The sequence below is a fragment of the Sminthopsis crassicaudata genome, chromosome 3 (assembly GCF_048593235.1).
Source record: "Sminthopsis crassicaudata isolate SCR6 chromosome 3, ASM4859323v1, whole genome shotgun sequence".
In the NCBI taxonomy this organism is placed as follows: Eukaryota; Metazoa; Chordata; class Mammalia; order Dasyuromorphia; family Dasyuridae; genus Sminthopsis; species Sminthopsis crassicaudata.
Genome location: NC_133619.1, coordinates 636,854,356 through 636,915,292, shown reverse-complemented (window position 1 = coordinate 636,915,292; position 60,937 = coordinate 636,854,356). Strand labels below are relative to the sequence as shown.

Below are 60,937 nucleotides of genomic sequence, written 5' to 3'. Positions count from 1 at the left end.
TTACCTTCATGGAACTTTATGGCCAATTTTTTTTTTTTTTTCTCTAAAAGATCTAAGAAGACATCTTTTTTTTTTTTTTTTTTTTTTTTTTTTTTTTGCAAAATAGATGTATTTCTTTCTTTTATTTTTTTTTGTTTTAGTTTTTGCTGAGGCAATCAGGGTTAAGTGACTTGCCCAGGGTACACAGTTAGGAAGTGTTAAGGCCATATTTGAACTCAAATCCTCCTGACTTCAAGGTTAGTGCTCTATCCACTGCACCAAAATAGATGTATTTCTGAGAAAGGATAAATGTAAACTGAACTTCTGTAAACTCAGTCCTACTTTGCATGGTCTGTCATTAATTATTTAAATAATATTTATGGTAAATCTTTTTTTACTGAAGAATCTTTGTATAACAAATAGCAAACCAGTCAGTTTGCAAGCATTTATTAAATCATTCCTTCAGCTAGCTAACTACCTTTTATATACCATATGTTGTATTAAGTTCTGGTTAATGGCTAAGAAATACTTGCAGTCCCTGATCTCAAGGGACTCACAGTTTAATGGAAAACTAAATACATGCAAAATAAATTGGGGAAGTAATCTTAGGAAAATCACTGAGATTAAGAATCAGGAAAGGCTTTTAATAGAAGGTGAGATTTTTTAACACACTTAAAGGAAGGCAGGTACTTTTCTGAAGAGTAAGGAGAAAAAGAAAGAAAAACACTCTTGTCCTTCAAGGAACTCATATTTTAATGGAGACATCACCTTGTTATTAAACAGATACATAGAGGTTATATACAGAGGAGATGGAAGGCAATCTGAGAAGAGAAGTCAGGGGGGGGGGAGGGTAAGAGGGATTGAGACAAAGAAAGACCTCCTGAAGGAGGTGAAATTTGAACCAAATTTTGAAGGAAGCCAAGGAAACCGAGTCAGAAGATGAGGGAGAAGATCATTTTAGTCAAATGGTGACAGCTAGTGAAAACTCAAAGAGATGGTGTTCAGTTTAAGGGATCTAGTATAGCTAGATCTTAAAGTGTGTAGAAGATACAGTGTTAAAAAAAAAAAAAAAAAAAGACTGAAAAGGGAGGAAAGAGCCAGATTACTTTAAATGTACTTTAAATGACAAAAAAAGAGCACTTTCTATTTGATTCTTAATATAAGTGGAGTTCACTGAGATGATAGCATCAGGCCTACAGTTGAAAACAAGAATACCTCATTTGGCTCTGTGAACTTTTTAAATATTTTGATAACTATTTCAAGATAATAGTATTTCTTTTTAGTCCTGTATACTTTATTTTATGCACTTAAAAACATTACCCTGCATTTATCAGATTGCCAAAGAGTCCTTGAAATAAAAAAATATATATTGAAAATCTTTGATTTAGAAAAGTCCTCTTGATGCCAAGTTGAAGATGGATTGGAATGGGGAAAAGACCTCTGACAAGGAGACCAGTTAGAAAGCTATTGCAATAGTCCAATTGAGGGATCCTGAACTAGGGTTCTGGTTATGTGACTGAAAAAAAAGGGTTTAGATGGGGAACCTATTGTAAAAGTAGAAATAACAAGATTTGGCAAAGTATTAGATATGTCGGTTGAGTGGGAATGAAAAGTTAAAGCCTTGGCAACTGGGAATGTAGTGGTGCCTGAACAGTAATAGGCAAATTAGAAAAAGAGTAGGATTTGGGGACTTGGGGAAGGTAAAGGTAATGAATTGTTCTGGATGTGTTGAATTTGAGGTGCCTACAGGATATTCAGTTCAAGATGTTCATTAGGCAGTTGGCAATGTAAATAAACTAGAGCTCAGGAGAGAATCTAGAGCTGGACAGAATTAAAGCAGGTTGTGCTCAAATGGTATGTTTTTTTTTATTGTAGTTCTTTGGAAGTTTGGGCTCCTATAGGTATGCTGTCAGTTTACCGAACCCCTTGACACAATGCATTTCAGGCTTGCATGGCACACTCCTGTTTAAGCTACCTTGATTCAAACCCATGTGAAATATTTCAAACTATGGAAAATGGTTGAGAAATACATTTGTGACCCACCTCCACCTCTTCCAGCGTACTTTTGCCTGCCTAGGTCCTTGCTTAGTACCCAATTTTAATCCTTATTTCCTCTTCCCATGAGGCTGAAGCTGGACTAGGTTCTCAGAATCTTGAGTTTCTGGCTTCCTCTCTAGGAAGATAGCAGAGTACTTAAATTCTTATTGAGAATGTGAGGGAAGTGAGAGTTTTCAGGGACAACTAGAGGCTCACCTTCAACCACATAAAATTTCCTGCCACTGTCCCAGAACATAATTAAGACTAACAAGGGCCTCAATGTATTACTGACTTCAAGGTGAGAAGCAAAGGGCCCTGATGGACATAGCTGGGGATATTAAGCTCCATTCGGACTCATATAATCTTTAAAGCTATAGGGGACTTATTTTATCCTTTGCTAGATATTTATCCATTTTATGGTGACTATGTGTATCTCCAAGTCTCTGGTCTGTGAATGCAGGTAATATCTCCACAGATCTATCTATTTAGCCCTAATCTTTCTGGTGAGCTTCAGTTCCACATAGCCAACTCCTTTTGGACATTATGAACTGAATTTCAGTTCTGTAGTATCTGAGTAAACTCAATAGATACAAATAGAACTCAAATTGTTCGCCAAACCCATTCCTCTTCAAAACTTCCATACTACTGCTGGAGGCACTATCATCCTTCCAGTCATCCTACTCAAAACTTCAGTATCATTCTCAGCTTTTCTCTCTCAGCCCCTATGGCCAATCCATTGCCACATCTTTTGATAACTTTTTCTACATCTTTTAAAAAGCTCTCTCCCCTCATGAAGCTACCATCTTAGTTCTTGTCCTCATCATTTCTTTCTTGTACTGTCAAAATAGCTTTTGTTAAACAACAAAATTGAAATTTGTTTTTTACATTTCTAAATTTGTCCATGTTCCTGTTCTTTCCCCTTTCCTAGAAATTCCCTATTACCCTTCTCCAAAAAAGAACCCCCCCAAAAATAAAATTTTCTACATGTTTTGTGGATCGTCTATTTCTATAATAGTGGGACAAGTGTTTTTCATATTTTTTTTGGGGGGTGGGAGCTGGTTATTTCCTTTCAGTTTAGATATTACTTGACTGAAATGGTTTCTTCCAAGAAAATAAACCAATATCTGTTGCTGAATCTAATGTCCTTTTCTCAGTCTTTGTCCTTGACCAATGCATTCAACATTGTTTATCAGCTCCTTCTCCTTCTGGGGGTATTCTGTTCCGAGTTTTTTGTCATTCTTTCTAGTTTCCTGATAAGACTCTTCTCAAGCTCCTTTGAAGGATCATGATCCTCATTCTGTTTTATTTCTTTCAGTGATCTCATCAGCTCCTGCAGGTTCAATAGGTTTTCTTCCTATGATTTCCTCCCCATCCCTGGACAATATTCAGCCCTCATCTCTTTCCTAAGCTCTGTCCCCACTTCAATTCAACCAGCAATTCTTCTCTCTCATGGATCTGTTAGACACTGCAATGAGTGCTACAGGAAGAGTTAAAGAAAATAATTTCTGCCCTTAAAGACCTGACACTCAATTGGCAGGAACAGATGGTAAGAATAAAATGGATATATTAGGCACTTAATATATGCTTATTGAATTGGGCACAGCTAGTTTGTGGCAGAACTAATATGAAAATCCTGTTCTACTCCTAGTCCAGTGGGATATGGGTCTTTACCCATGGGATTTCCTGTTCTCTGAGGTCTTGTGTCCATTAGAGGAGAGTCTCCTTGTTGTGTGTCACAGGCTCTATCCTGTGTCAGCATCCTAGGATCCCAGGGTGGTAATTCTTGCTCCTATTTGTAAAGGGGGGTCCCCTTTTCTTTGGGGACAGCCCCTAAAAATCTCTAGATCAAAAAAAGTTCTGAGTCACTGGCACATGATGCAGGGCACATATTGGGGGTAATGCTCCCCCCATATAATATTATCTCCCCAGTCTTTTTCCCAAGCTATCACAACTGTCCCTTTCCTTTTCTTATTTTCTCTCTTCTCCTATCTTTAGCATATTTTGGAGAGGATTCTCTGTGTCTGTATTCTGTGTATATGGACTTACTGATCAACATACTAAGTGTTCTGTGAGTGTGTCCCTTTATTTGGGTCTCTGGCTGTATCCATGAGTATGAGGCTATAGAGTCAAAAGCACAGGAATGGAAAATCTCTGAGGTTCAAGGGAGAGGCAAATGAATACAGATAGCCTATTTGCATTTTCCTTTTTCATTCTGACTCACATTCCCCCTCAACTGACTCAGAACCACTACTTTTTTCCCCTCACTGCACCTGCCTTTCCCCATCTTCTCTTCCAGTGCACACTCAATTTAATTATTCATGACAGGTAGAAGACAAACCAACTTTCTTGGAAGAAAGCAGAAAATGGAGAGAATATCTGGGAAAAAAAAAAGAAATTAGTCTAGATAATAACTCAAACATGAACTAATCAACCTTGTACAAGATACTGTGTTAGGTGATGTAGATAAAAGGACAAAATAGCCCACTCTCAAAAGAATTTTTCTGGGATGTGGGAAGGAGGTGGGACTATTAAAGCCATTCTTGTTCACAGCTGGGTGCTAGGAAGAAAGATGCATCTGGCAAAAGAGTTGGAGGGACAGGGGTCTGTCTGGTCCTAGGATGGGGCTTGTGGCAAGAAGTAGAACAAGAAAGCATAAGTAATTTGAGTTTTTCTTCTTCATCTTGTATCAGAAAGGACTGGCCGTACTTTTGGCCAGGAAGTAAAAGAAACTCTGAGGTGTGTGTGTGTGTGAGTAAGAGAGACAGAGAGGAGAGGGAAGGAGAGAGAGAGAGAACGAACATGCATGCTCGTATACTGAGACATTTCAAATCTACCCTGGAGCTTCTCTTCCAGAATTTGGTGGATATTTTAAAGTCAGGCCATCTGGTCAATATTTCTTTCCACCAACTGTGGAGTTTAGGCAATAAGGAACATTCTCATTAAGCAAATCTTGATCCAAAGGTATCCAATATGATTCAGCATGAGGGCTAAGATCATTTTGTATTTGACTTGTGTCCATGTCCCTTTCAAGGATATAAACAATTTCCATCTTTCTAACCCAGAGTCAGCTACAAACTTGCTGTCAACCCTAGGAAAAGGGTTCAAGGTCACAAAATAGGTGATCCTAGTAGCAAAAATTAATACTTGGCATATAATGGGGTGTGAAATTCTTCTTCTTGTACAAAAGCGAATAAGACTAGGATATCCAATAAGGGGCCCCAAGGGAAGTAGGTGGAGCCAACAGAAATTGAGATCTGGGGAGCAGAAGCTCCAAGAGCAGCTTAGAGGCTTGAATTGTTTATCTACAACTGGTAAGTAATCTACTTTCCCAACTCCACATTATACCTATTTCTAAAACCCATTTAATAGCCTCTGTATACTATCCAATACTCTATCCCCCTTTCCATGAAAATAATTTTGTCTCTGAAAGAGAATTTTATCCAGAGTATCCTCTTCTTTTTGTAAGAGACATGACTGTCACATTTCTTTATTCTCGTTTTTCCTTCACAAAATACTATATTTAAAGTAATTTGGAGCATTGGGCCTTTTCAATCTTTTCACCCTTCTCTGAACCTGGGAAATAATAGCCTTCATCCCCACAAATGTCTTTTTTTGTCTTTAATGAAAATCTCCCTTCCGTCTTGTTTTTTTCTTCTTTTTGGTTTCTGATCTTCCCTGAGTTGGTCTTTTCGATCTCCCAAACTCAGTTTCTCCTTTCTCATGACTCCTTTAGAAGCTCATCCCCTTTCTAATTGATTGCTGGGGAGTCCTCAGTTCTAGGGTTTTCCTTGTAAGTGTGGTGATCTTATTCCCCTGGAAATTCTGACCTCAAGCCTGATTGCATTTCTGTCACTAAGTATGGATTCCTTTCCACCTACCATCCAACTTCTAAAAGGAATGAATATTCAGTGACTGCTAGCTAGCTGTGCTTCCGGGTCAGTGATGGAGGAACTCCCAACTCCCTCAGTCTACCTCTTGTTTCATATTATTGGAATCCCGGCCCTGCTATCCTCTAGGGCTTCTGAAATCTTCCTATTACTTCCCTTAGTCCGAACTACAGAGGGACTGTACTTTACTGAGGGAGTCAATAATTCTGTTATGGTGTTTCCTCTCCCTAAAGTCCCTCAGTTAGATTTAGTTTCCATCTGCCCTAGCGCAGTTTTAACTCTTCCTCTCTTGGTAGGTGACAGAATTCTTCTCTTTTCAAGTTACTCATGTTTCAGGCCTAGGGACTCTGGTCCAACAACTCTCTCATTGGGCTTCTCCCCACCTGGCAGATTCTCTCCCTTGAGTTCCTGAGCCCATTCCCTAGACAGAGGGCAGTGGCCTTGCCTTCAGTGCAGCTGCCCAGCCCTCAGTGTGTACGGACTAGTTTGACCAGCAGCTACTTTAAGGGAAGCACTTTGTGACGCTGTGGTCAGTGTAGGATGCACAAGTTCCTAGGCCACACACAGCCTGGTGCTGGCAAACAGGAGCCAGCAGCTGGGCTGGAGAGGGCGATAGACCTCTAGGGCATTGGCCCTTCCATCTCTGCCCACTTTTTGCACTGTTGATGAGGAAACCCTGATGCTGAAGCCTGGAGAGCTGGGTCCTCTTCAAGATAGCCTGGGGCCCGGATACAGAGACCTTTGAAGTAGAAGTTCAGGAAGGTTCTTGGGAAAGAGGTCAAAAAGGGATATCAGGGCCTGGAATGGTAGGAGGACAAGAACCAACTAGAGAGGAAAGAGGAGGGGAAGGATGAATCCAAAAAGTTGGAATTGGGGATGCCCCTTAATGATGGGCAGAGGTCAAGCACATCTCCCAGAAGGTGGGAGAAGAACCACTGAGCCTGGAGGTGGTGCTGCTAAAAGCAGCAGGAGAATCTACCACAGAATGCAGCCACAGGCAGGGGCCCTTGGCAGAGACCCCTCCCCAAGTGTCTTCAGAGTCTGGGAACCTCCTAAGGCTGGCTAAGGAGGCCTCTTATCCCCATGCCCCCAGCAGCAGACCCCGCTGCTCAGAGGCCATGGGACCCCTTTCTCCCATAGCACTCCAGGGACTGGAGCCTGAGGAGAAATGTGACCTCGGTAACAGAGGTGAGTTCGTGGAGGGGGAATAAGAGGGAGGCTCTTGGGATGGAACATGGAGATGTCAGGAGCGGCCACGAAGGCACTTTTGCCTAGATAAAAGGCAGGAAAGAATCCACAGAGCGAGTGGCCTCTGGGAGCTGGAACACCCAAGCAGAGGCTTGGGTGCTTCCTCCCTCCCCTGCCCCGCTAAGTTCTCCCATTCCTGGCCTGGACTGGGCACCTCTCATTTACTGGCAGGCCAAGCCCCTCGGATGGGCAGAGGGAAGACCCCGTGGCTTGAGCAGGTCCCTCTAACTGAGGATGGAGGCCGCCTCTGAGCGCAGGAGCAGGGCAGGTAAGAGTTGGGATCCCCACAGGCAGGCCCCGCCGTGCCCGCCCTGCCCCCTGGCGGCCAGTCCCAGGGACCTCCCAGAGCCCTCGGTGGACTTTCCCCCGGAGGCTGCTGCTCACCCCACGGCTTTAGCAGAGCCCGTGGCCCCCCCTCGGGGTCTCGGCCCAGACGAGGAAAGATGGAGACTCTTGCTGCAGAGCCCGGGCAGGTACTTGGTGTCTTGCCTCAGGGAATCCATGCTTTGCCCTCGACTTTGTGGGGGGCGGGGTCCTTCTGAGCAGGACAGAGCCAGGAGGCTGCTCCCCCTTCCCCTCCCGCCCCAATGGCCATACCTGGGCCTGGGCCCGGCCCGGCCTTCACCTGTGCTTCTCCGCCTTCCCTAGGGGAGAAGCCCTAATCTCGCCGCCTCCGCCCCCAGCGTTCCCGGGACTTCTGCAGCCAAGCACCTCGGGACACAGGGCACGGCCCCTTACCGGTGTCCACTGTGCCAGGCTAGCTGCCCCAACGCGGCTCCGAGGCGGGCCCACACTCGGAGCTGCCCACCGGGACAACTGCCCCCTGGATGGGCCGTCCAGGCCGCTTCCCTCTAGTCTTCCTCCGGACCTCGTCCCTCGTCTTCTCATTGCGCCCCCATTCTCTGGGGCCTTCTCTGGCCACAAACGGCACTGGAGCGGCGCGGCCAAGCCCGGAGATGGGGCGCTCTCCTCGGCTGCCTGCCTCAGTGCGGGCGCGCTGGCGCGGCCGGAGGGGATGCGGATAGGCAATAAAGCTGCCGGAGCCTCGGCTCTCGGAGGAGGAATAAGGAGGAAGAGGAAAAGCGTGTCCGACTTAGCGGTCCCACGCGAGCAGTCCCCCACCGTAGCGCCTGTGACCCCCGCCTCTCCAGACCCTCGGTCGCTTTCCTGGGGGACGGGGTCCGGGCTCCCCCCGCAGCGTCACCCGAGACCCTGGCAGTGGCGGGGGGAGGGAGGGCCCGCAGGAGGCGGAGATGCCTCTTACTCTAAGGAAGCGTCCAGCCGGCTCGGCACCACGAGCGGACCCGAAGGGTCTGGGGGCTTCCCGCGCTCGCCAAACTTTGGCAACGCAATCCCCGGGTGGAGGAAGTGGGCGTCTCCACGCGAAGCCGCCAGCCCAGCCCCCGGGGCCCCAGTGCGTGAGGGTCTGACGCCCTTTCCCCCAGTCCTTCCCTCCGCAAAACCGAGGAGGTTCGCTCTCCGTGTGCTTTATCGCTCCGCCCTTCTTTTCTTCCCTCTTGGCCACATTGCCCCCTGGGAGCTGTAGTCCGCGCTGCTAAGCTTGAGCCGGAAAGAACAATGGCGTTGGTGGGGAAGAAGGACCACATTTACCGGCGGCCTCCGAGCCCCCCATCGGCCTACCTCGTGCCCTCTAGTGACCTGCTCGGGAGCACGTAGTCGGCCACTCTCCGCCCCCGGCTCCTTTCCCTTAGCTAACGGAAGCGGGGAAGTGGAGGGACTACATTTCCCAGCGGCCCCCGCGCCGCACTTCTTTTGCTCCTCCCTGAGACCCCAGGCCTCCGTCTTCCCGGCGGGGAGTAGAAGGGGCCGGGCGGCGCGTCAAGCTCTAGCTCCCGTGGTGCCCCGCGGTGGTAGTGGTGGTGCTGGTGGTGGTGGAAGCGGTAGTGGTAGTGGAAGTAGTGGTGGTGCTGTTGCTACTGCTGCTGCTGCCAGAGGTGGAGGTGGAGGTGCTGGTGGAGGTGTTGGTAGGGCTGGGCTGGGCGCGCCGCTTCCCGCCGGCCGGGTCGGGGCGCTGTGGCGCTTATTATTGTCGTGCGCCGCGGGCTGCCCCGCCCCCTCCCCTCCCCCCGGTCCTGCGCCCGGGCCGCCCCTCCCCCCGCCTCCCCGGCCCCTCTCACGGTGCCAAGATGGCGGCGGCGGCGGGCGGCGGCGGTTGCCCGGGGCCTGGCTCGGCGCGGGGCCGCTTCCCGGGCCGGCCACGGGGCCCCGGCGGGGGCGGGGGCCGCTGCGGGCGGGGCGGCGGCGGGGAGCGGGCCCGGGTGGCCCTGCGGCGAGGCGGCGGCGGCGCGGCCGGGGCTGGAGGAGCGGAACCCGGCGAGGACACGGCCCTGCGCCGCCTGCTCGGCCTCCGCCGGGGCCTGCGCCGGTTCCGCCGTTTGTGGAAGGGACTGCACACTCGCCGGGGCCGGAGCCGGAGTCGGGGCCGGGGCCGTGGCCGGGCCGGCCTGCAAGAGGAGTCCGACCCGGGCCAGGGACAGGAGGAGGAGGAGGAGAGCAGCAGTGACGAGGAGAACGAGGAGGAGGAGGTGAGCCGGCTGGGGCGAGAGGGGCCGGCAGCGCCCCGGGGGAGGGGGGGAGGGACCTCCCCTCCCCCCGGGGCCGGAGAGCTGGGGAGGGGGCTGGCGTGGGGGAGGCCCTGCCCTGCCGGGGACGGAGTGGGGGCTGAAGGAAAGGGACCGGAGTTGGGGGACCGAGCCGAGGGCTCGGCCGCTAGGCTGGGGGTTGGGGTGGTGGTGACTGGCCAGCTCTTTTGGGGGGCTGGAGCTAAGGGGGAGCGCCCCATGAGTCCCGCCAGAGTCTGAGAAGCTCGGGGGGTTTGTGGGGGGGGGAGGGGACACACAGAGAACAGAGCGGGATGTCTTGGGATGCCCAGCCTCCGGGAGCTACTAGAAACGGCGTGGCTCTGGTGGGTGGAACCCTGGGTTGGGAAGACCCCAGGATCCTCCTCTCTTGAACGCCTTTAGCTTGCCCTGTGACCTTGGCCAAACTCCCTCCCGGCCTTGCCCATACCTCAGTTTCCCTGCCTTCTAATTTGGGGTGGGGAGGAAGGCATAAGCGAGACTCCTCCCAGGGAATTTGGTTGGGGAGATGTAAAGTGACAACCAGGAAGTGCGAGGTCTCCAAGGCTTGGCTGGCTGTAGATCCCACCCCTTCCCCCTCCCCCAGTCTGTGGGACTTTGTTCCGAGTTGCAGTTTGGGACTGTGGCTGCATCTTAGCCTGAGGGGCTCAGGAAGCTTGAGGTTGATTGCAATGTTTAGCCCGAGGGGCCGCGGAGCATTGTCCTGGTGTTGTGGGCTGCAGCCCAGCCGCATCCTGACCCTGTGTCTGTCTTTGGGGGGCTGAGTGCCCCGCTCTGCTTGAAGAGCTTTTCTGGACTGGAGCCACTTGTAGGCAAAGGCCACCTCGAGCCCCTGAGTTTAGGCTTATTCTGCTGAGTCCTAGCAGAAGCCATTCCTTTCTGGAGGGGCTCAGGGCCATGAATTGAGGAGAGGGAGCACAGGGAAGAATTGGAGCCTTCCTTGGCTCTTGCTTTGCTTTCCCAAATTTCTCCCGCTTTGGGGTTAGTGCAGGTGGAAGTGGGGTACAACCTAATGCGGGGGTCAAGCGGAGGAGGGTTCATTGGCACTGACTACTCCCTTCACTCCTGGTCCCCTCCATCAGGAGGAGTTTCTGGGTTTCCACTCAGATGAAGATGTGGCCCCCAGTTCCCTGCGCTCTGCGCTTCGGTCCCAGCAAGGTGAGTGAGGGGCAGAGACTTTCCAACCCTCTAGAAAAGCATCTCCATAACGGGTCCCAATCACGCACCAGCTCCAGCTCCTGCCTCCTCGTGCTTTGGGTTCACCGTTATCCATCTCCACAAACGACCACTCTCCCCACAGGTGGAACCCCCAGAGGCCGGGGCCGCAAACACAGGACCACCCCCCCTCCACCTCCCCGCCCAGCCGAAGTGGCCCTTCCCCCCCAGAAGGCCCCGTCCCGGAGACGGGGCGAGACTGGCAAAGAGCGGATGGTGCAGGTACTGGCTGAGCTGCTTCAGCGGGCCCAGGCCCCGCCAAGTCCCCGGGGCCGAGTCTCCGAATCTCCCACCCCTCGGCGGCCTCGAGGCCGGCCACCGGGCTCTTGTAAGAAGAAGAAGCTGCCAGCGGTGGCAGCGGCGGCTCCCAAGGCCGTGGCGACTCCCAAGGCCACGCTCCCCATAGTCCCGGGAAGTCGACGTGCTGGGGCCTGGAAACACCGAGAGGCCACCGGCCCCGGGAGCCACAAAAGAGGGGACTCGGGCCGAGGGGGCCGAGGAGGTAGGGGCCGTGGCCGGGGGAGGCTCCCTCTCCTACTCAAGTTCGTCTCGAAGGCCAAAAAGATGAAGATGGGGCAGTTGACCTTGGGACCCGAGCCAGGACGGGGTCGAGGCCGTCGAAGGGGGGGCCGCCGGGGAGTCCCTCCAGGTAGAGTTGGGTCTGACCGAGGAGGGGAGCAACATCCAAAGTCTGAGCCAGAGGAAAAAGAAGAAAAAGACAAAGAAGAAGAAGAAGAAGAAGAAGAAGAAGAGAAGAGGGTGACTGAGGAAGAGGAAGAGAAGGCACCTTCACCACCACCTCCTCTGCCTACTCCCCCTCCTCCACCTTCCCCTCCACCTCCCCCACCTCCACCTCCTCCACCCCCTCCAGCTCCTGAGGAGGAGGGAGATACGCCCCCTCCTCTGGCCACAGCAGCTACTAGATCTCGAAAAAGAGGCCGGCCTCCCCTGACCCCTACCCAGCGAGCCGAACGGGAGGCGGCCCGAGCAGGGCCGGAGGGTGGCTCCCCCCCTACCCCTGTCTCTCCTGCAGGGCCTCCTGAAGACAGTCCCACAGCCCCCCCTAAGGGGACCACTTTCCTGAAAAACATTAGACAGTTTATCATGCCTGTTGTGAGCGCCCGATCTTCCCGTCTCATCAAGACCCCTCGACGGTTCATGGATGAAGAGGCCCCCCGACCCCCAAGGACTGAGGCCTCCCCCCCTTCTCGGCCCCCTGTGGAAGTCTCCCCACTAGCCCCCCAAGAACCAACTACAGCTCCTGATCCCACTCCTGCTCCCATTCCTTCTCTGGCTCCGGCTCCGGTTCCGGCTCCACCTCCGGTTCCGGCTCCACCTCCACCTCCTACCCCTGTTCCTACCCCTACCCCTACCCCTACCGCTACCCCTACTCCTACTCCTACCCCTATTTCTACTCCTACCCCTACCCCTATTCCCACTCCTACTCCTACCCCTACTCCTACCCCTTCTCCACCTCCTCAATCACCAACACCCCCACCAGCCCCTCTTCCTGAAAAGAGACGTTCTATCCTGAGGGAGCCCACATTCCGATGGACTTCACTGAGTTTGGAGCTAGCCCCTCCTCCGCCTCCAGCTCCTCCACCAGCCCCTCCCCCGGCACCCATGACCCCATCCCGGAGGCCCCTTCTGCTTCGAGCTCCCCAGTTCACTCCCAGTGAAGCCCACCTGAAGATCTATGAATCTGTGCTAGCCACACCCTTGCCTGGGGCCCCCGACCCCCCTGAGCCAGAGCCTCCCCCAGCCGATGAACCGATTTTAGAGCCCGAAGCACGGACGGGGAGTCGAACCAATCACCTCAGCTTGCCCTGCTTCAGCCCTTCGGCAGCCACCCCCACCAAGGCCGAGGGCCCCCAAGGTTCACCGGCTCCTAGCAATGGGCAGCTGCAGGCGCCCCTGCCCCCTCCTCCTGAGGAGCCAAGTCTCTGTACCCGGGGCACGATTTCGCTTCCTCTCTCTGGAGTAGAAGAGAAGATGTTTAGTCTTCTCAAGAAGGCGAAAGTCCAGCTATTTAAGATCGATCAGCAGCAGCACCAGCAGAAGGGGGCCCACCTGGTTCTGGTGAGATGACCTCCTTTCCTGTTCCCCTTCGAGCTCCTTGTCTCCTGCTCTCCCACCCGGGCTCCCCTCTCAGGCTCAGGGTTTCAGGTCTTTCCTACGCCCAACCTTCAGGCCCATGGTTTCCCCACCCTGACCCCATCTCACCCCCTCCCCATCAGCCAAGCCCCGGAATGAAAGTGGAAGAGGCCATGAGGACCCTCAAGCAGAGCCCTGAGAGAGGAGCGGTCAAGTCTGAGGACGAGTTCCTGGAAGCCAAGAAGGAGAGACCCCCGGTATGCGCCGACCTGGGACTGACTTCGGGGAAGGAAGGTGGAGAAAACCGTTACTTGGCCAAGGGGTGGAGAGCCAGCTGATGAGAGAGCCCATCCATGTCTTCTGCTTGTCCCGCAGGGTCCCGAGTCTCCGGTGCAGGGTCCTCGAATCAAACACGTGTGTCGGCACGCCGCCGTAGCGCTGGGCCAAGCCCGGGCCATGGTGCCCGAGGACGTCCCTCGGCTCAGTGCCCTGCCCCTTCGGGAGCGGCACGACCTTGCGGCTGACGGTGAGAGGGTGCTGGGGGTCGGGGTGCCCCTCAGCAGAGAAGAAAACCTGAGGCCAAGGAAGAGATTTCCCAGGCCTGATGCCGCTCGTTCCTACCTCCGCAGATACATCCTCAGCATCTGAGACGGAGGGCATCCCGTCACGCTCCCGAAGGGGAAAGGTGGAACCAGCCGGCCTGGGGGGGAACTCGGGGTCCACAGGGACTGGGGGAACCCTGTCACACACCCCGAGGCGTTCCCTGCCCTCCCACCAAGGCAAGAAGATGAGGATGGCACGGTGCGGCCGCTGCCGAGGCTGCCTGCGACTGCAAGACTGTGGGTCCTGTGTCAATTGTCTGGACAAACCCAAGTTTGGAGGTCCCAACACCAAAAAGCAGTGCTGTGTGTGAGTTACTGTAAGGCTGCTCCTTTCTGCCTGGGGTCCCACCCCCCTGATGCTTGTGAATGACCCCCTCTGCCCCCAGCATTTTGTGAATCACCCGCGGTCCCTGCTCCTGCCCTTTGTGCCCAAGTGTTACCTGAGGGATCTTAGCACCTAACGCAGGCCTGGTCCTGCCGGCCACTTCAGAAGGCAGTGTGAGCCCCCCGGAAGTTGGCCCTCCCCTTCCCCACTTGATCTCTAGTCCCCTCCCCCAGTGATGGGCCGCTCCCCTTCCCAGGTACCGGAAGTGTGATAAGATTGAGGCCCGAAAGATGGAGCGCCTGGCCAAGAAAGGTAATGTGACCCCAGAAGAAAGGCTCTGGCCTCACCTGACCCCCCCCCCCCCAAAAAGGCCCCCAGACCCAAAATACTTTTAGGCAGAGCTGTGACTGCGGGAGCTGGAGTGGGGGGGAGGCCTCCCCTGCCCCAGCTCCATTCTTCTCCGTCCTTCCTATTTTGTTCTCTGAACCCCATCTTTTTCTCATTTCCACATTCCTTTCCTCTCCCACTTCCCTTCTACTTCATCCCTCCTTCTTTGATTGTTTCTCTCCATGCCATCAACCCCCATGCTCGTGCTTCTTATACCCCACACCATTGCCCCGCTCTCACAGGCCGCACAATGGTGAAGACCCTGTTACCCTGGGATTCCGACGAATCCCTGGAGGCGTCTCCTGGGCCTCCCGGGCCTCGAAGGGGGTCAGCGGGCGGAGGGCCCCGGGAGGAGGCAGTGGCCCCGTCCGGCCCTGAGGAGCAGGATCCCCTTCTGCAGCGCAAATCAGCCCGGCGCTGCGTCAAACAGCGGCCTTCCTATGACATTTTCGAAGACTCAGACGACTCTGACCCGGGTGTCCCTCCAGCTTCTCGCCGCCGTGCCCCTCGAGAAAACGGTGAGGGCCGTCATCCTCCCCGGCTTTCCCTGTTTCTCATAATTCCCTGACTGAATGGACGGACTTTTTTCTGGGCTCTTAACACAGGGAAGGGGCTTGTTCTGTAGTTCTGTCGAGTGGGCCCATTCTCTAACTCAGTGGGAGCAAAGAGCACAAACTGTGAGATGACCAGGTTTTCCTAAATACCTGGAAAGGACGTGAGGTGTGAGGGCGAGGAACAGGCTGGAGGTCTCACCCTAACCCTCCCTCCCCTAGAGCTGCCCCTGTTGGAGCCGGAGGAGCAGAGCCGGCCCAGAAAGGCCACCTTGCAGCCTGTGGTGCAGCTTAAGGCTCGGCGGCGTCTGGAAAAGGTCAGCCCTATCTCTGTCCCCTGGGAACGGGGCCCAGGCCCAGTTCTTATTGTGGGGGAGGAGGACGGGAGTGGGCCACAGCAGCCCCTCCCAGTGTATGCTTATGGACCCAAAGGAATGGTTTAGAGGGGGATGGAAGGGAACCATTGAGCTGGGCTCTGAAGAAAATACAGAGGGAGCTCAGGAGTACCCACACTACTCTAGTTTGGGGAGGAGGGTTAGGGAGCTAGGATGGAAAAAAGAGGGTGCAGCCAGGATCCCCTCCCCCCACCCTGGCTGTCCTTGCCTTGCCTCCAGGCCCATCTCCCTCCCACCCCCCTCCCCAGGACACTTCTGGTCCCGGACCCTTCGCCTCCTTCCCCAATGGCTGGACTGGAAAGCAAAAATCTCCCGATGGCATCCACCGAGTCCGCGTGGATTTCAAGGTAGAGTGTTTGGGTGAGGGTCCGAGATGCAGGCGCCGGACGGGCCTTATGCTGAGCGTGGGGTTTGGGGGAGGTGGAGGGGCAGGAAGTTCAGGCCTTGGACTTTGGAATGAGAAGCACAAGTGGATGGGGGCAGGGGGGAGAGGGTTCTGAAACAAGATGCTGAGGTGAAAGGCTCCCAGGGTTTTATAGGGAGAGCGCCAGAAGGAGTTGGGGGGGATGGGGGGGAAAGGAAACGTCTCGCCGCCTCTGATTGCAATCACCCCTTCCTCCTTCCAGGAGGACTGTGACCTGGAAAACGTGTGGCTGATGGGTGGTCTGAGCGTGCTTACTTCTGTGCCTGGGGGTCCCCCCCTCGTGTGTCTGCTATGTGCCAGCAAAGGCTTACATGAGGTCTGAGACCACCCCGGCCCCTCCGAGGCCACCGCCCCTCCCAAGCATAACCTTGCTCTCCTACTTCCCTTTCCTCATTCCCCCGGCACCCCCTCTGCCACCCCAGTCTCCCAGGACAATGGCCACACGGTCTTTTCTCTCCCCAGCTGGTGTTCTGCCAGGTCTGCTGCGATCCTTTCCACCCTTTCTGCCTGGAGGAGGCGGAACGGCCGCTGCCCCAGCACCACGACACCTGGTGCTGCCGTCGGTGCAAGTTCTGCCATGTCTGTGGGCGTAAGGGCCGGAGCACCAAGGTGCGATGACAGGCACCGGGGAATGGGGGTTGGGGGGGTTGGTGGCCAGATCCCAGGAACATGACCTTTCTTCTCGTCTTAAACAACGACAGCACCTCTTGGAGTGTGAGCGCTGCCGCCACGCCTACCACCCTGCCTGTTTGGGGCCCAGCTACCCGACCCGGGCTACACGTAAAAGGCGTCACTGGGTGAGATGTCTGGGCCCCGTCACTCCCGTGTTTTGGCCGCTTGTTTCGGACCATGCTGTTGGGCCGGCCTAAAACCGACTTCCTCCTCTCCTCAGATCTGCTCGGCCTGTGTCCGCTGTAAAAGTTGTGGAGCGGCTCCAGGGAAGAACTGGGACACCGAGTGGTCGGGGGATTGTAGTCTTTGCCCGGGCTGTACCCAGCTTTATGAGAAAGGTAGAGGGCCTCTGGGGGTGGGGGACCCACCGGAAGAGGAGGTGCCCGGACCTTGTGGGAAGAGAGGGTTCCTTCCAAACCTCCATCTCTTCCCACAGGAAACTTTTGTCCAATTTGTACCCGCTGCTATGAGGATAATGACTACGAGAGCAAGATGATGCAGTGTGCACAGTGTGACCACTGGGTGCACGCCAAGTGCGAGGGCCTCTCAGGTAGGTGGGACACCAGCCCTGCTCTTTCTGATGGTCCCCAGTCCCCTTCCCTTCAGGGTGAGCTCCCTGGGCACAGGCTTCCCCCAGCCTCCTGAGGTTCTCTCAGGGCTACCAGGAGCCATGGGCTCTGGGCTTTTCCCTGACCCTTTTGTCCTTCCTTACCGCTTTCAGACGAGGGCTACGAGATTCTGTCTGGGCTGCCAGACTCGGTGCTATATACGTGTGGCCCGTGTGCCGGGACGGCCCCTCCCCGATGGCGAGAAGCCTTGGAGGGGGCTCTTCGGGGCGGGCTGCACCAGGTTCTGCAAGGGCTACTGAGCTCCAAGGTGACTGGACCTCTGCTGCAGTGCACCCAGGTATGGGGGGGGGGCTTCTCTTGGGGTGGGGTAAGAGGACCCCTGTGGGGAAGTGCTCACTTCTTGTACCGCTGCAGTGTGGACAGGACGGGGAGCAGTTGCACCGAGGACCCTGTGACCTCCGGGCCGTGAGCCAGCTCTTTGAAGACGGGCACTACAGCTCTGTGGTATGGGGTTTGTGGGCCTGCCCAGAGTGGGCCAAAGGGGTCTGGGGGATTCGGGATGATGAAGGACTAAAGGAGGGACCTTCCCTAACAACTCCCTCCTCCTCCTTACAGCACAGCTTCATGGAAGACGTGGTCGGGATCCTGATGAGACACATGGAGGAAGGAGATGCCCCTGAGCGTCGGGCTGTGGGGCAGGCCAAAGGGCTCCTTCTGAAGGTGAGGGGGGTCAAGGGGGGGAGTAGGGAGGAGCTCCAGCACTCCATCCGCCTGCTCGGGTCGCCTTACTGACGCCCCCGCCCCCCACCTTTGTCTTTCCTTAGCTCTTGGAGTCTGCCTTCAGTTGGTTCGATGCCCATGATCCCAAGTACTGGAGACGGAATACCCGGCTGCCCAAGTAAGCAGGGCTTTGAGGCCCAGGGGGGAGGCAAGGGCCGCCCCATAGGAGCGTTTCCCCAGGCGCTGACTGTCTGTTTCCCCTCCTTTGTGCAGTGGCGTCCTGCCCAACGCCGTCCTGCCACCCTCAGCGGATCACATCTATGCTCAGTGGAGACAACAAGAGTCTGAGGCACCGGTGCCCGGCCATCCCCCTGTGGGGGGTGCCATCCCAGGTAGAGGCTGGGAGAGACCCCCTGGGGTCCAGAGGTGGGTGAGGGGCTTGGCCAGGAGGCTGGAGCTGCGGCCCTGACAATTTTTCTTCACTCAGCAGCCACGCCGACAAAGGAGCCCGCTTTGGAGTCCCACCTGGAGGACCCTCGTCAGTGTGCGCTCTGCCTCAAGTATGGGGACGCCGACTCCAAGGTAAGAGGTGGCTCTGTGGGTGGGCATTGCTCAGCCCCCAGCCCACCCTGGGATCCTCACTCAGGACCCTCCTCCTCTGGGTCTTCTCCTCTCTTCTTTCTTTCCACTGCCCCCCAACCAGGAGGCTGGAAGGCTCCTGTACATCGGACAGAACGAGTGGACGCATGTCAACTGTGCCATCTGGTCAGCAGAAGTGTTTGAGGAGAACGATGGCTCCCTCAAGAACGTTCACGCCGCCGTGGCCCGCGGCCGGCAGATGGTGAGGGCCGGGGCCGCGGCAGGCTTGGGCACCCTGGCGGCCGCCATGGTAGCGCCAGCCTTTCACCTAGTCCAGAAACAAAACTGGAAATCCCACCCAAGGTTCCTATTCCTTGGGGTCACCATCAGGTTTAAAAGGAAAACGCTTGTTTGGCTTTGCCCACCGCCCTCAGAGATCGCCTTGAAGCCGGGGTTCTGACTGACTGGGGAGGGGTTTGTGGCCAAGGGGCCTGGGAGGAGAATGTCCCGAGGTGTCCATGATCCCCACTGTCTCCCCAGAGGTGTGAGCTGTGCCTGAAGCCTGGGGCCACCGTGGGCTGCTGCTTGTCCTCCTGCCTTAGCAATTTCCACTTCATGTGTGCCCGCGCCAGCTGCTGCATCTTCCAGGATGACAAGAAGGTTTTTTGCCAAAAACACACGGACCTCCTGGATGGCAAGGTGGGGCTGTGGCCTTCAGGGGTGGGGCACGCTGGCTGTATCCCTCCCGGGGCTTTCTCCCTTCCCTCTCCCCTGAGCTGACCCGGTCCTCTCCGAGTCTCACCCTTCCATTGCATTCTGCGACCCTGTGCTCTCTAATTGCCCCCAGCCCCATTGCCACCCCCTCCCTCCCCCCCAGACCCTTGGCCAGCTACCCAGGGTGCTTCAGGGGGGGAACGCGAAGCTTGCTGACGCCTTTCTCCCCCCTAGGAGATTGTGACTCCCGATGGCTTTGACGTTCTGCGCCGCGTTTATGTTGATTTCGAGGGCATCAGTTTCAAGCGAAAGTTTTTGACGGGTTTGGAGCCAGATGCCATCAATGTGCTCATTGGTGAGACCCCCACACCCTCCCTTTCCTACCCGTGCTTTCCCTGTCCCCTCGTGACACTGCGCACCTCAGCTCCTTCCCGACGGTCACCCCACTGCGCTCTTCCCACAGGCTCTATCCGCATCGATTCTCTGGGGACGCTCTCTGACCTGTCGGACTGCGAGGGGAGACTCTTTCCCATTGGCTACCAGTGAGAGGCCCGAACCGCTGGGGGTATGGGAGGGAGGGGCATCGGGAGCCGGTCCTAAGCCCTCTCGGTCACTTCTCTTCCTCACCTTTCAGGTGCTCACGTCTGTACTGGAGCACGGTGGACGCCCGGCGGCGCTGCTGGTATCGGTGCCGGATCCTCGAGTATCGACCCCGGGGCTCTCGGGAAGAGCCTGACCACATTGGGGCAGCGGAGGAGAACCGGACCATCGTGCACAGCCCCATCCCCACCACGGGTATGCCCTGCCCTCTGCCGTTAAGGACGGGCCGCCTCCCGTCTTCTGCAGCCACCCGTCCCCCGCTCGGCTCCGGGTCCAGCTCCGTGGTAGCCATTGGGGGTGGGACGCCGGGCTGTTTGCCTCCTGACAGTCTATGGTGTCGGGGGGCCGGGGTTATAGGTCCTTGCAGAAGGCTTGACGAAAGAGGGGTGGGCCTTGAGCTGGGTCTTGGACTTCGGGGCTAGGACAGAGACTGGTAAAGGGGAAGAGGCTGTAATGTCTGCCAGGGGCGGGCTGGGCCAATGTGGTTCAGTGGGAAGCCTGGAACTTTATGGAGCCAGAAGAGGCAGAGACGGCCGGTATGTCTCGTGCCTTAGGGAAGGTGGTTGTGGTCGAGTGAGAGGGGTCAGAGACAGAGGGGTCTGTAGGGGGCAGAGGCCGGCATTGGAAGCCTCAGAGCTGGAAATGGGGAGGGCGGGAGAAAGACAGGCTGTAATTGGCCAGTCCGAGTGGAGGCCCTGGCAGTGGGGGCCGGGCTGAGGCCTCCAAGGAACCGCTGAGTGCTGTTGGGGAGCCTTGGGCTTGGGGGGGCCCAGAGGTGTCTGAGCGCCAGAGCTATGTTCTGAACCCCTTGGGTTCTGAAGGGGGAGAAGAAAAGAGATGCTGTGGGGAAGGGAGTGCCACAGGTTAATGGCTACCATGAGGACACCTTTCCCTTCCCCTGATGTTGTGTGTCATGTGATTTCAGAGCTGCTGGGAGCCGAGCCCTCCCAACCAGGGCCTGATACCCTTTGCCAGGGTCCTGAGCGCTACTCCCCTGCCCAGAGCACGGGCCCCTTACCCCCTCCTCCAGAGCCAAGCGTCGCCCCCTCCCCAGCCCCGCGGTCTGTCTCAGGGGCCAGAATCAAAGTGCCCAACTACTCCCCTTCCCGAAGGCCCCTGGGAGGCGTCTCCTGCTGGCCGCTGCCCTCCCCCGGTGAGTATGAATGCCACGGCTGATAGGGTGGGCGGCCCCCGGGAGCATGGGGATGGGAGAGTCGCCCAGCCCCCGGGAGCATGGGGACAGGAGGGTCAGCGGTCCCATGGTCTCTTCCCTTCCAGGAAGTCCATCATCTCTGTCCCACCACATCCCAACGGTCGGGGATCCTGACTTCCCGGCTCCCCCAAGACGTTCCCGCCGTCCCAGCCCCCTGGCGTCCCGGCTGCCGCCCAGACGGGCCTCCCCGCCCCCCCGGCCCGCTCCTCAGCTCAGGGTGCCCCCTCCTACCTCAGCCCTCGAGGCCCTCATGCCTACCTCAGGGGAGCTGGCTCCCCCCAGCCTAGCCGCCTCCCCCCCCCCTCCTCCTGAGGACTTGGGCCCTGACTTTGAGGACATGGAGGTGGTGCCGGGGCTGAGCGCGGCCGACTTGGACTTTGCGGCCAGCCTGCTGGGGTCCGAGCCCTTCCAGGAGGAGGAGATTGTGGCAGAGGGGGCTGGGGGAAGTAGCCGGGGGGGGCCGGGGGATAGCTCAGAGGAGGAGGCCGGCCCCCCTACCCACTACATTCACTTCCCCCCCACTGTGGTGCCTGGCCCCGCCCCACCCCCTGGTTCCCTACTTGGAACCCCCCGAATCGAACAGCTGGACGGAGTGGATGACGGCACAGACAGTGAAGCTGAGGCCGTCCAGCAGCCGCGGGGCCAAGAAGCCCCCGCTTCGGGGCCAGGAGTGGGGGGGGTAGGGGGTGGGGGGGGCGGAGGGGATGGAGCAAGGCCCCCTGAGGACCTCCCTTCAGAGATTGTGGAGTTTGTACTCAAGAACCTAGGTGGAGCTGGTGAGGGTGGGGCCGGCCCCGGCGAAGAACCCCCCCTGCCGCCACCCTCCCTGGCCAACGGCAGCCAGGCCCCCCCGGCCCCGCTTCCCGCCCCAGTCGACCCCCCACGGACGTTTGCCTGGCTTCCCGGGGCTCCCGGAGTCCGAGTCCTCAGCCTCAGCCCCGCCCCCGAGCCCCCCAAAACTGCTGCCTCCAAGATCATTCTCGTTAACAAACTGGGCCAGGTGTTTGTGAAAATGGCAGGGGAGAGCGATCCGGCCCCACCTCTGCCCAAACGGCCCCCGCCAACTCCTCCGACTGCCAGCCCGGCCTGGGGTCTCGCCCCTGGGCCCTTGCTGAGTGTGCTGCCTGTGGTGGGGGTGGTGCGCCCCCCACCCCCACCCCCCCCATCGCTGACCCTGGTGCTGAGCAGCGGGCCCCCCAGCCCCCCCCGCCCGGCCATTCGAGTCAAGAGGGTGTCAACCTTTGCTGGCCGCAGTCCCTCGGCACCCCCCCCAAACAAGGCCCCCCGGCTGGATGGGGAGGGGGATTCCCTCGAGAATGCCCCCCAACCAGTGGGGACCTTGGGCAGTGGGTGAGTGGACGGAGGCAAGAAGGAACTTGGGTGGGGGAGGGAGCCACAGGCTGAGGGCGGGTTCTTTTCTTCAAATGCGCTCCTTCTTTCCTACCAGACTGAGCCGAGTACGCATGAAAACACCCACCGTACGGGGGATCCTCGACCTGGACGCCCCCGGGGAGCCAAGCAGGGGGGAGAGTCCCACGTGAGTGCCGCCTGCCTTCAACCCCATGCATCCCGGCCTCTATCCCTGTGGGCCCTGACCAGCCTCTTCCTCTCCCCAGGATCCTCCCTGACCGGCCCCCGTTGCTCCCGCTGCCGGACTGCAGCTTCCCCAAGGTCTCCGAAGGGCCCCCCGACCTGCTGCTTGAGCCCCAGTGGCACCACTACTCAGGTAGGGCGCCGGCCAGCCCCGGGGTCTGCTGGAAGGGAGCAGGCTAGGAGCGGCAAGGCTTTTGGAGGGGGAGCTGCGGTCCATGCAGGATGCCGTCACCAGCGCCTCCCTTGCACTGGCAGGTGAGGCGTCGAGTTCAGAGGACGATCCTCCATCTCCCGAAGACAAGGAGAACCAGGGGCCCCGGCGGGCGGGCCCCCACCTTCGCTTTGAGATCAGCAGCGAAGATGGCTTCAGTGTGGAAGCAGAGAGCCTGGAGGGTGAGCAAAGGGTGCTGGGGACCTGGGGGTCTGGGCGGGGCCGGGCCTGGGTGCTAATTGACCCTTCCCGGCAGGCGCCTGGCGCACCTTGATTGAGAAAGTCCAGGAGGCCCGAGGGCACGCCCGGCTCAGGCACCTCTCCTTCAGTGGTGAGCTGGGGTCTGGGAGGCAGAGAGGGGTGGGGGGGATAGAGCCAAGGGAGCCCCCATGACACCCTTCCTCGCCCTCCCTCTGTGGCCCAGGGATGAGCGGCGCACGGCTCTTGGGCATTCACCACGACGCCGTGATCTTCCTGGCGGAGCAGCTGCCTGGCGCCCAGCGCTGCCATCACTACAAGTTCCGATACCACCAGCAGGGGGAGGGGCAGGAAGAGCCCCCCCTGAACCCCCACGGAGCCGCCCGTGCTGAAGTCTACCTCCGGTGAGTGGGGAGGCCTCTAGGCCCTCTGGGGAGGTGACCCCTGACCCCAGGGCTGGGGAGCAGCCCCTGCTCAGCATGGATCCTGTATCCTCAGGAAATGCACCTTCGACATGTTCAACTTCCTGGCGTCCCAGCATCGCGTGCTGCCCGAGGGGGCCGCCTGTGACGAGGAGGAGGACGAGGTGCAGCTCAGGTCCACCAGGTATGGGGTGGGGGAAGGTGGTCTGGGTGGGGGTGGGGGGCACCCAACAGAAAGAAAAAGAAAAAACAGGGATGGGCCTGGAGCAGGCAGCTGCCTCTTTTCCTGCCCTAGGCGTGCCACCAGTTTGGAGCTGCCCATGGCCATGCGCTTCCGACACCTCAAGAAGACGTCCAAAGAGGCCGTGGGGGTCTACAGGTGAGGGGGGGGACTGGTAGCTTCTATGGGTGACCGGGCCGGGGGCATGCCCCACAATTAAGCGGTGCCCTGTCTCGCAGGTCGGCCATCCACGGCCGGGGCCTGTTCTGTAAGCGCAACATCGACGCCGGTGAGATGGTCATCGAGTACTCGGGCATCGTGATCCGCTCGGTGCTCACCGACAAGCGCGAGAAGTTCTACGACGGCAAGGTGGGTGAGGGGCCCGGTGGGCCGGCCGGGCTGGGGGCTCTCGTGGGCCGAGCTCACCCCGGGCCGACCCCTCTCGGCAGGGAATCGGGTGCTACATGTTCCGCATGGACGACTTTGACGTGGTGGACGCCACCATGCATGGCAACGCGGCACGCTTCATCAACCACTCTTGCGAGCCCAACTGCTTCTCCCGAGTGATCCACGTGGAGGGCCAGAAGCACATCGTGATCTTTGCCCTCCGGCGCATCCTCCGGGGGGAGGAGCTCACCTACGACTACAAGTTCCCCATTGAGGACGCCAGCAACAAGCTGCCCTGCAACTGTGGGGCCAAGCGTTGTCGCCGCTTCCTCAACTGACCCGCCCCCCTCCCCCAGCCCAAGCTGTCACCCCTGGCCTGGCCCTGAGGGGACCCCACCCGTGTCCTTGGCCATCTTGTCTCTCCCTCTCCCCCCCCAGCCTCAGCACGCGTCCCCAGGGAGCCCTGCCTGCCCTCTTCCAGTTAGCACCTGCCTGCAGGGTCCAGGATGTAGATATATTGTACAAAGGTTTCTAAATCCCTTCTTTTCTATGCACTTTTTTATTTAAAAGGTGGGGTCCCAGGGGGGACTCCCCCCACAATAAAGTCCGTCAATGTTTGGATCCACAGCCTCTGACTCTGGGGGGGGGCTGATGGGAGGGGATCCTGGGGCCAGGCCGTTTTGTCCCCATCATTAGGACGGCATACAGAGCCCTCCTGAGCCCTGGCTGTTTCCCATCTGTAAAGCCAGAAGCCACACTCCTTCTTTGAAACACAGGAGGTGCCAGAGTGCAAGACCTGCCCTTGGCCGCTGTATTCAGCAAACTGTGGCGCACCCCCCTCCCCCACTTAGGACGCAGAGCCAAGTACAAGGACAGCCTGGTTTATTTCTTGTTACAAAGGATCCGTCCCCACAGCAGGGGGCTTCCAGGCCGGGCTGGGGGGAGGGGGCGGCTGAACGAGCTTATGCAGCACCCCCAGTGCATCACCACGCCCCAGCTGGCTTAGGTGGTGGGCCAACTGTCCCAGCTGGGCCGTGGGATCTCGGGCTGTCACTGTCTCTAGCAGGGCTCGGAGCGGGGAGTGGGCAGGCCGCAGGGAGTAGGCGAAGGTGGCCCAGGAGGCTGGGAGCCCGTAGCGGGCAGCCAAGTGGCGAGTGGTTCCCCAGGCAGAAGCCCCACAGGGCCCGGGTTCAGGGTCCAGCAGGATCACCAGCTCTTCCAGCACCTCGAGCTCGTCCAAAAGTCGCGAGAGGGGCTGGCGGGCCAAAGTGGGGGGCACTGAAAGAAAAGGGAATGTGGTAACGGGGGACTCCTGAGCCCCTGTGTCCACCCCTTCCCTTCCCCCCACTCACCAGATCCCTCACTTAGGGGCAAGAACTTCCAGGTTTCCCCAGCTTCTGCTGCCGCCTTGGAGTCGGCCCTCCCATGCACCACCTGTGAGGCTGCCCAAAGCAGCAGGCCTCCCGCCAGAAGGGCGGCAGCACCCACCATGTACCAGACAGAGTTCCCTGCAAAGATTGAAAAAAGCTCTGGTGGGGTGCAAGCCTCGCTGTGGAGGCAGGGGAGGGCGCTGTGGCACTTACAAGGAGGCACCAGGGATGGAGGCGGCCCACTGGGACCTTCCCCAGAGCTCAGTCCTGGACCTTGGGGGCTCGGAGACAAGGCTGTCATGGATGCCGTGGGCGCTGTGGATGCCATGGGCGCTGTGGATGCCGTGGGCGCTGTGGGTGCCGTGGGCGCTGTGGGTGCCGTGGGCGCCGTTGTATTTTCCAGATGGCATTGACGCCTGGAGGGTATGGGTTTCTTGGGAGGCAGAAAAGGGTCACAGAGTTTTGAGAGGCCTGTGGCCTTCATCCCAGTAGGTAGCCCCCTCCTCCCCCAACCTGGAACTTACTGGAGAACAGCGGGCTTGGAGGCGTCCATCCCGGTCCGCTGGGGAATGGGCCGGGGGCAGACGTCGGTCCGGGCATTGCCCGCACTGCTCAGCCCAGTTCCTGTTGCACAGCCCAGGTGGGCACCGAGCAAAGGGGAAATCCAGCTGATTTCCGTCATCAGTGACCCCACAGTGGCGGGTGAACTCGTAATCTGAGGGGAGGAGGGAGAGGAGAGGCTCGCTGCCCGGCCAGCCAGGGCGCCCCCGCTGCCCCGGCTCGCCCCCGTCCCTCACCCGGACATCTGGGCGGTCCGAAGCGCTCCACGCAGCGCCGGCAGCATCTGTAGTCCCGGTCCCAGTACTCTAGGAAGCCGCAGCGCCAGGAGATGGGGACCGAGCCCAAGGCCCAGGACAGCAGGCTGGCCCCCCACAGCAGGAGGTGGAGCCCCATGGGTGGCTGGGTGTTGGCTTCGGCCCCTGCCCAGTCGCAGCTGGAATGAGGGAACGGAGCACTTCGTGAGAAAACCTCAGCCATTTCCGCCCGCCACCCACATGGTGCTTGTTCAGGCCAGAGGAACGACTGGGCTCTGAGCAACCCATCCCCCACCGGGAACCCCCTCCCACAGTCCCCCCTCCTCAGTGCCCCTCGAATGGCTCCTTTCCGGGCCAGGAACCCCCTTTCCACCCAGACCCCACGTGTTCTCTTGGTTTTACTTCCTGCTCCCCCCATTCAGGCTTTGGAATTTCCGACCCGGTCTCCCCCAAGACCTCAGCCCTTGCGCCCCCATACTGTTCCCCTCCCTAGGACTCAGGCTTTGGCTCTTCAACTTCCTGCCTCCGAGACCCTGTCCCTAAAACTGTCCTCAGCCCGTCCTCCGGAAACCCTTCCCCTTCACAGACCCAGCTGGATGGGCCCATGGTCTCCCCTTCCCAAGGCCCAGATGGTCCTAAGGGGCTCAAGGAGGTCCCGAAGCCTCCCTACCCCCAACCCCGGCACCTGAAGCTGGTCCTGCTGCCAAGATCAGAGCCCCAGCCCCTCCCTTAACTTCCCTTTCCGGGCAGAGCCAGTCATCTGCATGGGGGTGGGGGTGGGGTGGCCTAGCTGGCCTCTGGAAGACTTCTCAGGGCCTCAGTTTCTGCCTCTGTAAAAATAGGGGTGCACCTAGAACCTCAGCTAGCCGGGCACACACCTGCTGCCCATCCACCCTAAAGGCCGCAGCCCCCGCCACTCCAAGTGCAGACTCCAAAGGACAGACCAGATAATTTATTGGGGGAAGGGGGGGTTCCTGCTCCTCCCGTGTGGGTCCCCAGAAGTCAGGTGGGGAAGACCGACCAGGGCCAGCCTGCGGTCTCAGAAGCGTCCGTGGCGGTGGTCCGGAGACCGTCGTCGGTTCCTCTCTCGGGGCCGGTGACCCCCTCTGGGTCTTGTGGGCGAGGATCCCCTGGGGAAAGGCGTCAGGGGCTCACAGACCAAGCAAAGGGGCCGGGACCCCCTTCCCGTTCCCATGTCCCCATTGGCCGGGCTCACTCCCCACCGGATACCTTCTTCTGGGGCCACGGCCATAGAGGTGCCGGCAAAGGTCCCGGGAGATGGGCCGCAGGTGCATGAAGTTGCAGAAGCCGCCCCGGGTGCATTCACTGTGGCATCAGATGGCAGGTGGAACCGCAGCCCAGCCCCACCCCTACACCCACCACCCTCCGCCCCAGTGCCCCTCCCCACCACACCCCATCTCGTATTGCCGACAGCAAGACTCCCGGAAGTCCGTGACGGGGGACAGCTCGGCCTGCACGGCCTGCCCGTTGAACCAGCGATTGTTGAGCTCGGTCACGGCGCGCTCCGCATCTTCTTCCCGCCGGAACTGGGGGCACAAGGAAGATGCCAGCCCAGGAGTTAGAGGAGGGAGTTTCCTGGGGGCCCAGCGAGTAGGGGCGGACGGCCCAGGGGCCCAGAAAGGGGTCCGGTCTGGGGACGTGCAAGGGCCGGCGGCCTCAAACACCTTGACATAGACGTTGCCGACCAAGTGGTCCCCCAGGTTATCGCAGACGTTCATCTCCTCGATCTCCCCGTACTTTTCTTGCAGCTCCGTGAACACTTCCTGCGGCAGGGAGGGAGGAAGGGGCCGTCAGGCTCAGGGAGTGGGACGGTCCCCAACATCTCCCCCCAGCCAGCTCCCCTCACCTCAAAGAATCCGTCATAGTGCTCCTGCCCCTCTAGGGCGGTGACGCGGCCTGGGGCATTCAGGGGTGAAAAAAAGGGTCTTGGGGCTAAAGCAGACCCCCACACTCGGCCTTTCCCTAGTTCTGACATTCAAGTCCCTTGTGTCACCACCCCCACAGCACAAAGGCTCCCCCCTCCCAGCGGCAGGACTATCTCCCATCACTCCTAGCCCTGCCAACTCCAGGGGCATCCAGTCCCCTGCCCCGACCATCACAGTGGGATCCATCCGCCCTCTGGGCCGTGTTCTGAGGGTTCCGGTACAGGTTGAGAAGCACGATGGTCTGCGGTGAGGGAGATGAGGTGGGAAAGAGGGGTCAGCCAGGGACCCAAAGCAGGGGCAGGGGGCGTCCAGGACAAGAGGGAGGATGGGAGGGGCCGGGCCTGCAGCCCCCTGGGGGTGGGACCCGCCTCACCTGACTGAATGTGGGCTTATTGTGGAGTCGTGAGCACCGGTCCCCGTGCCTGCAAGCCCCAATCTTAAAGTAAAAAGAGCAGTTAACCCTGAAAGAAGTGAGAGAGTTTGGGGTAAATGCAGTGGTGGGACCCTCGCTGCCCCTCCCCTATCAAGGGACCCAGTCTCCCCTCTGCCCAGGACCTGCCCTCCAGGACCTGCCATGTGGGGCCTGTCACTCCTCCCCCATCAAGTGGGATTCGCCACCCCTCCCCCATCAAGTGGGACCCGCCATCCCTGCCCTCCAGGACCTGCCAAGTGGGGCCTGTCACTCCTCCCCCCACCAAGGGACCCGCCATCCCTGCCCTCCAGGACCTGCCAAGTGGTACCCGCCACCCCTCCCCCATCAAGTGGGACCCGCCATCCCTGCCCTCCAGGACCTGCCAAGTGGGGCCTGTCACTCCTCCCCCCACCAAGTGGTACCCGCCACCCCTCCCCCACCAAGTGGGACCCGCCATCCCTGCCCTCCAGGACCTGCCAAGTGGGGCCTGTCACTCCTCCCCCCACCAAGTGGGACCCGCCACCCCTCCCCCACCAAGTGGGACCCGCCATCCCTGCCCTCCAGGACCTGCCAAGTGGGGCCTGTCACCCCTCCCCCACCAAGTGGGACCCGCCATCCCTGCCCTCTAGGACCTGCCAAGTGGGGCCTGTCACCCCTCCCCCATCAAGTGGGACCCGCCATCCCTGCCCTCCAGGACCTGCCAAGTGGGGCCTGTCACTCCTCCCCCCACCAAGTGGTACCCGCCACCCTTCCCCCATCAAGTGGGACCCGCCATCCCTGCCCTCCAGGACCTGCCAAGTGGGGCCTGTCACTCCTCCCCCCACCAAGTGGTACCCGCCACCCCTCCCCCACCAAGTGGGACCCTTGCCTAGCGGGACCTGCCATTCCTCCCTCACCTAATGGACCTGTCATCTCTCCCCCCAGGATCTTCTCAAAAGGAGACCGCTGCCGCCCCTCCCCTGGGGACTCCGTGGGCTGGATCCCTAGCACGACCGCCCCTCCTATCACCACTATCGATTCGCACTTGTCTTTTTCTGTCCCGAAAATCGAAGCTAAATATTCAGCCATTTTCACGGACTCCCTCCACCTGTCTGCTTCGTGCGTCACTTCCGGTGATAAGGGCACGTTTCCGGGCTAGCTTTGAGGTGAGGATCCCTGGGAGTTGAAGTCCAGCGGGTGGGGGGAGGTGCCCGCGCAGAAAGGATGCCCCGGACTGTCCTTCCCAGCCAATTGCCTGAGAATGAGGAAGAGAGGAGAGCTCCCCGAGAGAGTCTGGGGGTTACGGTGAGGGAAGGGCGCATGCGTGCGGAGGATGGACTACAAGCCCCAGAAGCCCCGACGGCACAGGCGCAAGCGTACTGAAAAAGGAGGAAGGAAAAGCTCCAGTAAGGTAGGGGACTGCGCCCCCATCCCTCCCCCCCTTCTCCCCTCTGGATCGGGGTTATTCCTGCCCCTCCTCTCGCCGATCCGGAGCCCGTTTACCCGCTGCCGGAGTGACTTGTGCCGCCTGGACTGCCGTCCGATAGCGGGGGCGTTTGGAGATCCCGACTCGTCTCCTTTTCCCTGCAGCCCCTCCTCCTCTCCTCCTGGACCAGGATGAACCTGGAACGGGTGTCCAATGAGGAGAAGCTGAACCTCTGCCGGAAATACTACCTAGGTGAGGGGGCACGGGCTAGGGGCGCGCGGCGGCCCGGCCCCTTCTCCATCGCCCCCTGCCAAAAGTAGCCCAGCCCGTCCCCGAGGGATTGACCTGCTTAGTGACCCTCTAATGCGCCCGGGAGGGAGTGACCCTTCTAGTGCCCCCCCCGGGAGCCGCCCATCCCCCCCGGGGTCCAACTAACGCCCCCCACCTTCCTTCCTTCCTTCCTTCCCAGGGGGGTTTGCACTCCTGCCTTTTCTCTGGCTGGTCAACGTTCTGTGGTTCTTCCGAGAGGCTTTCCTGGCGCCGGCCTACGAGGAGCAGGGGCAGATCAAAGGCTGTAAGTCCCTGGAGGGGCCCCGGGCGAGGGCAGAGACCCTCTGGCCCCGCTAGTCTGGGGGCAAGTCGTGAGTCAATTTTGGGCCAGCCAAGACCTGACCCCTCCCCCCCTTTTTCTCCCCTCTCTCTCTCTCCCTCTCCAGACGTCTGGCGCTCAGCCTTGGGGCTCGTCTTTTGGCTTGTGGCGCTGACCTCCTGGATCACCATCTTCCAGATCAATCGCGCGCGCTGGGGGGCCCTGGGCGACTACCTCTCCTTCACCATCCCTTTGGGGATACCCTGAGAAGCCCGAGCCCATGGCCTGGTGCCCTCGTCACCCGCCTTGTCTCCAGCGCCCGCCCAGAACGACTTCCAAAGATGCAGAAAAATCTGCCCTCCTTCACATCCCCGGCCCGTTATTGGGCCGGAACGGCTGCCCAGAGCATCTCTCCCCGACTAACTCCCCACTTCTCCCTCTAGCCTCCGTTGAGACGCCCAAATAAAAATTAAAAAAAAAAAAGACCTATTTGGTGAGAACTCTGATCCCCTTTTTTCTGGTGGGTTCACAAAGAAACTGAAATCCCCTTGAGATCACACCCTGGAATCATGGAATCCGGGAAGATTCTGAGTAAGGCTCCAAACCACAGGTGGCCAGCCGGCTTCTCTGTGAAGCGCCTTGGCCGTGGGTCTGTGCGCGGGACCTCTGCGGGCCGGCCCCTCAGTGACACAGGACAGTGTTGTAGGGAAAGGCCTGACCTCGGACCGGTCTGACTTTCCCGGTTAGTGACGGGTCTCTGGAACTGGATAAGTAATCCGGGCAGCCCGCGGCTAGAGAATATGCAAATGGGCAGAACGCCTTTCTGGTTCTGTAACCTGATTCTTTGTGACCCCATTTGGGGTTTTCCATTCCTTCCTCCGGCTCATTTTACAGATGAGGAAATGGAGGCAGACGAGGGGCCTCGGACTTGCCCAGAGTCATGCCCACAGGAAGTGTTTGAGAGTGGGTCACAACTCTGGACTTCTGGATTCAGGTTTCCCCTCCCTCCCAGCTCTATCCACTCCACACTTAGCTGCCCGGAGAATATATAAAATGGGCGATTACGAAAGAGGCACGGCCACTTGCTGGCCAGCCATCTCTGCCCTCGGGTCCACCCCGAATTAACGTTCGCCGGGGGTGGGGGAGGATGGGCGATAGTCAGGGCAGCCTTCGTGGAGGAAGTGGCATCTGAGGCGAGCCTGGAAGGGGAAGCAGGGGGGGCTTCTGAGAAGCAGAACGAAGCGAGGTTGACTTCTAGGAATGGGGGGAGGGGCGGAGGGTGCAAGCCCTCGGCCACCCCCTCATTTGATAAATGAGGAAAGGGAAACTTGGGCTGTTGGCGGGGTTTAGACCGGGAGTGCTGGACCCTGGCTACGGCTGCTCCACGCGGGCGGACCGTGGAGGGGCGGAGGGGGCCCAGAAAGAAGTGCACAGTGAGCTGCAGGGCGAGGGGGACTCGGCTGCACGATTCCCTTCGGTTCTCGGCTGCTGGGATCTCGAAGGGGTGACCCCTGGCAGCAGAATGGCCCCACCCCACGAATCTCACTTGCCACCTCAGTAAAATGAACCTAGACTAGGGATCAGTTCTGCGCCTCTGCCCCGTTGCTCAGAAGCGGCATCCTTTGCCTAGCAACGCAGAACTGCCGCGAGATCGCGTTTTTCCTTCCCTTTTCTTCCAGGAGCCCCTTTAAGCCGTTGGTACTACAAGTCCCAGGAGCCACGGCGGCAGCCTCAGCCTGCGCCTCCCATAGTGCCTCGCGCGGCTAGGCTCTGGGGAACTCGTGAAGGGAAGATCGGGGCACGAACTACACCTCCCATGAGGCGCCGCGCGGCTGGGCCGGGGGACGTTGGTTGGTTTCCGGAAGAATGGTTGGGGGTGGGGCTTCAAGCGGGAGGTGGCCGTTAAGGCTTCTGATTGGTCTATTGGGGAGACGAGCGGCCCCGCCGCCCAATGGAAGCAACGGGCGGGCGGGCAAGGGTGAGACCGTGGGACCTAAGCCGCTGCGGTGGCCTAAGACGGAGGTGAAGAGCTGTCTGTCCGCGGCCCATCCTCACGTCCTGGGCCGGGAAGGTGAGACTACTTGTCTTGAGAGAGAGGCTCTCCTCCCAAACCTGAACTCTGATCTACCTCGTGGCTGGCCCCAGCTCTGACCCCGGACTTCCCGGACTGACCCCTGACCCCTGCCCCCGTCCCCGCCCCGGGGCACTGCTGGGTACCCCGCTGCCCCAATCGGAAACCGAGCCCGGCCGGAAAGATGTTCCCCGTGAAGGTGAAAGTGGAAAAGTCAGGTAAGGGAGGATCAAGTGGTCAAAGGAGGCTCCCGGGGACCCCGGGGAGGAGGAAGCGATCCGGGAGGGCTGCCGGGACTAGGAGGAGTAAAATGCGGCAGCAATCTGGGAGGGCGGCCTGAAAGAGGAAGGAGCATTGAGGAAGACTGCCCCCAGCAGATGAGAGCAATGGCAGATGCAGGAGGCTCACTTGGAGGAGGAGGAGGGAGCGTTGAGGAAGACTGTCCCCAGGAGATGGGAGCAATGGCAGGTGCAGATGGCTGCTTGGAGGAGGAGGGGGGAGCATTGGGGAGCACTGCCCCAGAAGATGGGAGTGATAGTATGTGCAGGTAGCTGCTTGGAGGAGGTGGGGGAGCATTGAGGAAGACAGCCCCCAGGTGCAGATGGCTGCTTAGGGGAGGAGGGGAGCATTGGGGAGCATTGCCCCAGAAGATAGGAGCAATGGCAGGTGCAGGTAGCTGCTTGGAGGAGGAGGGGGAGCACTAGGGAGCAGTGGATTCAGAGAGCTGTCCTCTGGAGAGAAGGGGAGAGATACTGGCTGGAAGAAACGCTAAGCCTACTAGGACCTGCTGGGAGGAGAAGGGCGAAGGGCCTCCTGGAGGGGAGAGAAATGGGGGTGGGAGGGCAGGACCTGGGATGGCGCTGGGGCCTTCTGAGAGGGAGGGCTGCCTGGAGGAGGCAGGCTTGGAGCCAAGCCTGGGAGGGCCCAGGGGCTGGAGACAGGCCGGGTCCTTTCCCTCCCAGGCACAGACCCCAAGGGGAGGCTCTGGGGAGGGAGCTCCGGGCCGAATGGGAGCAGGTGGGGGGGGGACAAAGGGGACTCTGGACAGGAGGGAAGGCTGTCAGGCTTCATGGAGGACCAGGGGAAGGGGGGAGGTGGGGCCTCTGTCCGGCCGGCGTTGGGGAGGAAGGACAAGATGGGAGCGAGGCCGAGGATTCCTGCGCGGGAGGCCCTTGGCTGGAACCTCGGGGAGCGTCCGTGGGAGGTGGGGGCCCCGCTCGCCCCCTTCCTTCTGCCCTGCCACACTCCCACGGGCCTCCCGGCAGTGACTGCCCTCTGCCCCCTCAGAGCTGGAGATGTCCAAAGCCAGGAACCACCTGGACGCCGTCTTGCAGTGCTTGCTGGAGAAGAGTGACGTGGACCGGTGAGGGGGGCCCTCAAAACTGTTAGATCGGGGCCGCTTTGGGAGCCGGGGCTGAGTTCAGAAGGTCCTTGTCCATCTCAGAGCCTCCTGGGGGATGGGAGGAGGAGCTCGCTGATTAGGGCAGGGCAAGTATCGGGGAGAGCCAGGAGGACGGGCCTGATCCCCAGGGTCCGGCCCAGGCAGAAGGCAGGCTTCCGGTCTCCGAGGGCCGGAGCTGTCCAGCCGCACAGTGGGCTGATTGTGGAGGCCGCCTGAGCCTCGGCCCTCGGTTCTGAGCTTCGGTCATTGTCTCCCCCAAAGGGACCAGCTGGAGGAGGAGGCCGGGAAAACGCCCTCCGATGCTCACAGCAAGTAGGTTGCTGGCCAGGTTTGGGGGGGGGGTGCGTGGGGTGCTCTGGGGCTGGAATGACGCTGCGCCTCTCCTCCCTTAGGGACTGCTCTCTCACCTCCGCTGGCAAACGGTAAGCTTGGGAGGGGGCGGTTTCCGCCCGGGCTCTATCTCTGGGGCCCCCCTCTTCACTCTTCCCCCTTATCCCAGCCTCCCTTCCTCCCACTTCTGTCTGGGCCAGCCCCCTCTGCTGTCTTGCAATAGACCGTGGCATTCCAGGCCCCGTGGGCCCCCTGGGCTGGCTCCACCTCAAGCCTCTGTCCAGTCAGTTCTCCATCCCTTTCCCCTACAGGCCCTCGGCCCGGTTCCCCCATCACAGGAGGAAGAAGAGGAAGGAGATGGAGGATGGGCTCGCCGAGGGGGGACAGCAGAGACCCAGTGAGTGCTGGTTGGTGAGAAGGGCGTTGTCGGGTACAAGCAGCCCCGGGCCCGGCAGGAAGCTTGAGCTCCAGTCCAAGGCCGACCTCGTCTATAAAATGGGCCTGGGACGGGGGGGGGGGGGGGGGGGGGTGCGCAGAGCCGGACTTGGAGATCAGCCGGCCAGCCCGCCCTCCCTGGCATCATAGTGACCTTCACCCCTCACCCCCCCAGACACTTACACCATCAAGCTATTTGACCGCAGCGTGGACCTGGCCCAGTTCAGTGAGAACACGCCACTTTACCCCATCTGCCGGGCTTGGATGCGCAACTGCCCCTCGGTGCGGGAGCCAGAGCGCTCACCCAGCCCCCCCCCAGCTCCCCGGCCAGAGGATGAGGAGGTGAGGACGCTGGGGCTGGGGGCGGGGAGAAAGGAAGGGGCCTTGCCCTCCCCTTGCTAGACCTGACACTGGCTTTTGGGGCCGGTTCTTTCCCAAGGGGACTGAGGTCACCAACGGGAAGAGCCGAGACGTGTACAAGCTGCCACCCCCCACCGCCCCCTGCCCTCCTGGGGAAGCCCCCAGTCCTAGGATCCCCTCCCCACTTCGGCCAGAGGGCCAGGAGGCCTCTGAGGACCCGGTAAGCAGATGCTGGAGCCCCTCTGGGAGCTCTGGGGAAGAGCTGGACCAGGCCTTGGCCCTATGGGGGGAAGAGGATGCTTGTATGGCAGCTCCCCAAGCTGACTCTGCCTCCCCCTCTTTCTGTGCAGCCCCCCGAGACAGCCCCAACCATGTCCTCCCTCATCTACCGCAACATGGAGCGCTGGAAACGCATCAGGCAGAGGTATGCGGCCCCCTGCCCCAAAGCTGCTCCCACTCCCCACGGCCCGCAGGCCGGCCCGGCCCTGACAGCCTGTGTCCCCCAGGTGGAAGGAGGCTTCCCATCGGAACCAGCTGCGGTACTCCGAGAGCATGAAGATCCTGCGTGAGATGTATGAGCGCCAGTGACCTTCCCCCAATAAAAGCGTCCCCCAGCCCAGCACCCCGTCTGCTCTCTTCCCCTCACGAGGCCCACAGACCGGACATCACGGGGGGAGAGGTCCAGGGCTTTTATTGGGTCCTGGAGGCAGGGGCTCTCCGGAGCTGGGGCTGGTCATCGGGAAGGCCAGAGCTAGGGTGGGGGGGAAGGGCCTGAGGGGCAGGAATAAGCATTGAGGATGGGGGCAGCACCCAGAGAGAGTTAGCTGGCAGCAGGGTCACAGCTGGAGGGAAAAGTGCCCCTTCTACTTTGCCCCAGACACTGCTCCCTGGGCAATGGGCACAGTGCGCTCAGCTGCCTGGGTCCCTGGAGTAGTGGCTGGGGCCTGGATGGACAGGATCCCCTCGGGGGACAGGGCCGAGGTCACCGAGGCGGGGTCCACCCCCTCTGGTAGCCGATAGCGGCGGTGAAACTCCCGGGAGATGAAGCCGTGCTCATCCTGCAATATGATAGCACCCCCCTTCAGGCCGGGGTGACTCATGCCCCTGCACCCTTCCTCGCTTCCCTCCCCCCCCTTCTCCTCTGCCTCCCTCCAACCTGGCCCTGCTGGGCCTCTGCCCCCCTTCCCCACATACCGGGCGTTCCTCATGGCGGGCATGGACTTCCACGTGCTCCCCTACCACCTTAACATTGATCTCCTCTGGGGAGAAGTGCTTCACATCCAGTAACACAGAGAACTCCCCCTTGGCCAGGGTCACCTGTAGGTTAGGGGAGAGCGAGCTCGGAGGGAGTACCCGAGGGATGGCTGCATGGGTCTCTGGGCACAGGGAGAAGGGTTAACGCCAAAGGGGTCTCCTGGGGAGGGCTCGGGCTTGGGGAGCGCTCAGGAGGAAAAGGAAGTTGAGCAGAGATTCTCTCCAGCTGCCTGGGGGCCCTTTGGCAATGGAGGTTTTCCCTGGCCTTGAAAAAAGTTCCTGTCCCCCACTGAGTAGGCATTCAACAAAAAGACCCTCTGGGATTCAGGAGAGGAGGGGCTGGGAAGTGGGAGCCATGCCCCGCTTGGCCCGAGGTGGCATTGGGAAGATTCATACCTCTCCAGGACCAGGATCAGCCCTAAGGGCCACGCTAGGTGCCCGAAGGTAGTAGGGTGCTAGAGCCTGTGGGCAGAGGGCAGCCAGCTCAGCCTCCAGCAGACCCTCCCCAAAGCGCTGATCGAAGAGCCTGGTGGGGGTGGTCAGGCTGGGGAACGCCAGGGGGGCTGGGCGGCGCAGCCAGGATGGCTGGATGGGCACAGGGATCTCCATGGTCAGGCTGGGCAGCAGCAAGTGCCCAGCAGGCACCCAGCCTGGCCCCTTTATACCAGGCCCCCACCTTCCCAGCCCCTCCCCTTCCCTCCCCCGGAGCAGGATTCTGGAGAGTTCCCTGCCAGCCTGGAGAGGAGGGAGAGCCCCTGACCCGATGCCCACAGCAGGGGGAGACATGGAAGCCAGCACATTCTGCAGAAGGCTGGCTGAGACCCCCAGGGCCTCCCCCCAAAGACCAGGAAGCCTTTTTGATGCAGGCAGAGGGCTCTGGACGCAAATGTGCCTCGGGTGGGAGCTGTGGGAGGACCAGCCAAAACAAGGAGGGGCAGAGGCTGCACAGGACTGACAGCTCTGGCCCCAAGGGAGTGAGCAGGTCCCAGGGTAAGGGCGCACCTCCCTGAAGGGGCCCTAAGAAGCCCCTGGCATCAGGCTGCTGCCCCTTTAAGCCGCCTAGATCTGGGCAGTGACGCATCCAGCCTGGCAAGTCCTGTTTCCATTTGGGGCCTCCCCGGGTGGGGGCTGGGGCAAGACTGGCATGTGCAGTGGGGGGGGCCTCCGTCCTTATCCACTTACTGGCCTTTGGAGGGGAGGAGCAGGGAAGAGGCCCCAGAGGATCTTCCAGAGACAATTGGACTTTGGAGAGGTCCAGCCCTTCCCCCCCTCAGGACCGTGCCCAGGCCCATCCAAGGAGTGGGGGTGGAGGTGGCATAGCTCCGGTGGATGGCAGTGCCCGGGCTCACCCTCAGAGACTCAAAGCTTGGAACCTCTCGGGGTCCTCCAAGCTGTACCCCCAGAAGGCCCGAGCCAGGCTGGGCCGGGCAGGGGTCCCGTGACCGCCCCCTCCCCAGGTGCGGTGAGTCATGGTCCCGGGGGAAGGTGGCCGGGACGCGCTGTCCCCCTGGGCCGGGAGCCAGAGGCATGTGGGCAGGGCCAGAAATAGCACAGGCTGCTGATCCCCGCCACCTGTGGGCCCGCTGGCCCAGCAGCCAGGAATGCCTGGTCGCCGCGGGGGGCGGAGCGCCCCCAGCCCGAGCTCCCGGGCATCGGCTTCCCCACCGCTGGAGTGGGGGCTACCGACTTCCACGGGGTGAGGGTGGGGGCCGGGGCGGGGAGGAGGCCGGAAACGGCGGCGTCTGGAGCACGCATGGGAGAGGGACGGCCTCTGGTGGTAAGGGCCGTAACCCCCAAAAAGAGCAGAATCCTCCCGAGGACGTCTAGGACAGCACACAGCAAGTGTGCGCGGGACGCAGCAGAGTCCTTGTCAATCATTATCTATTTACGGGCCTAGAAAGAGGAGTGGCCAATAGCATGGCGCCAGCCTTCCTCCTAAGCCCCGCCCCCCGCAGAATAAAACCCACGAATGGACGACCGCACTATCTGCGCATGCGCATCTGGGCGCGGCATCTCGTGGAGTGGTGACGGGGGCCGCTCTTTTTCCCGCCTTGATTCTTCCGGCGAAAGGGGGCGGGTCTGAAGTTGTTGCTTAGCAACGTACCGCTTCAGCTACGAGGCGGGAGAAGAGAGAGAAAAGTGGAGGTGAGAGCAGCGGCGGCAGAATGGACCACAGGTGAGAACCGGGCCTCGGTCCCCTAGAAGGGGCGCGCTTCCCCGGGCGGGAACTATTATTCCCACGTGGCCCAAGAGCCTCCTGGGAATCGTAGTCCGTTCTCGGGCCGCCTAACCTGGTCCCTTTATCTCCTCAACAGCCTGGCCATATTTTCCTTCCGGGGCAGCTCCTGCAAAGCTGCGGCTCCTAAGAGGCGGAGCTATTATTGCCCGTCCCCTGAACGAGAGCGAGGCGGAGGAGTGAGGTCCCAGACCGAGGTGAGGACACTCCCCCGGGGCGTGGTTCTGGGAGGGAGGCTTGGACGCCCTTGGAGACTCTGGGCTCCTGGACCTCCACCTTCAGAGTGGGCCTCCACAGGCCCGGACTCCTCCCCATGTAAAAGCCAAATGTTTCTTGGCGCCCTCTGCAGGCCTCCTCTCGGTTTCTGCAGAGAGCGCCCCCGCCAGGAGATTGCCCTTCCTGGGATTCACCCTCATGACGTAAGGTTTTAAGGGTTTCAGGAACCAATCGATCGTAGCATTTCCTCCTTACGCACCCATTTAGTGGTAATCTACAAAGAAAGTCTTGTTTTCTCCTAGGGAGGGGCGAGTGGGAATAACCCGGTATAAACTCTAGATCGGGGAACTGGAGGCAGCGCCCCGAGGAGCCTGGGAAAGGCCGGAAGAGGGGCCGGAAGCGGGGATGAGGAGGGAGGGGCTTCCTAGCATAAGAGCCTGCAGGGACATTTGCGTGGAGTCGGGAGATGGCTATATGGAGTGTACCCGGGAGGGGGCGAGAGGCGGGGGACGCCCGCTTCTCGGAGGCGCCTCCTCCGGGGCGTTCGGACGGGCTCTGCCGTCCCTGGCTCACTAGTTACCCACGCGATGGACTTAATTAACATGGGCTATGGAGCAGGGTCTGTGTCCCCGCGCTTTCCGAGGGTTAGATCCAGGCAACCGCAGGGGTCTGACCCGCCCCCATTTTGCAGAGGAAGAAACTGAGTCCCAGGAGTCTGACTCCAGTCCCGTGGATGACCCCCCCCCCCCGGGCACGAATGCCTCCCCCTCCCACGGCTGTGATCCTGCGGCCCGGGGACTTATTGGGCGGGAAGGTCTGGACATCAGCCATTGATCCTTTAGACGTTCCAACTCAAAAGTGTAACATTGCCATCTGTGAAATGGGCCTGAGGTGGATAACCTCCGACTCGGGGCTCGGAGATGGAAACGCTGGAGGTGTCTGGAAGGGGGTGGGTTCCGACCCTGTGTTCCCAGCACCGTGTGACCTGGAACTGGTCGCCTTCCCCACGCCCCGCCCTTCACACCTGGGTTAGGCAGTGGGACCTGGGCGAGGGTTTCCGTGACTGCCCCCCAGTGGTGGGGGGAGGGACTACTGACTTCTGGGACGAGACAGCTTCAGAAGTGGGTCAGAATTTAAGGCTGATCCAGGACGCCGGCTTGTGGGGCTGGGAGGAGGGGGCCCTTCACCTCCAGCTTTCCGTCCCTGCCTCCAGGTCCAGAATCCATCCCCGGCACTTCGGCACAGCCCCCCGCCCCCTCCTCCAGCCGCCGAGTCCCCGGACTTTGAGGAATCCTGGCCTTCCACAAGCCTCTCGTCCCCCTCCCAACACCCTGAAGAACAGACAGAGAACTCAGGAGACTCTGTGCTTGCCAGGTGAGGAGGAAGAGCCCGACTCTGGGAGGGGACGGGCCGAGGGCCAGGAGCTTCTCTGGCCTGAGCCCGGCCTCCTCTCCCAGGTACATGGCCCGGTTCCGGCAGGCCCGGCCCACCAGCCGCCAGGAGCGGCAGTCAGCAGGCCCCGGCGCCGCCGCCTTCTGGTGGCTGCAGCCCACCGCCCCCTCGGCAGGTACCTGCCCCTTGCCCCTCGGGGACCACAGCGCCCCTTCTGTCCGGACCCCGGCAAGCCTGCGGGATCTCACAGGGAGGGAGGGATGCTGGGGAGTGTGTTTGTTGCAGATGAGGACGATGGAGGCGGCCCCAGCCCAGGCCGGACCTCACCACGGGGGGCGGGATCCTCCAGAAGAGAAACGTGCACTTCAGGGACTGGCGAGGTGACTGCAGGGAACTGGGGGGCGCCTTGACAGAATTCTGAGCGTATTCGTTTCACTGCGTATTCCCTCCCCCTACATCCTCTGGGAGAAGAAGGGGACTGAAGCCCGCCCCCGCCCAGCCCTTGGATGCCCCCAGCTTCTGGACCTTTCCCCGTAGCAGTTCTTCTTGGGAGCGGCCATGCGGCCCACAGCCTGAGCTCCTGCGGCTAGAGCCAGTATTCTTTTTCTGGCTCAGGGCGAAGCCTCCGACACCCCAGCGTTGGACCTCGAGACCCTGAGTCTCCAGGACAGGGCAACCCAGCTTCTCCTCCGGAGGTGCCCGCCTTTCTCATTACAGCTCCTCCCTCCGTTGCCCATCTTCCTCCTCCAGAGCTGCAGTAGATCCTCAGCCTGGCATGCAACCGCACCCCCATTTGCTCCTGTTTCTCTTCCCGTTCTTTTTACTCCCAACCAGCTCATCCCAGTCCAGTTGACAAGTGGCCGCAGCATGGCTGGCCCTCCATCTCTCGCCCCCACACTTTGTGCCCCTCTTCCCCAATGTTCTTCCTGCTAGAATCCCTCAAATACTTGCTGGCCATGTGAGCCCAGTTTGCCTCAGTTTCCTCAAATGTCAAGTGGGGATATTAATAGTTTCTACCTGATGGGGTGCTGGGACCATATTTGTAATGGCAAACCTCTCCCCACTTAGAGCTCCTTATGGGGGGAAGTGCTTGGATGCCCTGAGCCTAAGGCAGTGGGAATAGGAGAAACTTCAGAAAGCCTTGGAGGCTCCCTAAGCCGCCAATCTTTCTCATTTCCTCCAGTGAGATTTCTTCTAGCAGCAGTGGCAGTCATGATGAAGATACCTCCATTCCAGTCAGCTCTGAGGGCCTCCCCTCCTTCTCACCACCTTTCACCTCTGACCCTGGACCAGGCCCCCACCACAGGAAACCACGTGAGCCTGACACCATCCCCCACCGCCAGGAGGCAGATTGCACACAAGCACCCCCCCACGTGCACACACATACACGGGCACACGAGTGTGCACATGTACAGACACATGTGTGCATATGAGCACGAGTGTTCACACCCACCTGCCGAGTGCATTGCACACACATTTGCACGCACACATGCACATGTCCCCTGGCCTCAGCCTGAATCCTGAGCTCTTTCTCACAGCTCCACTGACACGGACCCAAGTCCCTCTGCCGTCTGTGGCCCACCCTGAGGATGACATCCTCTTCCAGTGGCGTCTCCGGAGGAAGATGGAAGTGGCCCGGGAGGAGTGCGCACACGGGCTCCAGGCAGAGTCCTGGCTCCCCGGCAGGGCCCTGGTATGCAGCAGAAGAGGCCCAAGGGACCCAGGGGGATGGAAAAAGATGGCCAACGCACACCCACTCAAAGATCGTTCTGTGTGCCCTTCCCTAGGTCACCAAGACTAGGAACCATGGTCCACCTAAGACTCGCCAGATGTATGTCCCGGGACCTATTGTTGCCAACCAGCTGAACACTCTCCCTCTCAGCAACCCCCAACAGAGCCCCCCAGTCCCTCTCTGTGACCCTCAGCAAAACCCTCCAGTCTCCCTCTGTGGGGCCCAGCAGAACCCCTCTGTCCCCTTCTGTGGGCATCAGCAGAGTCCCTTAGTCCCCCTCTGTGGATCCAACCAGAGCGCCCCTGTCCTTCTTTGTGGATCTCAGCAGAACCCCCCAGTCCCTCTCTGTGACCCTCGGCAGAGTCCCCCATTTCATGTCTGTGGTTCCCAGCAGAGCCCCCCAGTTCCCCTCTGTGGTTCTCAGCAGAACCCTCCTGTTGTCTGTCTACATGAGCTAAATCCCTCAGTTTCTCTTAATAATCCCCAGCCAAACTCACCAATCCCCCTTCATCTTCCTCCAGCCTCCCCCCATCCTCCCCACCTGAGCCCAGTGCTGCCTCTTTGTATCCCTCAGCCCAGCCCCCCGCCCTCAGTTCCAGATCCTCCCTCTCTCTGTCAGAGCCCTTTCTTTCTCCACTCCACGCCAGAAACAGCATGCAAAAGATGCCAGTCTGGGGCCGTTCTTCCAAGTTCCAGGGGCCCCTCTGAGGCTAAGAGGCATGACCACAAGCCCAGAAAGGCTCGGGGTCCCAGGCCAGAGCCAAAGCCCGGGTCACTGCTGAGGGGGGCCCTCAAGCAGGTGGTGGCTGCTCGCCTCTTCTCAGGACCCTCAGAAGACTCCCCCTCCCCCTGTGATGTGCCCCCCCCTCCTGCCGAGGCCTCGCCCCCCAGGGAGCTACTAGCTTTGGCTTCCGGGTTGCTGGAAGCTGCCGAAGGTGAGAGCATCAGGAAGGGATGGGGGGTTCGGAAGGGGGCACCCTTGAATGGGGCATCCAGAGGAGCAGCCTTGTTCCTGTCCTTCCCAGACTCGGATGGGACAGAATTTGAAGAGGATGCCCTGCTGCAGGTGCTCCGGGCCAGGCGTTCAGAGCTGCGGTCGTGTTTGAGGTGACTCCTGTGCCCCCCAGACAGCTCCTCCTCAGTTCCCAGCCGCCCAGCCCTGCCCCAGAACCCCCCAGCTCGAATCTCGGGGCCTCCTCAGCCCCGCCCTTCAGTCCCTCTCGATAAACCATTTTGCTCCCACCCCTTCACAGGGAGGTTGACAAGCGCTTGTCCAAGGCCATGCACCCAGAGAACGTGGGGCCCGGCAGAGACCCCCAGCAGACGCAGGATTAAGGAATAAATGCTCTCTGAATCGTGTCTGACTTGCTTTCTTCAGTGAGGGACAAAGCCAGGGGCTGGGCAGGGCCGCAGGCGCCTTTGGGACCCTCCTGTGGCACCTCCCCTCTAGGTCTTGGCAGTGAATATGGGGGGGAGGAAAAGCGGGGAGGGGGCATTATAGCTTGCAAACAATGCACGAGAAGGGGCTGAGGCCCTGGGGGCCACGAAGTCGAAAGGGAAGGCAGGCCCCAGGTTGTGAGTACGTGTGGGTCCGACAGTCAGCGACCCTTGTTCTAGAGCAGGAAGGGGCCTCGGAAAACAGCCGGCTCATTTCACAGATGGAGAAACTGAGGCCCAGCGGGTTCAGGGCACCGTCCATGACTCAGTCAAGTTCGGGGCCCGGACTCCGGGGCAGGCGCTCCCCGCACTTGGCGCCCCGCTGCCTCTCCCGAGGATCCTCGGGCTTCGGCCTCCCGCCCCCCTCCACAAGGGCCGCTTTGTTTGACAGCCCAGGCGGACAGCTCCCGGGGGCGGGGCCCATTGAAACGGAGGCCAATGAAGGTTCTGCGAGGCGGAGCCCGGAATTGAGCTCTCCTCTGGCTGGTTGGCGCCTTCCCAGTCCCCGCCCCCCGCGCGCGCGCGCCCGGTCGTTGTGGCCGTTAGGGGCGTGGCCTCGGCCCGCGCACCCCTCTCCCCATTGTGTCGCCATGGCGGCGGCGGAGGCTGCGGAGGCAGCGGAGGAGGAGGCCCCGGCCTGAGGAGGAGTGGGAGCGCGGCCTGTTCCCTCGGGCCCTTCGCCCGCCCGGGGTGACAGGGGGACGGCAGCGGTGGTGGCGACACGACGGGCCATGGTGGTGAGCGGGACGGGGGCGGTGTCCGGCTGCCGGGTGTGGGGGCGGGGCGGGACTCAGCGGCCTCCGTCCTCCTCCCTCCATGTCTGCATCCCCAAGTCCAGGGCCGCCTCCTCCCTTTAGTGCGTATCTGCCCTCCTCACGGGCTCCGTCCGCCCCTCCCAGTCTGTGGGGGCGTCTTCCCCTCCAGGGTCTCCCTCCTCCCCTCCTAGCGTCCCCATCCTCCTCTTCTGGGGTCTCCCTCCTCCCCTCCCAGGGTCTCCAACCTCTCCTCTAATAATCCCTGTCCTCCCTCCTGGAGGCTCCCTCCTCTTCTCTACTAGTCTCCATCTTCCCCTTCTGGGGTCCCCATCTTTCCCACCCGGCACCTCCATCCTCCCAAGTCTCCATCCTCCCCTAATAGGGTCTGCATCCTTCCTCTCCCCCCGCAGTCTCTTCTCTTCTCCTCCAATTGTCTTCATCTTCCTCCCCCCTCCCAGTCTCCAGCCTCCCTTTCTGGAGTCTCCATCTTCTACTACCAGGGTCTCCAACCTTTCCTCCTGGGCGATCCATCTTTTCTTCCAAAGGTTTCTATCTTCTCTTAATAGTCTCTATCCCCACCTCCTAGGGTCTCCATCCTCCCTTTCTGGAGTCTCTGTCCTCCCGGCCCAACTCTCCATCCTCCCTTCCCGGGTCTCCATCCTCCCCTCCCGGGTCTCCATCCTCCCCTCCCGGGTCTCCATCCTCCCCTTCCAGGGTCTCCATCCTCCCCTCCCGGGTCTCCATCCTCCTCTTACAGGGTCTCCATCCTCCCCTCCCGGGTCTCCATCCTCCCCTTCCAGGGTCTCCATCCTCCCCTCCCAGGGTCTCCATCCTCCCCTCCCGGGTCTCCATCCTCCCCTCCCGGGTCTCCATCCTCCCCTTCCAGGGTCTCCATCCTCCCCTCCCAGGTCTCCATCCTCCCCTCCCAGGTCTCCATCCTCCCCTCCCGGGTCTCCGTCCTCCTCTTCCAGGGTCTCCATCCTCCTCTTCCAGAGTCTCCATCCTCCTCTTCCAGGGTCTCCATCCTCCTGAGTCTCCATCCTCCCGAGTCTCCATCCTCCCCTTCCCGGGTCTCCATCCTCCCCTCCTGAGTCTCCATCTTCCCCTTTCAGGGTCTCCATCCTCCCCTCCCAGGTCTCCATCCTCCCCTCCCAGGTCTCCATCCTCCAGGGTCTCCGTCCCCCGACCCAGGTCTCCATCCTCCCCTCCCGGGTCTCCATCCTCCCCTCCCGGGTCTCCATCCTCCCCTTCCAGGGTCTCCATCCTCCCCTCCCAGGTCTCCATCCTCCCCTCCCAGGTCTCCATCCTCCCCTCCCGGGTCTCCGTCCTCCTCTTCCAGGGTCTCCATCCTCCTCTTCCAGAGTCTCCATCCTCCTCTTCCAGGGTCTCCATCCTCCTGAGTCTCCATCCTCCCGAGTCTCCATCCTCCCCTTCCAGGGTCTCCATCCTCCCCTCCTGAGTCTCCATCTTCCCCTTTCAGGGTCTCCATCCTCCCCTCCCAGGTCTCCATCCTCCAGGGTCTCCGTCCCCCGACCCAGGTCTCCATCCTCCCCTCCCGGGTCTCCATCCTCCCCTTCCAGGGTCTTCATCCTCCCCTTCCAGGGTCTCCATCCTCCCGGGTCTCCGTCCCCCCACCCAGGGTCTCCGTCGTCCCTCGGCCCGACCTTCGGTCCTGTCTTGCCCTTCAGCTCTGCCTCAGCCGCCTGCTCCGCCCTCCGCAGCCAGCGCGCTCCCTCCCGCCCCGGCCCTGACCAGCCCTGGGTCTCCGCTGCCCTCCTCGCCTCCAGCTGTGGCCCAGCCCGACCCTCTGTCTCTTCCTGATTGGGCTCTTTGCTGCCCCCCTTTCCTTGTGACCCCCCATTTCTTCCTGCTCTGCCCACACATTCCCCCCTTTTGGCTCTTGGGGCAGCATCTCCGTTCCCGATTCTCCGTGTTCCCCCTTCTGCCCCCTTCCTGTCCCATCTACGGGAGGTCTTGGAGCAGCCGGTGGGGCATTGGGCGGCGCCGGGCCCGGAGTTCGAGTCTCACTCCTGCCTCAGTTTCTTCATCTGTAAATAGGATGACAGCACCCCTCCCGGGCCCCTGCCGCGCAGTCCCGGCGTCCCATCGCAGAGGGCCGGCTCGGAGGGCAGCCCGAGGACTTCCCTTGGCGCTGTGGCCGCCTGGTGGTAGCCCTGGGGCCGGGAGACCTGGGGAGGGGCCAGGCCTTCCTCAGGCCTCCTTCTCTTCCCACAGGCCAGAAGCACAGATAACCTGGAGGGGCCGGGGGAGGGGCCGGTGCAGCCCCTACCCCCTTCAGGGGGCTCCAACGTGAAAGGGAAACCCGGCAAGAGGTAGGAAGGGATGGGCGCTGCTGGGGATTGTGGGAGTGAGGGCGCTTCTGGAGGAGACCCCGCTCCACGTGCAGCTTCAGGGCCGAGCTCTGCCCTCAGTGACTTGTGACTTGCACCCCCAGGGTCTCTGCCCCTCGGGGCCCTTTTCCCCGGCTGGCGGACTGTGCCCACTTCCACTATGAGAATGTCGATTTTGGCCACATTCAGGTACTCGGGGGCCCCCCTCTGGCTATGGCAGCATGAGGTCCCCAAGTGAGCCCTGCCCCTCCCCCTCCTCCACCAGCAACCCCTTCCCCACCTGCTCTGTCCCCTTTTGTGAGGTGTCTGTCCAGGTGGGGAGCGGGGCTGGAAGGCCCACAAGTCCTGGGCCCTGGGGCCTTGATTTCCCCTTTCAGCTGCTGCTGTCTCCAGATCGCGAAGGCTCCAATCTCCCTAGTGATAATGAGCTGGTGTTTGGGGTCCAGGTGACCTGTCAGGTGAGACCCTTGACTCACCCTTTGGCCTTCGACCCTACCCCGACTGATCAGTAACCTAGCTTTGCTCCCGATTCATCCCAGCCTCTGGCCCTTGAACCTTCTCCAGCCGAAGGTCCCCAGGGTCACCGGGTCCCTGCTTGCCCCCGTCTCCCCCAGGGCCGGTCCTGGCCTGTGCTGCGAAGCTATGACGACTTCCGCTCCCTGGATAGCCACCTGCACCGCTGCATCTTTGACCGGCGCTTCTCTCGCCTTCCCGAGCTGCCCCCGGCTCCAGAGGGCTCCCGGAGCCAGGTAGGGCCCCCGCCCCTGAGCAGTGGGGGGAAGGGAGGCTCCTCGGCTCCACCTCATCCCAGCCGCTTCTTCCCAACGCAGCTCCTGGTGCCCCTGCTCCTCCAGTACCTCGAGACCCTCTCCGGGCTGGTGGACAGCAACCTCAACTGTGGCCCTGTGCTCACCTGGATGGAGGTAGGGGGGTGGGGGGATATGTGGGGGGCGTTCAGAAGAACAAGAGCAAGGGAAAGGAGGGATGGATGAGAAGGGAAAGGGAAGAGAAGAAAGAGGGGAGAGAGAAAGGGAGGGAGGGAGGGAGTGGGAGCAGGGAAGGAAGTGGAGCGGGCTGTGGGTCAGACGCAGCTTGGGATGTCGGGGGGGGGGCGGAAGGGCCCGTGGAGCGGGAGGAGGGGAGGGGCTCCGTGACGACCGCCACCTCTACCCCTGCTCCTTCCCAGCTGGATAACCACGGCCGCCGGCTGCTGCTCAGCGAGGAGGCCTCCCTGAACGTCCCCGCTGTGGCCGCGGCCCACGTGGTCAAACGGTACACGGCCCAGGCCCCGGATGAACTGTCCTTTGAGGTGATGTTTCAGGGGAAGGGGCTACAGGGCTTGCTTAGAACATTGCCCCCCCTGACTCCCACTGCTCCCCATTCTCAGGTTGGTGACATCGTCTCTGTGATTGACATGCCGCCCACTGAGGACCGAAGCTGGTGGCGCGGAAAACATGGATTCCAGGTAGAAAAGGGGGTAGGGGAAATCTTAAGAGGGCACGGACGCAGAGGGGCGCCCGACCGTCTGACCTTTGGCTTTTGGCCCTTTCCCTTAGGTTGGTTTCTTCCCCAGTGAGTGTGTGGAACTGTTCACTGAACGACCGGGCCTGGGGGTCAAAGCTGGTAACTATGAGCGGGCAGTACCAGGGAGAGGGTGGGGGAGGGGGTGGGACCTGGAGCCATCGCTGCTGGTTTCCCCCACAGATCCCGACGGCCCCACATCCGGCATCCCGGCTCCCCTAAGGGAGGGCCCGCCCTCTCTAACAGCAGGTAACAAGTGGGGCTGCCACCCCCGGGCCCCGCCCCAGACCCCCCGCCCTCGGTGGCCGCGTTCTCCCTGACACTGAATCCCCTCTTTCTCTCCCGCCGCCACCCCCGCTGAGCAGTGCCCCGGCCCCGAGGAAAGCTCGCGGGCCTCCTGCGTTCCTTCATTCGCTCCCGCCCATCCCGGCAGCGGCTAAGGCAGCGGGGCATCCTCCGGCAGCGCGTCTTCGGCTGTGACCTGGGAGAGCATCTCAGCAACTCCGGCCAAGACGGTGAGCTCCCGGCCTCCGCACTGCGGGGGTCTCGCCCTGTTGGTTCTGTCACCCAAAGCACCGGACAGTATCGCGTTGGCTGTTCTCGGCAATCTCATGAAGTGTGACCCCCACTTTACAGATGGGAAAACTGAGGCTCAGTGATTTGCCTCATGGTCACTAGCAAGGCCAGAGGTAGGATTCGAATGCAGATCTCAGCTAAAGCTGTCACTAACTTACAAATGAAGACTCATCGTACCCCCCATGGGGCATCCCTCTCTACCTGGCTCTGTCCTCTCCTGCCCCTAGTCTGTTCCCCATCCCCCGCACCTGATGGTGCTCCCTTATGCCCTCCCCCTTATAGTTCCCCAAGTCCTGCGCTGCTGCTCAGAGTTCATCGAGGCCCACGGGGTCGTGGACGGGATCTACCGCCTCTCCGGCGTTTCTTCCAACATCCAGAAACTAAGGTCGGGAGGCCGAGGGCCCAGTGGGGGCGGGGGGGCGAGCCTGGGATGGGGGGGCCGCGGGGCCTGGGGAGAAGCTCCCAGCTTGTCCCCCCCTCCACGGCCCTCAGGCACGAGTTTGACAGCGAGCGCATCCCCGAGCTGCGCGGACCGGCCTTCCTGCAGGACATCCACAGCGTCTCTTCCCTTTGCAAACTCTACTTCCGAGAGTTGCCCAACCCCCTGCTCACCTACCAGCTCTACGGAAAGTTCAGTGTAAGTGGGGAGGGGGCCGCACCGGGCGCCTGCAGCCCAAGGCCCCATCCGCCCGCACTCACTCGCGCCCTGTTCCCCCAGGAGGCCATGTCTGTGCCCGGGGAGGAGGAGCGGCTGGTCCGGGTTCACGATGTCATCCAGCAGCTGCCCCCGCCTCATTACCGGTACGGCGAGGGCAGGCCGGGGCTGGGGCCGGGCGGGGGGCGGGGGGCTCACCGTGGGGGAGGGGTCCGTGAGTGCACCCTCTCCCCGCCCCAGGACTCTGGAGTACCTGCTGCGCCACCTCTCGCGCATGGCCCAGCACAGTGCCAACACCAGCATGCATGCCCGCAACCTGGCCATCGTGTGGGCCCCCAACCTGCTCCGGTGAGTGCGCGGCCTTGGGAGGGGTCTCCCCACGTGGGCCCCGCCCTCTGGGGGACGCCCTGAGCCCCACATCCTGGTGCCCGCAGGTCGATGGAGCTGGAGTCGGTGGGGCTGGGCGGCGCTGCGGCCTTCCGCGAGGTCCGAGTCCAGTCTGTCGTCGTGGAGTTTCTGCTGAGCCACGTGGACGTTCTGTTCAGCGACACGTTCGCCTCGGCGGGCCTGGACCCTGCAGGTACTCCGGCCTCACGTGCGCTTGTGGAGAGGGAGGCCCGGCGGGGGCGGGCGGGCCCCGGGATCACTGCCCTGACCTGGGCAGCCTCCAGCTCGGCCCCCGGGACCCCAAGAACCCTGCCCCCTTCCCCAGCCTCCTTCTCATTTCAGCTCCTCGACTCAGGATCCCCCACTGGTCCCGGACGCTGCATCTCCAGCACCTCCCTTAGCTCCCTCAGGGGCCCCCTCGGGACCAGGGGAATCTGGGTCGGGGCGGGGGGTGGCCGATGGGACCGATGGTACACGACTGGCGTTCCCAGCTCCCTTGGCTTTGAAGACCCTCTCCCCCCATTTTAGAGATCACCTTTTCCCAAGAAACCCTTGCCACATCCCCTTCTCTCCTTCCCACCCCCGCCCCACAAACCCCGGACCCCTGCGGGACGCGGATCGTCGGCCGGGCCCTCCCGAGGTAACTGAAGCGGCTTTCCTCCTGCAGCTGCTGCCGCCTCTGCCTCCTCCTCGCCTGTCGCTGATGCCCCTCCCCGATGTCCCCCGGCCCCCGCTCCCACCCCCCCACCCCCCGCCCCAGGGTCCCTGCCTTGCTGATCCCTGGCCGGGGGCTTGGCCTGCCAGGGCTCCCGAGGGGGGAGGGCTGCGCTTGGCTTTGCCTGCAGGGCCCATGGGATGGCTGGCTCGGCTGATGGACTTTCCCACCGTCCTCCCCCAGGTCGCTGTCTCCTCTCCAGGCCCAAGTCCCTGGTGGGCGGCGGAGCCTCCACCCGCCTCCTCTCCCTAGAGGAGGCTCAGGCTCGGTCCCAGGGTCGGCTGTCCGCACAGGGGGCCAAGGCTGCTCCTTCACCTGAAGACCAGTGAGTGACCCCGGGATGGGAGAGCGGGGGCGGGGGCCCCCACCCGAGGCCGGCCCATCTCACCCCCCTCTCCTGTGTAGGAGGAAGGGGATCTTCGGGGAGAAGCGCAGAAAACCGGGGGGCAGCAGCTGGAAGACCTTCTTTGCCCTGGGAAGAGGCCCCTCCTCGGTCCGGAAGAAGCCCCTGCCTTGGCGTGGAGCTGGCCAAGGGTCCCAGCCACCCCCAGGTGAGTGAGACGCCTGAGCCCAAGATGGGGGGGGGGAGAGAAGGGGGGCTTCCCAATCTTGCCTCCTCCTGGCTCTTGCTGAATTCTAGGTGGTCCAGTGGAAGCAGCCCCGCTGCGGGCGGCCAAGAGCGAGGAGTCGCTGTCGTCCCAGACCAGCGGAGCCGGTGAGGACCCCAGGGGCCGGGCCTGCACATCCTGGGGAGGGGGAGGGCAGTGGCAGCCGCCCGCTCTGGGCCCAGCAGAGCAGGGAGGAGGTGCCCAGGTCATCCCTCAAAGGGAGAGCTGGAGGTGGGGAGAGCTGGGAGCCAGATGGAAGGGGCCACAGGGAGCCAGGAATGGCGTCCAGTGGGATAGTGAGAGCCCAGACCCCAGACCCCTGAGCTGACTGCAGAGCGCTGAGCACTGATTTTAAGTCTACCGGCACGGGGGTGCGGGGAGACGGGGTGCGCTCCGGGAGGATTGGGGGGATCGGGGGGGAGGGGCGCCCAGAGACAGGCCTCATTGCACAAGGAGCCCCTTGGGGTTCCGGGGTGGGGAGTCTCCACGTGGGCAGAGTGGGAGTGTGGGAGGAGGGAGGAGCCGTGGTCCGCCAGGGCCCAGCAGCCCCCCCCCCCCCTTCCCTCGCCTTTGCCCGCAGGCCTGCAGAGGCTCCACCGGCTGCGCCGGCCACGCTCCAGCAGCGACGCCTTCCCTGTGGCTCCGGGCCCAGCCGGCTCCTGCGAGAGCCTCTCTTCCAGCTCGTCATCGTCGTCGTCCTCCACCAGCACGTCATCCGTGGGCAGCGGGGAGCTGGTGGGCTCCCCCCCCCACCGGGTTTCGGCCTGGCTGGACGATGGGGATGACCTGGACTTTAGCCCCCCAAGGTGCCTGGAGGGGCTGAGGGGCCTCGACTTCGATCCCCTCACCTTCCGCTGCAGCAGCCCCACCCCTGGGGACCCCGCCCCTCCCGCCAGTCCTGCGCCCCCGGCCCCTGCGGGCTCGTTTCTCCATAAAGCCACCCCCCCTCCTCGCTCTCCCCGGGGCCCAGCCAGCCCTGCTGCGCCCACCGCCCTGGACATCTCCGAGCCAGTGGCCGTTTCTGTGCCCCCCGCTGTGCTGGAGTTGCTGGGGGGCGGTTCCCCTGCCACCCCTTCCCCTCCGCCTGCCACCCCGGCTCCCCAGCTCATCCCTCTCCTGCTGCGCAGTGGTGAGACCGAACTGAGTGACAGCTGCCAGAGGGAGATCCGGAGCAAACTGTCCCTAACCTGCCAGAGAGACCTGCAGGGGTCACTGAGTGAGTAAATCCCTAACCCAGGCCCCCGCCCCCAGCTGTGTCTGCATCTGCACTGCTGACCAGGCCCGTCTCCTCTCTCTGTGCAGGTCCCGGGCCACCTATACCCTTGTCCCTCCTCCGGCCTGGAGGGGCCCCTCCTCCACCCCCCAAGAATCCAGCCCGCCTGATGGCCCTCGCTTTGGCTGAGCGGGCTCAGAGGGTGGCACAGCGCCAGCGCCAGCAGGAGCTGGGGGGCACAGTCCCCCCCATCCCTCGCTCCCCTTTCCGACGTTCACTGTCCCTGGAAGCGGGTGGGGAAGGCCCAGGAACGGGGGGCCCTGGGCCCCTCTACTCCATGGGGAGCTCCAGTCCCCAAGCCCTGGGCCCCCCCCCGGCCTCCTTGCAGCGGCAGCAGAGCGACGGAGGCCTTTTGCGCCCACACGTCTCTGGCCTCCCACGGAGGGAACGACGAGGTCCTGCACAGGTGAGTGATAGCACGAAAGGCCCCCCGAAAGCTGTGCCCACACACGCTCCCCCTGGAGGTGTCAGCTGGCCCTCAATGATTCTTCCTCCTCCTCTGCAGGTGCCCGCCTCCTTCTTCTCCACTGCCGTGCCCTCTCCCAGCCCCAAGGAGCGCCCCTTGCCCTTCCCTGGCCCCCCCAAGCCCCCTCTTCACTCCCTAGCTGCTCCTCCCTACAGGCCCAGCCCCCAGCCCCCCAACCGGAGGACTCCCCGTGGTCCCACGCTGCCCCCCGACAAGGGGGAAAATCTGTACTACGAGATCAGCGGGACCGAGGGGCCTCCCTATCCAGGCCTGCCTCGGCCTTGGGCCTCCTTCCACCAGGCCCCCGAGGGACTCACTGCTTCCCCGCCCCAGGGTCCTCCCGATTTCCTCTTCTGCTACCCTCCTCCTCCTCCTCACCCTTACCCCCCGGCCTTGCAGCCTTTTTCCCAACACGGCCGCCTTTGCTACCACCCTCAAGAATCCCGGCGACGTCCAGCCCACCTGGAACCAGTCTACGTCAACTTGCCCCTGGGTGGGGGGCCCTCCCCCACCTCCTCCTCTTGTTCTTCCTCCCCTCCCGCCCACCCCCGAAGTCGCTCAGACCCCGGCCCCCCGGCCCCTCGCCTCCCTCACAAGCAGCGCTCCCCTTGGGGGCCCCGGCCTCCTCGACCCTGGGGCCCTCCAGATCCCCTCCTCCTCTACAGGACCCCCACCCAGGCTCCTCACGGGGTCCCGTACGGAAATGTCGGCGACGGACACGGAGAGGGGGCTGGCCCCCCACCCTCCTACCTCCCGCCCCCAAGCTGGACCCTCCATGCTAAGGGCCAGACTCACAGCTACTGCTGAGGCCGGAGATCCCCTCGCCTCCTTTTTGTAAAATGTTGGTGAATGGGAAGCTTTGGGGCCCTAGCTGGGTGTGCCTGCTGATGACCACGGACCCTCCTGCCATCACTGGCCCTGGGGCCCCCATCCCCAATTCAAATCCATTTTGTAATTTTTTCCCAAATTACTCAACTTTCTAACTTTGTAAACTGGTTCCGATGTGATCTCATGTCGTACGTAGTTTCTCTGCCCTCCCCCCACACATTGTCTGGGGTTTCTTGCACTAATTGGGGCAAGATGAAGACGCTTCATCTCCCCCAGCCCCAGCATCCCCCAGCATGCCCTGCCCCCTCCCCCTGTATGTGCAGTTGCGAATGTGCCCTCGAGGGCTTTGGGGGGGTGCGTGTGCGCGTGTCTGAGAGAGTGTCCCGCCGAGCCCCCGGCCCCAAATAAAAGTGAAAACCAAGTTTTGTCTCGTGCTATTATTATCCGCGCTGTAGTGAGAGGCAGAGAAAGGTGGTGGGCTGGGGGAAGCTTTATTATTGGGTTTGGGGTCAGGGGGCCGACACCAGCTGGACTCAGCCCGGAGATCCACTCTCAGCTCCTTGGTTTGGGGGTTCCTGAGGGACAGAGTCAGAGGTCACAGCAGAGCCAGATCAACGCCTCAGAAAGGGGAAGAGCCCATCCGCCATCCCCACCTCACCCTGTAGCTCTGTGATGATCTCCTCTAGCAGGTCTAGCCTGGGGAAGATCAAGAAACGAGGTCAGGGTCATGAGGGGGACCCCAAAGTAAGTTATTGGAGCGGGTCGGGAAAGCGGATCTTACTTTTGCAGGCTGGTGAAGGGGCTCTCTTTGGATAGCTCCGGGACCAGGACCTGGGAAGGAAAGGGGGCACAACCTGGCACACAGTAGGTGCTTCATACTAGTTGAACACCCACAGTGCGCCTCATTAGGGCAGCGGCCCAAGAGGAGCCACTTTTTCTTGGTCATCTTGTGTGGCCAGTGTGCCCCCACCACGTCCTGCTTAATGGCTGCTGGACTAGAGCGCCCCAAAATACACCCAGCCCCCTCCGCAGCTTAAAGCACTTAATCCGTCCCTAATGGGACCTTGCAGTAGCAGGGCTTCTCGAGGCCCCAAGATGTCAGGGGACCAAGGCAAGCCGGCCTGCTCAGGCACTTCAGAGATCAGGAGAGGATCCCCCTAGCGCCCAGGGCCCCAATCCCGCCCTTCCCCCAATCCCTACCTGGGTCCTCCCTTCCTGTCTGTCCAGTCGCCGGGCCTGGGCCGCCAGATCAATGCATTCCTGAAAACTTCGGGCACCTGGGGAAGGTGGGAGAGGTAAAAGGAGGGAGGTAGGGGGGGAGGGAGGAGCTCAATGACTGACAGGCAAGAGGCGGGGAGGAAGGGGCCCCTCGGGCCAACTCACTCTGGGGGCAGGTGGACTGGGAGGCCTCGGGGCCATCTCCCAGCAGATCCTGTAGGGCCCGGATCCTGGCTGAGAACCTCCTCTCCAGTCTCTCCAGGGAGCCCTGGGCCTGGCCCAGCAGGGAGGCCGACTCCCTCAGACTGGTCAGCAGAGCCGGCCTCTGCAGAGAGGGGGGAAGGGGCTGCGTCAGCCCGCCGGGAGCGAGCGGAAGGCTGCAGGGCGGGTGGCCAGAGGCCGGGGCCTCCCTACCTCGGGACTGGCCGGCTTCCTCTTCTCTGCCGAGGCCGTTTCAGGTTGGGAGCTCAGGCTGAGGCTGCTGCCCAGGGTCAGGCTGCTTCCTGAGTCCAAGGCCGGGGGGCTCCAAGTGCTCCCCCAGGCCCCTCCGCTCTCGGGGGACTTCAAGGTCTAGGGAGCATCGGAGAGACAGAGCCTCCTCTCTCTATGGCCTTGGCCCGATCCCCCGTCTCCCTCCCACCAGCACCTCCATTACCTCGGACGGGTTGGGGTTCGGAGCCATCTTGGGGGACGGAGGCCTAGGTGTGCTAGTGACCTTGGGATCCAGCTCCGGCAGCTGCTCCGCGTGGGGAGGGCAAGGCGAATGGGCCGTGGGGTGGTCGCCTTCCCGGCCCGCTTGAGGTTGTGGCGGGGTCTTTAGCTCTGAGGAGATGCTGCCCAAGTTGCCCACAGAGGCTTCTCTAAGCGCAGACTCCTGGGGACCAGACAACCCTGTCACGGCCTGCGGGCGCCGGGCCGCCCCCCTCCCCGCCCTGGCCCAGCTTCGTGCCCCCCCCACCCTGTACCTGAGCCAAGGCCACCCTCAACTTGTAGCGGGCGTCCTGCAGGCTGCCCTTCCGGTCTCGGGGCCGCACCCTCAGGCCTGCCTTGACCAGGGCTTGGTAGGCTGGAGGCACCTGGGGAGCAAGAGCCGGGCCCTCCCCGGACTCCAGCTTTGCCTTCACCTGCAGGCCTTCTTGCCCAGCCCAGGGAAGGCTCCCTGCAACATGGGGGGGGGGACAGGAGACAAGAGTGGGGTTGGGGAGGGAAATCAAGCTGTGATTAGGGGCGTGGCCCCGTCATGCAGACAGTGAAGGTGTCTGGGAAGGAGGACAGTGGGGGGGAGCACCAACCAGTAAAGACCTCTTGGGTCAAGATGCAGAAACTGTACAAGTCTGAAGTCGGGGTGGGTGAGTCTCCCCGAATCAGCTCCAGCGGCAGCCAGGGGTACAACTCAGAGGATGGGGGCGGCCCTGGCCTTGGGCCCCCCCAAGGAACTGCTCTCTCTGGCCTACAGAGCAAGGAGGAGAGTAAAGGGGAGGCAGGGAGCAGGGCCGGGGGGGCAGGGCTGAGGGGGGGGGTAGGGCGGAGCACAGCCGGGCCACTGGGCTCACTCACTGGGGCCGGGGCAGGGATCGCCCGTGCTCCAGGTTGCTGACTTTGGCCAGCCCTGGTCGAACCAGCTGGACGGCGTGGGAGCTCAGGCCCCCGTGGGCCCGGGCCTGGCCTTGGAGGAAGAGCAGGGCCTCCAGCACCTGTAACAGCAGCTGTCCTGGGGTGAATCCCGGGGGGATTTTGGGGCCTGCCACATCCTAGTGGGGAGAGGAGGCAGTGGGCACAGTCAGTGAATCCGCCACGGCCTCTCCCCTTCCGGGTGCCTCAACATCCCCATCCTGCCCCCAGAGGAGCAGGGATGAGGGCCTGAGACGCCCCCGGCTCTGACCCAGGGTGAGGAGGAAGGTGGTCTCACTACTCCACTGTGCCCCAGGGGTCGCTGAGATCACTCTTGCATCCCTCACCTTATCCTTTAGGTCTCCGAGCCAGAATGTCCCTGCTGGCCCAGGCCCCAGCTCCTCCATCCTCCCCTCCTCCATCCCCGGGCTGCCCTCTGCCCCGTCCCTTTCTGGCCCCCGTCCTCGGCTCCCTTGGGACGGTTCTGCCAGCTCTGGCGGGGGCTTCAGAAGAGGGGCCCGGGACTGACATCCCCTGATGCTAGCACCAGGCCCATGGGGGAAGGGGCACCCCGCACCCCGGCCCAGCCAGCTCACCCCGGGGGAGTGCAGCACTCGGTGCAGGGAGCCCTCCTGGATGGGCTCAAACAGGAGGCACAGCCCGGCCAGGTCAGGGGAGGGGCTCAGGGCCATGAGCAGCAGCAAGTTGGGGTGATGGAGGAGGCTGTGGAGACAGGATTGCAGGGAAGCTCCTGGTGGGCCCCAGCCCCGAGAGGGTGCCCAGCAGGCCCCTGGAGGAGGGGGCGGCATTCCAGGCCGGCCCCAAGCAGGCAGTACCTGCAGTGCTTCAGGTCAGACAGCAGCAGGTCTGGGAGGGCCCTGGCGGGGGCTGGCTTCAGTTTCCGAACAGTCACCGGGTGTCCCCTCCACAAGAGGCTTTAGGACAGAAGATGAAATCGAGGAGTGAGGGGAGGCCCAGGATGGGGAGGCCGGGGTCCTGGGGGGGCATGGGCAGGAGGGAGGGGGCTCCGGTGGGGATCACTGGGGGGGGCTGGGCAGATGTCCCGAGGCCTTTCTCTGCTCTCACTTGACCATAATGGTGTGGGCGCCGCACTCATAGGTCCGGTCAGGCTCCCCCTGCGCCGGCAGCAACTCCTCAGGATCAACCAGGGGGACCCCCGACGTCAGGCCGAGAGGCCGCAGGCTGCTCAGCTTTGGGGGGAGAAACGCTGCTTAGCAGGTCCCCCCGGGGCACCCCCTCCCCCTCCCCCACCAGCACCTCCCGCCTACCTGGCCGAATCCCAGCCCGGGCACCTGGGGCGACCTCTGGATCCGGTTGGGCCACAGTGACCTGGGGGTGGGGGGGAAGTCAGTCCCAGCCGGGCTCCCTCCCCTAGGCTAGTGGGAGAAGGGTCCAGGCAAGGGAGGGAAGGAGTGAGCAATCAGCCATTACCCTTCGGCCTGAGGCAGGAGCTGGGAGGACAGGGCCAGGTGCAGGTTTCCCAGGGATCCTGCCCGGAGCCCCCACAGCTCCCCCAGGGACGAGGCCAGCGCCGTCTCACCCCCCTGGGCCAGCAGGGACATGCGGGCTCGGCATTCCCGGAGGAGCTCCAACACCTGGAACGAGGGGGGACAGATGGAGCCGGCAGACAGGCGCTGGCGACCCGGGCCTCACGGGGGCCGCGAGGGGGGCTTTCCGGGGCAAGACCCCCTACCCGCTAGGCAGCCCTGGAGCCCCCAGGGTCTGGTGTTAGCATCAGGGTGTGCCAGTCCTGGCCCCTCTTCTGAAGCCCCCGCCATCCTCCTGGGGATGGGCACCCCCAGCCGAGGCCCCCTAGACTGGCCCCAGCATCCTCTGGCCACACCAAGGCCCAACCTCTGCGCCTCAAGCATGGGGGCTGTCCCTCACTTGTGGCTGGGGGGGAAGGGGGCGTCTGTGGCTGCCGGGCAGCCGGACCCAGGGTCCTGACATTGCCCACCCTGCCCCAGACCAGTGGAGCCCCACTGAGTCTCCCGTCGGAGTGGGCCAGCTCGCTGACCACTGTTGTCAGGGTAAAGGCCTCCCCTGCGCCCCGCCTCCTTGGGCCCCTTGTGCCCCGCCTCCTTGGGCCCCCTGTGCCCTGCCTCCTTGGGCCCCCTGTGCCCCGCCTCCTTGGGCCCCCTGTGCCCCGCCTCCTTGGGCCCCCTGTGCCCCGCCTCCTTGGGCCCCTTGGGCCCCGCCTCCTTGGGCCCCCTGTGCCCCGCCTCCTTGGGCCCTCTGTGCCCCGCCTCCTTGGGCCCCTTGGGCCCCGCCTCCTTGGGCCCCTTGGGCTCCGCCTCCTTGGGCCCCCTGTGCCCCGCCTCCTTGGGCCCTCTGTGCCCCGCCTCCTTGGGCCCCTTGGGCTCCGCCTCCTTGGGCCCCTTGTGCCCCGCCTCCTTGGGCCCTTTGTGCCCCGCCTCCTTGGGCCCCCTGTGTACCGCCTCCTTGGGCCCCCTGTGCACCGCCTCCTTGGGCCCTCTGTGCCCCGCCTCCTTGGGCCCCTTGGGCCCCGCCTCCTTGGGCCCCCTGTGCCCCGCCTCCGTGGGCCCTCTGTGCCCCGCCTCCTTGGGCCCCCTGCGCCGCTGCCCCCTGCTCACTTGCCAGCTCTCCGCCCCAGCCTGCTGGGCCCAGTCCCCGGCGGTCCAGCCCTGCTGGTCGTGCAGCCTCAGGTCCCCCCCGGCCTCCAGGAGCCACAGGAAGACCTGGCAGTGGCCGGAGAAAGCCCCCGCGTGCACCGGGGTGCTTCCATCCAAGCAGCGGCTGGAGGAGAGACCGAGGGGAGATAAAGGCGCTGGAGGGGGGGGAAGCCCCGCCCAGGGTGCCGGGCCCCGCCCACTCACTGGTTGGGGTCCGCTCCAAAGCGGAGGAAGAGCCGGACGGCGCCCGCGCGGCCCAGCAGCGCCGACAGGAAGAGGCCCGTCTGCCCCAGCGAGTTTTCCCCATCCACCTGGACCCCTGCGAGGGCGCAAGAGGGGCACGGAGCCTCAGGACGGGCGCGGCGCCCCCCGCCCCTCCCCCCGGCCCAGCCCTCACCCGGGCGGGTCACCTTTTTTCAGGACCCTGGCCAGCCGCCAGCAGGGCCCGCCCACCACGGCCAGCTGGTGCAGCTGTGCCAGGGGGCTGTCCCGCTCACTGACGGAGCCCAGCTCCACGGGGCAGTGCGGGGGCAGCGTGGGCATGAGCGTGCCCGGCGGTCAGCCCAGGGCCGGCCCAGGGACGCCGGGGAGAGTCTGGCTGGGGGCGGGCAGAAGGCCCATGGGGAGCGCGCGCTCAGGAGGCTCCGGCGTCACCGGAAGGGAACGGCGGGGTCTGGGAAGAGCAGATGGGGGAGGGAAAGAGGGAGGGGGGCGGCCTCGGGACGGGGGGAGGGTCTGCAGGTCGTGGGGGGGCGCGGGGAAATTAAGGAAAGCGCGGGGAAATTAAGGAAAGCGCTGGGGGGGATTCGGGCGGGACCGAAGAGGAGCAGGGCGAGTCCCGGGGGAGATGTGGAAGGGGGGGTCTCAGGGGATCCGGGGGCGCGGGTCAGAGGGGAGGGTCTGGGGGTTTCCCAAGAGGGCTCTGGGAGGGAGAGGAGGGGAGGGGGGGCACTCAAGTAGAGGGATCACAACAAGTGGGGGGGCAGCGGGGGGAGGACGGAGGACGAGGGACAGACGTAGGGGGAGATGTGGGGGGAAGCAGCCTCGAAGGCGGCCGTTTGGGCACCGCCCCGACCTAGGTTTGGGGACCGGGCTCGTTGTCAAGGGCGGCGGGCGGGAGAAGAAGGGGCGCATGCGCACGATGCCGGCGTGGCCTGGCTCGCCCTCCCCTCCCCCACACGCTCACTGCGCCTGCCCAGTGGGAGCGGCTCGTGAGCCTAGAAGCCGAGGAAACGTGGTGGGGGTGTCGAGGGGACCCGGGGTCGTTGAGGACCGTTAGTGACGTCAGAGGCGCCGGAGCCGCGGTGGACAGAGACAGAACCTGCTCCTCGGCCTGTAGCTTCCTAGAGACCTGAGAGACCCCCTCACCCCCTCCTTAAAGACCTGAGAAACCCCCCCTTAAATCCCCCCTGGAAACCCTTCATCTTCCCCTTAGAGATCCCCGACCCCCCTAGAGACCACCTTCTCCCTCCTTAGAGACCCCCTCACCTCCTCTTAGAGACTCCCTCACCCCCCCCCAAGAGACTGAGAGCCCTCCCTTACTCCCCCCTTAGAGATCACCTTCATCTCCCCCCAGAGACCCCCACGCCCCCTAGGCCCCCTCACCCCACCTTAGAGACTGAGACCTCTCTCACCCCCTCTGGTGATTCCCTTCATCCCCAGAGACAGAGACCCCCTTACTCACCCCTCAGAGACTTAGATGGACCCCCCTCACCCCCCACAGACTGAAGAGACCCCTCCCATGTCCCCTAGAGATTTAGATGAACCTCCCTCACCCCCAGAGATTAAAGGGAGCCCTTCTACCTTTTTTAGAGACTGAGACCCCCCTCGTCCTGCTGTAGAAACAGAATGGACCCCTTGAGACTGAAGGATCCCCCCTCATGCCCCCTTAGAGACTCCTTGGCCCAGCTTAGAAAGTGGATCCCCCCCGCCCGCACCCTCCAGAGACAGATGGACCCCCCTGGCCCCCTCAGACACTGGAGGGTCTTCCACGCCCTCTTGGAGACAGAAACCTTCACCACCCTCACCCTCCTTAGCAATGAGACGTCCTAGTGCTTAGAGACTGGAAGACCTCC

General features: G+C 61.7%; 9 protein-coding genes across 36 annotated transcripts; 5 read left to right on the top strand and 4 right to left on the bottom strand.

Moving 5' to 3' along the window:
• Positions 1 to 9,283: 9,283 nt before the first annotated feature.
• Positions 9,284 to 24,463, top strand: KMT2B (lysine methyltransferase 2B). Of its 2 annotated transcripts, none has more exons than XM_074306697.1 (37): positions 9,284 to 9,697; positions 10,834 to 10,909; positions 11,052 to 13,045; positions 13,204 to 13,317; positions 13,436 to 13,586; positions 13,690 to 13,969; positions 14,244 to 14,299; positions 14,617 to 14,892; positions 15,148 to 15,242; positions 15,569 to 15,667; positions 15,947 to 16,060; positions 16,207 to 16,353; positions 16,446 to 16,541; positions 16,637 to 16,754; positions 16,853 to 16,966; positions 17,138 to 17,322; positions 17,400 to 17,489; positions 17,601 to 17,705; positions 17,810 to 17,883; positions 17,979 to 18,097; positions 18,196 to 18,287; positions 18,409 to 18,546; positions 18,825 to 18,983; positions 19,233 to 19,353; positions 19,462 to 19,540; positions 19,633 to 19,793; positions 20,524 to 20,751; positions 20,877 to 22,161; positions 22,259 to 22,348; positions 22,428 to 22,537; positions 22,660 to 22,797; positions 22,872 to 22,946; positions 23,040 to 23,217; positions 23,312 to 23,419; positions 23,531 to 23,614; positions 23,695 to 23,824; positions 23,905 to 24,463. In XM_074306697.1, the coding sequence occupies exons 1-37, from the start codon at positions 9,299 to 9,301 to the stop codon at positions 24,178 to 24,180; spliced, it is 8,154 nt and encodes a 2,717-aa protein (XP_074162798.1). In that variant the 5' UTR covers positions 9,284 to 9,298; the 3' UTR covers positions 24,181 to 24,463. The 2 variants fall into 2 exon arrangements, with proteins under 2 accessions (XP_074162798.1, XP_074162797.1); XM_074306696.1 differs by having other exon boundaries at positions 18,193 to 18,287.
• A 244-nt stretch (positions 24,464 to 24,707) lies between these two features.
• On the bottom strand, positions 24,708 to 27,038 carry IGFLR1 (IGF like family receptor 1). Of its 5 annotated transcripts, none has more exons than XM_074306717.1 (5): positions 26,906 to 27,038; positions 26,010 to 26,206; positions 25,737 to 25,927; positions 25,195 to 25,645; positions 24,708 to 25,120 (listed from the first exon to the last, which is right to left on the bottom strand). In XM_074306717.1, the coding sequence occupies exons 1-5, from the start codon at positions 26,914 to 26,916 to the stop codon at positions 24,735 to 24,737; spliced, it is 1,236 nt and encodes a 411-aa protein (XP_074162818.1). In that variant the 5' UTR covers positions 26,917 to 27,038; the 3' UTR covers positions 24,708 to 24,734. The 5 variants fall into 5 exon arrangements, with proteins under 5 accessions (XP_074162818.1, XP_074162816.1, XP_074162817.1 ...); XM_074306715.1 differs by lacking the exon at positions 26,906 to 27,038 and having other exon boundaries at positions 25,195 to 25,551; positions 25,588 to 25,645; positions 26,010 to 26,325; XM_074306716.1 differs by lacking the exon at positions 26,906 to 27,038 and having other exon boundaries at positions 25,195 to 25,350; positions 25,426 to 25,645; positions 26,010 to 26,324.
• On the bottom strand, positions 26,965 to 29,609 carry U2AF1L4 (U2 small nuclear RNA auxiliary factor 1 like 4). 9 transcript variants are annotated; one of them, XM_074306728.1, is made up of 8 exons: positions 29,410 to 29,530; positions 28,347 to 28,434; positions 28,142 to 28,214; positions 27,895 to 27,944; positions 27,713 to 27,811; positions 27,441 to 27,574; positions 27,258 to 27,353; positions 26,965 to 27,157 (listed from the first exon to the last, which is right to left on the bottom strand). In XM_074306728.1, exons 1-8 carry the CDS (start codon positions 29,451 to 29,453, stop codon positions 27,067 to 27,069), a joined length of 675 nt encoding a protein of 224 aa, XP_074162829.1. In that variant the 5' UTR covers positions 29,454 to 29,530; the 3' UTR covers positions 26,965 to 27,066. The 9 variants fall into 9 exon arrangements, with proteins under 9 accessions (XP_074162829.1, XP_074162830.1, XP_074162834.1 ...); XM_074306729.1 differs by having other exon boundaries at positions 27,049 to 27,157; positions 28,148 to 28,214; XM_074306733.1 differs by having other exon boundaries at positions 27,049 to 27,157; positions 27,895 to 28,214; positions 29,282 to 29,530.
• Positions 29,610 to 29,641: 32 nt separating this feature from the next.
• On the top strand, positions 29,642 to 30,868 carry PSENEN (presenilin enhancer, gamma-secretase subunit). Its single transcript, XM_074306739.1, has 4 exons — positions 29,642 to 29,775; positions 29,955 to 30,042; positions 30,260 to 30,364; positions 30,507 to 30,868. The coding sequence occupies exons 1-4, from the start codon at positions 29,698 to 29,700 to the stop codon at positions 30,644 to 30,646; spliced, it is 411 nt and encodes a 136-aa protein (XP_074162840.1). The 5' UTR covers positions 29,642 to 29,697; the 3' UTR covers positions 30,647 to 30,868.
• A 1,288-nt stretch (positions 30,869 to 32,156) lies between these two features.
• On the top strand, positions 32,157 to 35,596 carry LIN37 (lin-37 DREAM MuvB core complex component). Of its 4 annotated transcripts, XM_074306723.1 has the most exons (10): positions 32,289 to 32,668; positions 32,828 to 32,918; positions 33,738 to 33,813; positions 34,114 to 34,164; positions 34,245 to 34,274; positions 34,494 to 34,579; positions 34,793 to 34,959; positions 35,057 to 35,197; positions 35,328 to 35,401; positions 35,484 to 35,596. In XM_074306723.1, the coding sequence occupies exons 2-10, from the start codon at positions 32,828 to 32,830 to the stop codon at positions 35,563 to 35,565; spliced, it is 798 nt and encodes a 265-aa protein (XP_074162824.1). In that variant the 5' UTR covers positions 32,289 to 32,668; the 3' UTR covers positions 35,566 to 35,596. The 4 variants fall into 4 exon arrangements, with proteins under 4 accessions (XP_074162826.1, XP_074162825.1, XP_074162827.1 ...); XM_074306725.1 differs by lacking the exon at positions 32,828 to 32,918 and having other exon boundaries at positions 32,157 to 32,668; XM_074306724.1 differs by lacking the exon at positions 34,245 to 34,274 and having other exon boundaries at positions 32,281 to 32,668.
• A 54-nt stretch (positions 35,597 to 35,650) lies between these two features.
• On the bottom strand, positions 35,651 to 36,893 carry HSPB6 (heat shock protein family B (small) member 6). Its single transcript, XM_074306727.1, has 3 exons — positions 36,628 to 36,893; positions 36,172 to 36,294; positions 35,651 to 36,035 (listed from the first exon to the last, which is right to left on the bottom strand). Exons 1-3 carry the CDS (start codon positions 36,838 to 36,840, stop codon positions 35,841 to 35,843), a joined length of 531 nt encoding a protein of 176 aa, XP_074162828.1. The 5' UTR covers positions 36,841 to 36,893; the 3' UTR covers positions 35,651 to 35,840.
• A 1,090-nt stretch (positions 36,894 to 37,983) lies between these two features.
• On the top strand, positions 37,984 to 43,166 carry PROSER3 (proline and serine rich 3). 9 transcript variants are annotated; one of them, XM_074306708.1, is made up of 11 exons: positions 37,984 to 38,407; positions 38,547 to 38,664; positions 39,897 to 40,057; positions 40,141 to 40,250; positions 40,361 to 40,455; positions 40,691 to 40,770; positions 41,259 to 41,389; positions 41,614 to 41,768; positions 41,863 to 42,742; positions 42,833 to 42,914; positions 43,061 to 43,166. In XM_074306708.1, exons 1-11 carry the CDS (start codon positions 38,397 to 38,399, stop codon positions 43,140 to 43,142), a joined length of 1,905 nt encoding a protein of 634 aa, XP_074162809.1. In that variant the 5' UTR covers positions 37,984 to 38,396; the 3' UTR covers positions 43,143 to 43,166. The 9 variants fall into 9 exon arrangements, with proteins under 9 accessions (XP_074162809.1, XP_074162814.1, XP_074162806.1 ...); XM_074306705.1 differs by lacking the exons at positions 37,984 to 38,407; positions 38,547 to 38,664 and adding exons at positions 38,682 to 38,886; positions 39,375 to 39,632; XM_074306713.1 differs by lacking the exons at positions 37,984 to 38,407; positions 40,361 to 40,455 and adding an exon at positions 38,817 to 38,886 and having other exon boundaries at positions 38,543 to 38,664.
• A 620-nt stretch (positions 43,167 to 43,786) lies between these two features.
• Positions 43,787 to 53,800, top strand: ARHGAP33 (Rho GTPase activating protein 33). 3 transcript variants are annotated; one of them, XM_074306700.1, is made up of 22 exons: positions 43,787 to 43,981; positions 46,235 to 46,332; positions 46,455 to 46,539; positions 46,728 to 46,808; positions 46,965 to 47,099; positions 47,181 to 47,273; positions 47,537 to 47,659; positions 47,738 to 47,815; positions 47,907 to 47,973; positions 48,055 to 48,120; positions 48,237 to 48,386; positions 48,730 to 48,832; positions 48,940 to 49,084; positions 49,166 to 49,248; positions 49,343 to 49,450; positions 49,537 to 49,682; positions 50,388 to 50,529; positions 50,610 to 50,755; positions 50,845 to 50,919; positions 51,393 to 52,028; positions 52,115 to 52,491; positions 52,951 to 53,800. In XM_074306700.1, the coding sequence occupies exons 1-22, from the start codon at positions 43,976 to 43,978 to the stop codon at positions 53,356 to 53,358; spliced, it is 3,351 nt and encodes a 1,116-aa protein (XP_074162801.1). In that variant the 5' UTR covers positions 43,787 to 43,975; the 3' UTR covers positions 53,359 to 53,800. The 3 variants fall into 3 exon arrangements, with proteins under 3 accessions (XP_074162801.1, XP_074162800.1, XP_074162799.1); XM_074306699.1 differs by having other exon boundaries at positions 43,788 to 43,981; positions 50,854 to 50,919; positions 52,591 to 53,800; XM_074306698.1 differs by having other exon boundaries at positions 43,789 to 43,981; positions 52,591 to 53,800.
• A 54-nt stretch (positions 53,801 to 53,854) lies between these two features.
• On the bottom strand, positions 53,855 to 60,101 carry LOC141564341 (inactive serine/threonine-protein kinase TEX14-like). 2 transcript variants are annotated; one of them, XM_074306701.1, is made up of 18 exons: positions 59,273 to 60,101; positions 59,067 to 59,181; positions 58,824 to 58,986; positions 57,661 to 57,824; positions 57,498 to 57,558; positions 57,295 to 57,419; positions 57,045 to 57,143; positions 56,805 to 56,931; positions 56,155 to 56,348; positions 55,890 to 56,047; positions 55,563 to 55,756; positions 55,253 to 55,471; positions 55,012 to 55,167; positions 54,763 to 54,922; positions 54,580 to 54,656; positions 54,161 to 54,210; positions 54,038 to 54,075; positions 53,855 to 53,954 (listed from the first exon to the last, which is right to left on the bottom strand). In XM_074306701.1, the coding sequence occupies exons 1-18, from the start codon at positions 59,403 to 59,405 to the stop codon at positions 53,932 to 53,934; spliced, it is 2,256 nt and encodes a 751-aa protein (XP_074162802.1). In that variant the 5' UTR covers positions 59,406 to 60,101; the 3' UTR covers positions 53,855 to 53,931. The 2 variants fall into 2 exon arrangements, with proteins under 2 accessions (XP_074162802.1, XP_074162803.1); XM_074306702.1 differs by having other exon boundaries at positions 59,938 to 60,037.
• Positions 60,102 to 60,937: the final 836 nt, after the last annotated feature.

Excerpts from the sequence above, each read along its gene's own strand:
- KMT2B (XM_074306696.1), top strand. The coding sequence starts at position 9,299 with ATGGCGGCGGCGGCGGGCGGCGGCGGTTGCCCGGGGCCTGGCTCGGCG. Across the intron at positions 17,706-17,809 it reads CCAAAGGGCTCCTTCTGAAG|CTCTTGGAGTCTGCCTTCAG; the intron begins GTGAGGGGGGTC and ends GTCTTTCCTTAG. Across the intron at positions 23,615-23,694 it reads GAGGCCGTGGGGGTCTACAG|GTCGGCCATCCACGGCCGGG; the intron begins GTGAGGGGGGGG and ends CCTGTCTCGCAG.
- IGFLR1 (XM_074306714.1), bottom strand. The coding sequence starts at position 26,250 with ATGGCTGAGGTTTTCTCACGAAGTGCTCCGTTCCCTCATTCCAGCTGC. Across the intron at positions 25,928-26,009 it reads CGGACCGCCCAGATGTCCGG|ATTACGAGTTCACCCGCCAC; the intron begins GTGAGGGACGGG and ends TCCTCCCCTCAG. Across the intron at positions 25,121-25,194 it reads GCCCCTAAGTGAGGGATCTG|TGCCCCCCACTTTGGCCCGC; the intron begins GTGAGTGGGGGG and ends CTTTTCTTTCAG.
- U2AF1L4 (XM_074306728.1), bottom strand. The coding sequence starts at position 29,453 with ATGGCTGAATATTTAGCTTCGATTTTCGGGACAGAAAAAGACAA. Across the intron at positions 27,945-28,141 it reads GGATGGATCCCACTGTGATG|GCCGCGTCACCGCCCTAGAG; the intron begins GTCGGGGCAGGG and ends TGAATGCCCCAG. Across the intron at positions 27,354-27,440 it reads TGTCGGCAATACGAGATGGG|TGAATGCACCCGGGGCGGCT; the intron begins GTGTGGTGGGGA and ends CTGATGCCACAG.
- PSENEN (XM_074306739.1), top strand. The coding sequence starts at position 29,698 with ATGGACTACAAGCCCCAGAAGCCCCGACGGCACAGGCGCAAGCGTACT. Across the intron at positions 29,776-29,954 it reads GAAGGAAAAGCTCCAGTAAG|CCCCTCCTCCTCTCCTCCTG; the intron begins GTAGGGGACTGC and ends TTTTCCCTGCAG. Across the intron at positions 30,365-30,506 it reads GCAGGGGCAGATCAAAGGCT|ACGTCTGGCGCTCAGCCTTG; the intron begins GTAAGTCCCTGG and ends CTCCCTCTCCAG.
- LIN37 (XM_074306723.1), top strand. The coding sequence starts at position 32,828 with ATGAGAGCAATGGCAGATGCAGGAGGCTCACTTGGAGGAGGAGGAGGG. Across the intron at positions 32,919-33,737 it reads GGAGATGGGAGCAATGGCAG|AGCTGGAGATGTCCAAAGCC; the intron begins GTGCAGATGGCT and ends CTGCCCCCTCAG. Across the intron at positions 33,814-34,113 it reads GAGAAGAGTGACGTGGACCG|GGACCAGCTGGAGGAGGAGG; the intron begins GTGAGGGGGGCC and ends TCTCCCCCAAAG.
- HSPB6 (XM_074306727.1), bottom strand. The coding sequence starts at position 36,840 with ATGGAGATCCCTGTGCCCATCCAGCCATCCTGGCTGCGCCGCCCAGCC. Across the intron at positions 36,295-36,627 it reads CTGATCCTGGTCCTGGAGAG|GTGACCCTGGCCAAGGGGGA; the intron begins GTATGAATCTTC and ends CCTAACCTACAG. Across the intron at positions 36,036-36,171 it reads CCCGCCATGAGGAACGCCCG|GATGAGCACGGCTTCATCTC; the intron begins GTATGTGGGGAA and ends ATCATATTGCAG.
- PROSER3 (XM_074306705.1), top strand. The coding sequence starts at position 38,794 with ATGTTTCTTGGCGCCCTCTGCAGGCCTCCTCTCGGTTTCTGCAGAGAG. Across the intron at positions 38,887-39,374 it reads CTGGGATTCACCCTCATGAC|AGGAAGAAACTGAGTCCCAG; the intron begins GTAAGGTTTTAA and ends CCCATTTTGCAG. Across the intron at positions 39,633-39,896 it reads CTGGAGGTGTCTGGAAGGGG|GTCCAGAATCCATCCCCGGC; the intron begins GTGGGTTCCGAC and ends CCCTGCCTCCAG.
- ARHGAP33 (XM_074306698.1), top strand. Across the intron at positions 47,974-48,054 it reads GGGCCTGGGGGTCAAAGCTG|ATCCCGACGGCCCCACATCC; the intron begins GTAACTATGAGC and ends TTTCCCCCACAG. Across the intron at positions 48,833-48,939 it reads TCCAACATCCAGAAACTAAG|GCACGAGTTTGACAGCGAGC; the intron begins GTCGGGAGGCCG and ends CACGGCCCTCAG.
- LOC141564341 (XM_074306701.1), bottom strand. The coding sequence starts at position 59,405 with ATGCCCACGCTGCCCCCGCACTGCCCCGTGGAGCTGGGCTCCGTCAGT. Across the intron at positions 57,420-57,497 it reads CCGGGCTGGGATTCGGCCAG|CTGAGCAGCCTGCGGCCTCT; the intron begins GTAGGCGGGAGG and ends CTCCCCCCAAAG. Across the intron at positions 54,076-54,160 it reads CCCTTCACCAGCCTGCAAAA|GCTAGACCTGCTAGAGGAGA; the intron begins GTAAGATCCGCT and ends GATCTTCCCCAG.